This window comes from Monodon monoceros, unplaced genomic scaffold (genome assembly GCF_005190385.1).
Source record: "Monodon monoceros isolate NGI ecotype Baffin Bay Population unplaced genomic scaffold, NGI_Narwhal_1 Super_Scaffold_9, whole genome shotgun sequence".
NCBI classification, from domain to species: domain Eukaryota; kingdom Metazoa; phylum Chordata; class Mammalia; order Artiodactyla; family Monodontidae; genus Monodon; species Monodon monoceros.
This window is the reverse complement of record NW_021703786.1, coordinates 4,803,023-4,865,208: the sequence shown is the minus strand read 5'-3', so window position 1 is coordinate 4,865,208 and position 62,186 is coordinate 4,803,023. Positions and strand designations below refer to the sequence as shown.

General features: G+C 41.0%; 1 pseudogene; it reads right to left on the bottom strand.

Moving 5' to 3' along the window:
* Positions 1-8,177: 8,177 nt before the first annotated feature.
* LOC114889620 lies at positions 8,178-35,221 on the bottom strand (annotated as a pseudogene).
* Positions 35,222-62,186: the final 26,965 nt, after the last annotated feature.

Below are 62,186 nucleotides of genomic sequence, written 5' to 3'. Positions count from 1 at the left end.
TTTTTGGATTGTGTTGTTTGTTTTTTTGAAATTGAGCTGCATGAGCTGCTTGTAAATTTTGGAGATTAAACCTTTGTCAGTTGCTTCATCTGCAAATATTTTCTCCCATTCTGAGGGTTGTCTTTTGGTCTTGTTTATGGTTTCCTTTGTTGTGCAAAAGCTTTCGAGTTTCATTAGGTCTCATTTGTTTTTCTTTGTTTGTTTGTTTTTATTTCCATTTCTCTAGGAGGTGGGTCATAAAGGAATAATTTATGTTTCTTTTGTTCATGCCATAATTTTTTCCTAAAATTATCTTCCCTATTCATTACAAGCCTGTTTAACTCCTATAGTCTTATTCTTTCCTAAATTTCTCTGAGCAGAATTAGTTGATCGTTTCTATGGATCTCCAGAACACTTTTAAAATCTTTAATAGTGAACATAGCACTTTTCATTATTATGTTTTTTTATTAGTTATACATATGTCTGGGAGAGCATTCCCTTTAACAACTGTGTCCTCACTCAACACAAAATGCCTAGCAGGGGCTCAATCAATATATGTTAAAATAGTAAATTCAATAGGCAACCCTCTTTTTTCTTTAGGAACAGTGTTTGCTTATTTCTCTTTACTCATTTATTCAACAAATACATTTTTGAATATCTACTATGTGTTATTCATTGAGCCACATACATAACAGAAATCTGTCTTCTCAAGCAAAGCATCACACTGCACCTAAAGCAACAGGAACCAATTGAGAAACTACTAAGTAGTTTTTAAACTAACATTTCAATCTGTTGTGCTCCTTTCCATGGATGAAGGAACTGAAATGAAGTATTTGGCTTTCAGAGAGTTATTGCACAATTCTTGACTCAATTTGATAAATATTGATCTTGTATAAATTACTCAGGAGAGGCAGTCAATGGTTCCCTGAACAACACACACACACAGCCCCCACTCCCTTCTATGCAAAGACATAAATCATTAATGAATAGAGCCCCACATGCTCTATGAATAAGTCCCTTGGATTCAAAGATGACTGATACTCAAGCATTTTCTCATTTGAGTGCAGACCTAAATTTAAGTAAGCAGTCAGAGTACATGAAATTACAATGCCCATTTGTAAGGTAGAAGATGCATAATATGTTTTCAAGGGTAAACATGCACACTTCCAAGTAAACACCATTAAGCGCAACTGCACATTTGTGCCTTTAATAAAATTGAAAACAAAGGGGATAGCTCTTTAGAAACATCTCATGTCATGATCATTAAGTTTTAAGTTTCAGTTGCTGGTGGAAAGTGGAGGGTTAGTGTATGTATGTGTGTGGAATTGTGTAGAATTCCTTTTCTTTGACTACGGTTGAATCAAGGCTTTGGTTTCACCTGCAAAGTGTATAGCACAAGGAGTGGTCTGTGTGGGGTAAGGAGTCATTAAGATTGAAAACCAAAGGGTAGAAAACATTGGTTTTTCACAGTTTTTAGTGGTAAGATTACTAATAAAAGTGTTTACCCTCCAGGGACTTCACTGAAGGGACAGGAGGGAGGATAAAGAGAGGGACTGAGAAATACCTTGTAGTCACTTGGCAGGACCTGGAATTTGTCATTCGAACTCACACAAGGGGTCAAAATGGTAAAAACTTCTTGGGAAAAATAAAGGAATGTGACATTTTCTTTTGATACCTTGATTCATGTGACTTTTCCCACCTTGAATGTTTTTTGCCTGGATAATGGCACTATGGGCCCTCCCACTCTCAGTGGAAACTGGGGAACAGTGAGCCTCAGGAGTAGCTCCCACACCTCCTCTAAGGAAGCAGAAAGTTGAATTGGAATCTCAATTGCAAAGGTGAGCACCAAATGAGGAAATACCAAACATCCAAGAAAAGTCTATAGCATAAAAAAGAGACAATAAATTCAATAAACAGACCTTATACCCAAAGAAATAGAGTTAATATTAGTACAATAATTAGAACCAGGTTTGTGGAACAGAATAGATATGCTCTTTATTATTTCTGAAAGTAAAGGAAAGGTCAATAGATGAAAGTAATAGGAAGTTAGATTTCAGTACAGTGTGAAGTAAGAAATTTTCAAATAATTATGATCATCCATCATGGGACTTCAAGCGAGCACATACAAGCTCTAGCCTTGACAAAATGTTTGTATTTTACTTAAATACTCAGTTAAAGGCACAGAAAGGTGCATTATCAAAACAGAGCAATTTAACAACGATAACAAGGAAAAACAATAATTAGCCAAGAGACTAAAATTAAACAGCCCAGACACCAGGGAACAGGAAGAAATAACCTATGGTCACTGGACCTGGTATATAGTAGCCCTAAAATAAGTATTTGTCAAATAGACCTAAGCACCATCAGGGCGAATATATATTCATATTATTTACCAGCAAAATGACAGACATCGTTTCCATTCAATTTTCATTCTAGTAGGGAAGCTAGCTAATAAATAAATACATAATATATAAGTAAGTAGTGATAATTTCCGTAAGGAATAATGCCGATGGGGGTAAGGGGATAGAGAATAATGTGTGATCACTTTTGTTGATTTGCTTAGTTTTGGAGGTGAAACGGGAGACATTTGAGCAGAGACCTGAGTAAAGTGAGGTAGAGGATTAGTCACCTAACGCTGTACCAAATTACGCCAGAACTTATTGGCTAAAAATAACATTTCTTATCTCAGGATTTCAGTGTGTCTGGGGCCTGGGTGTGGTTGAGCTGGTTCCAGTGTTATTTTTAAATTAATTATTTAAAAAAATTTTTGGCAGCGCCACACGGCATGTGGCATCTTAGTTCCCTAACCAAGGATCGAACCCATGCCCCCTGCAGTGGAAGTGCAGAGTCCTAACCATTGGACAGCCAGGGAAGTCCCAGATGTGATTTTAGACATGTTCCTATATTGCTGGGAACTTAGAGTTTTCTGAGCTGTGACAGATTCAGGATGCCACTAACCATTCTCAAGGTAGTTTCTGCTGGCAGGTGGAAGCTGCAACTTTATGGCTTCAAGGTCTCCCCTTGTAACTATTAAATTTTAGACAATATAATTGCTTTAGATTAGCAGAAAAAGAGAGATATATGTGTAGTGGCCAATAGTTCCTGTTACGTGTAATACCACGTCAGAAGTTTAGACCTACTTAGATAAAATTAGACAACTGGATACCCGGCTAAAAGTCTCCTTGAAGTGATAGATCCAGACTGGGTTTCAGGCTTATTCTCTTGAATTCATATGGTAATGAGATCTATTTTGTCCATTAACGTTCAGGTTGTCATTCCTCCTACTTCTTATTGGGCCTGTTGCACCAAAATGGCAGATCAAGGGACTGAGATCCTGATCATACAAGATCCCAGGACCTGGAAGTCAAGAATATTTTCAATTTGGTGTCCATTCTCCAAATTGAGGCAGGATTATGCCCCGTTTCAGCAGGAAGTAGCCACAGCAGTTGGCCTGTTGTTCCCTGAAAGATTTGAGGAAGGTTGAAACAGGAGTGGGGCTTGAATCCAAGTCCCACTAAAGCAGCTTGTCTGCCAAGTTTATGATCAAACGATTATTCCTTCTCTTGACCAGCACCTGTTCTCCTCAAGATTGAGAAGTGTCAAAGAACAGTCTGGTTCCTTTTGCTCCAGGGGGTCTTCAAGGGCCTCCTTCAGCTCCTTTTTCTGACACCAGAACTGTTAAAAGATAAACGGAGACATATTAAAAATCAATTTGAATCATGCAGCACACAACCTGTCAGATAGAAAGGAGCTTCAGGGAGCTGTACAAAATGAGAGAGCTTTATAGGCAGAAGGGAGCAAGAATAGAAAGTTATATTTTAAAAAAGTAGGTTGGTTATTGCAAAGTTACTTTCCTTTAGAAGAGGGCAGGGGTCTATCAGGAAGATTAACTAGTGCTGATCAGACAATTCCTGATTGACTGGTTTGAGATTCCATTTCTGGGAGAGCTGAAACTGTATGTAAGTCTGTCTTGCTTTGGATGTGGGGCTTAGCATAAGTGACTCCATCTGGGGCCTGTGGTCTTATTTTTAAGGGCAGTTAGCCACAAACTCTTAAAATATTATATATTTTCCATAAAAAAGGTGGTAATCTCATTCTCTCATTATAAACCGGGCACATATTCCATGTCCTCTGTAGTCTGCTAATTCCCTAAGGGAAAAATTTGTTCACTTTTATGAACTCCACTGCCTAGCATTGAGCCTGGCACATCATGTAGAGAACTTTCAAAGTTACTCACATAACATGCTGCCTAGTTGTTGTTCCATTATTATATCTTATGAAATGGAGCATATATCATATGTATCCAAGCAGACATACACAAAAATACATATAAATAGATTAGCAATATAAATAATTTTATGAAGCCCTCTTATTTTGTTGGTTCTAAACTCTGAGAACCTCAGAACACAATGTGCTTCTGTGTTCTCAAGAAAAAAAAAAAAAAAAATATATATATATATATATATATATTCTTCCTTGTAGTTGCGGAGGAGTGTAGAAACATAAACTTTGGGGAGGCAGACCTGCTTACATTTTGTATGCCCTTCCTTTCTCTCTGCCACTTCTGGCTCCTGCAGTGGCTCTGCTCTGACAGGGTGTATGATGCAGTCACACTGAAGGGCATGTTGACAATAGTGTGGGCCAGGAGCATCAGAAGTTGTGTCCATGGGTGTTCCCTGCTCCCCTTTATCTCTGGTCAAACTTCAGAGGCTGATGCTCCACTTTGGAAACTAGGTTTGGGTGTGGGATACTCAGAGCGCTGCCTCAGAGTGAGGAGGATTCAAAGTGACAAGGCTTAGAGCACCTTGGAGAGCACCCCCATGCCATGTTGGAGGGATGTTAGAGATGGTGAAGAACCATGGGGGAAATGAGCTGATGTTAGGAATGAATATGTCTTACCAGGTCACTGTTCAGCCTAAAATCCTTCAAAGCTTACTGGTTTTCTGGGTATGAAGTTCAAAATCCTTGCCATAGTTCTCAGGGTCTCCCACAGCCTCACTGCCTCCTTCTTCAGCCACATGTGAGATGACTTCCTTCATTTTCATTGCTCAGACCTACTGGCCTTTGGTAGTTCTTCAGATGTGACTGGTTCTCCTGCCTGAGGCGTTTTGTGGAAATGGTTGCTTCCATGCGGAAGTTTTCTTCTCCAACCTTCATCCAGCTAAATCCAACATGCACTCCCCTGATCCCTCAGATTTGGTTAGTGCCCCCAGGTTTAGATTCTAGCCCCCTCTACTTGCCCTTTCTCACAACTCATCACCTTTCAACAGCTTGTCCATTGTGTCTTCTTCACTGGATAAGCTCCATGAGAGCGAACACCAAGTCTGTCTCACTCATCCCAGGAACTGCCATGCCTGTCCCCTTGTCAGATGGACACCAGACCATTAAGAAATATCTGTGAAGTGAACACACATCTTAAAACTTTTAAAGATAATTCTCTGAGCCGACTGGGTGGTGCTACCAGAAACATGAGAACCAAATGGGCTCTGCCTGCTTTCTTTCTCTTTCAAACCCAGCTGGGAAGCAGGAGGATTGAAGGGCAGGCAGTAGAGGTGGGGATTCTGGGTGAGGAATCTCAGCCAGGGAGCCAGGCCAGGACCCTCCCTGTGAAATAGGAACATTTTCAAGGAAGTGACCCTCTGCTGGAATTCCTCAGTTCCAAGGTGGTCATTAACTTTGAACTGTTATGCAGCGTGAATAATTTGCCTGTGGAAAAAATTTAGCACTAACAATAATACTGCTTTCATCATGAAAATCTTGAAATCCTGACTAATCACAGTGGAACTCAGTCCAGACAGTGCCATTTCCATAACAGGGAAGTATAACCCATAGCCACACCAGCAAAGCCACCCCTTAACAAATAAAGGACCTGGTGCTCTCATGGAAAGACCAATGGGAACCTGAGGAATCTTGAACCCCTAAAATGACTTGGCGAAATAATTTGGATTGAATTAAGTTATTAAACATTAAAGTAATATTTAATGTAATGAATTCAAACCTCTATATTTGGATGGGTTGAGCCTTCTGGGTGTGTGTCATTTGGTCAATCTTCTCCAAATCATTAAAGGCACTCATTTAGTTACCATTTGAGTGCCTAAGATACATTGCCTTAGGGGGCAGTAATAAAAGTGAAAGAAGGGTTTCTATCCACAAAGATTTTATTGTCTATTCAGAGAGACAGACATGGGGAAATAAGTGAAACAAAGTGCTAGAATAATGAGAATATATTTATACCTTTCAAATTCCAATGATACTTTCAGCCCCTGTGGAGAGGCAGACCTTGAAGAATTCAGCACAACCTCCAAAGTAACAGTTCTATGTTTTTTGGGCCTCTGACACTTACTATTGACTCATGGGTTCTCAGTTTCCCAGGTAATCTCATATATCAATGCTATGTAGGACTATTTTCTCCAAATTAGCAAGCGTGAATGTGAAAGGGTCTTAACTCTACTAATTATAGCAAGCTACGTGACTTTGTAAACTGCCTTAGCTAAAAACTCAGAATTCTTATTATTCTCAGTGTTCTTGGCATATTATCAAACAGTGTTTAAAGGTATGGTTTGCATGACATTATTTTATGTTGGTTCTTTGCTCAAAGACTGTAATCCTAGTGCTTGTGTTTCAATGACTCTATACATAAAATGTCAACATGACCTTTATTACATGAGACATTTAGATTTAGTTTACCTAAAATTCCAGCTATATTACTGGTAGTGATATTTTAATGATAAATTTATGAAGTATTCACTTTTTTGCATAATTCTATACATGTGATCACAATGACTGGGGCAGGGATTGCCACATGGTTTTGAGGGAACCATGGGATAGTTTGGGATCAACTGGAAAGAAATGCTGCCTTTTTTTGACTTGGCATGAACCTGGGAAGATGCAGGCCTACTTTCGTCTCTTAGCAGCCATCCTGCAATCAAACACAGCCTAATATCAAAGATAACTTGAAGAAGAACAGAGCTGATTCCTAATGTCAAGTTAAGCACCTGTACCATTCTCTACCTGAGACTACTCTACACCTGGCCTTGCATGTAAGTGAGCCTGAGATTCCTTTTTATGTTCACGTCCATGAGTAAGACCTTGAGATTCCACTGTTTAGGGCTGAATCCCATCTCTGCCTCTCACCAAACTTGGCCACCTCAGGTGCTGGTGGGAGCAAAGCAGCCACAGGAGAGCACAGGCATCAACATGTCAGCTGAGGTGACTACTGGTGAACAATTTTCCTCCTTGAATCATTTTTTAGAGTAAGAATAGCCAGGAATGATTAGCAATAATTTGAACATGGAGAACCTAGAACAAGCCCATGATGACTGCCAGACCCTATGTAGACAAAGATTCTAACAGGAGAGAACTAAACAAGTAAAAAAAAATACACGCATACCTGTTACTGAAGTAAAACTCAGTTATTATCTTTTGAATAAAAAGTAATATTTTATTTGCTTCTGGTAACTGCCAGAGCAGTCTTGATGCCTCAGTGTCCAGTAAAATGCTGAGCTAGTGGGGTACGGACAGACTTCCCCAGGGGCATATAGGAAAGAGAAAAACCCAGACATGGATAATGAGAAAAAAATGTTATCACACTGTGTGCTTGGTCAGGCCTGCAATGTTTTTCAAAATAGTTTCATATCAAAACAACTCATGATCCTCCACAAATAGGAATGGGGAGAGACAGTTGATTATCATCTCAAATCATGCAAATCAAGTCAGCAAAGCATAAGGCAAATGGACATGAGTCTTCCAAGTCTGGGTGCACTGAGAGTCAGCTCTGAAGGCAAAGCAACTTCAGCAGGGACTCACCCTCCTGGGTTACAAGAACTCACATGTGGGAAGGAGCCAGCTTGCTGGGATCAGTCAGTCTTAGGTGGTGTTGCCAGTCCTCCACACATGACTTCCCAAGAATGGCACAATGAAATGACTTTTTTCCCTACTGAGGACTCCCTTTTAAAAAAATAAACAAGCAAAGTTTCCCTATTTTGAGCCACATTCAACATTGGAAGAAGGCAGTGGGTCCTGGGGTGGGGAGAGTGGGAAAGGAAGGCAGGAGTCAGGCAAACATGCTTGGGGATAAGGTGATGGAGAGTGTGAAGCAGACCTCTGAGGACTGAAAAGGGAAAGGCAGGCTGAGCATCAGTAGTTGTGGCACTTCCGGAGACATCATTCCATGGACACAGAGCTCCCAATTTTCTCTCTTAGGATCTCCTGGGATAGTTATCACAGGTATTCACCATGTTTTTCAAATAGGTAGGAACTCCTTTCTGCCAAGGAAAGAAGACTGTCACTTCTATGTCCTCACAGTGATTACTCCTGATTCTTTGGGATGTGGCAAAGGTAAAGGAAGATGGCTTTGGGAATAATACATATGACAATAGGGCCCCTGACAAGATTTCAACAGAATGTTGCTATAGATAGTGACAAAAGGTAAGATGCAGGGCACAGGTAAGGTTGGATGGTAGGGGCCACTGTTATAAGACCTTGTTGTATATTTTGGCTTTTGCTAGTAAAAATCTAAGATATTTTTAAGACACCATTTTTGGAAAAGAAAAAATTAAAAACAGGAAATGAGATTGGCTTGGGCTGTGGGATTCTTCCAAAGAAATGAGAGAAAGGACTTGCTTTACAGATTTAGAAAATGGTAAGGAATGGGAGCAAGGGGCAGGATATGTCATCCTTTAATCAGTGTTGAACATTGCCCAAGACTTTCCCCAAACATAGTTCTATTTACTCCTTCTCTACAGGGTGAGAATATCCATCTCCATTTTTAAAAGGGAAAAAATTGATGGCTTCCCTAGATTACCCAGTTAGAAGCAGGGCCAGGATTCAATATATGATGTTTGACTCAAAGCCTATGTGCTTTTCCACTCTCCCAGGGAATTGGTGAGCCTTCCAGCCAGTAAGTAGGACCTTACAAAGCAGAAGGAATGGTCGCCATGATTCCACGTCCTAGTCAGTCCCTAGTGATCTGAGTACCACTGCTCTGGAGGTTCCAGAGAGTGATCCTGGTAGAGTCTTTGGGCAAAGCAAGGAGGGGCTGGCATTCCTCCTAAAGATTATTTGTCTTTTGTCCCAGCCTCTGTGCTGGGTATTGGCAATCCCAGTCCTAACCATAGTCACTCAACAGAGTAGCTTCATAAAATAGCATCATGAAGCCTAAGACAGTGCATCTCTTCAGGCTGACAGCCCCACAGATTAAGTCAACATTGGTCAAACACACTTCCCCTCCTGCCTCCTGGGATCTCACCTTGGCAGCCCACTTAAAGAGCCAGTTCGGAACTGGGCAATCCAGGTTATCAAGGTAATACATGAAAACTAGAGAGGGAAAAGAAGGACAATTCAGAAGGAAGAAAAATATTAGAAAGATACAGTACAAACACTGCAAACCTTCCATCTTTATATCCAGGCCCAGAAAGTAAGGAGGGAGGTAACACGGAATTCAAGTGAACTCGCCCCTCTGCCTTGCCTTATGGGAGACTTACATGTAAACATTTTGGAAAACAGCCAAAGAACATTCTACTGCTATTTATTAAATGCCTGACAAGTACTAGACACTTGGATATATCTCTCATTTAATTATTTCTCTCATTAATCATCTCAGTCCTGAGGAGCTGATAAAATTGAACCCCAGTTTATAAATGATAAAATGGAGACTCAGAAGAGTGGGGTGACATGCCCAAGATGGCAGATCTAACACACATCACCACTAAGTTCAGATTTTGCTGCAGCCTTAAGGCCACACTGATTCCAGTCCAGCAGGTGGCCACATGGACCCCTCCCAGCCTCTCTCCAGAGGCTGGAACTCAAGGCAGGCAGGTTCTGAGTCCCTGGGTTTTTGCTGAGCAGGAGCTGCCTCCTCAGAGATGGTCCCACCAGCCCTCCTGCCCCGCCTTGGCCAGTGTGTGCATGGACAGGACCAGACTGAAGTGAGCTTCTAAACCTTCTAGTTCACTTGGATGTTCTGATTTCATCTGAAAAATGCAAGAGTCGGTAAAGAATGAATTGATCAGATTTAAACATCCACCTTGCATTGTAGCCAAGCTTCTGGGGTGAATTGAGTCTCCCTTGCTTTTTTGCACCCATGCCCAGTCCCTGACCCCAGGGAATAAAGCATCCTGCATTTTATGTGTCTTGCAGTCAGCCTGGCCTTCACATGGGTGGTCCTGGCTGGTGCGCCAACACGTGCCCCCTTTTTACCTTTGCTTCCCCTCTTGCCATTGCTCTGGATCGCCAGCCTCTGTTTGAACTGCCTCACCTGGATCACACACAACTTCTCTGAAAACTGCGGCATGGAGGTGCTCTGGGCCAGGATCACATGGATCTTCTACCCTTAAAGTCCAGCTCCTGCCACTGATGCACATAAACGTACCACACCGCCAGTCAAGGCATGACATTGAGGCCAGCATTTCAGATGGGCAGAAGGAAAGCCCACAAGCCAGAAGCAAAGGGAAATGATTCTGTTCCTCCACTTGGCATTTGCTCCCTTGCACTGTTACTTCACTTCCTGCCCTGTCTGCCTACTTGCTCTGCAAAACTGTGGCTCCTCCCACCTGGTGTTCTCTTTTGAGAGCATGTGTTACCCAACTGTGAATGGTTCCTTGCTGCTTTAATTATGTGGGGAACCCACTTCTCCTTTCTCCAAGATGGCAATGAGATTTCAGAGGATTGGTAACTTATCAGCTGTGTGATCCTGGGTAAGTTACTCAACTCTTCTGAGACTCAGTCCTTACCCAGGGAAGGGGGCGTCACACTGCCCCAATGGGGCCATTTCTCTCTGTCCTCCCCCTAAGCCCCAGTCACTGACCTCTATGCACAGAGGATGGTCAGGCAAGGTTACTTACACCTGGAGATCACAGGAAGACACATGAATACCTGAATATTTAGTAGGCAGAGATCCTCACTTGTTCTGGGTCACCAAGAATAACAAAGCCATTTCATCTCAATAAATACTCACAGAATGATCACTATGTCTATGGTACTATTATAGGGAAGATAATTCGATCCTGAGAAATGACAGGAGTCACCACTTACTGAGCCCTTACCATGTACATACTTCATGTGTTTAACATGCAGCATCAGTATTGATCCTGAGAAAGTCCCTGTGAATCCTCCATTAAGTATCTCCATCTTACAGATGACAAAATTGAGGCTCTGAGAAGTAAAGAAACTTGCCAAAGATCCCATAACCCAGCTGAAGTGATGTAACCTGAATTTGAACTCAGATCAGGCTCCAAAACCTGGTGAGACTTTCACGGCTGTACAGGGCTCAACTCTTTAATGTGTTCATTAAACTTTTCAGTGGCAGAATTTTAGATTTCACAGTAGAAGGAATTAAAGCCTAAAATAATCCAAAAACTCACTCTAAGTTTAACACAGTTACACTTACTACAATAGCCGCGACCACAGCCCCAGGCCAGTGCGGAGCCGCTACAGCACCCACGGTGGGCTGCCCCTCCCCCAGGCACTGCAGCTAGTCTACTGCGCATGTATGTGACACGTGTGTACATACAAAGACTAAGAAACTCATTATGGGATTGTGTGGCATTGGAAAGCCAAAGACATAGACTTCGAGCAGACCCAAGTGTCCACTGAGAACACCCCCCAGGAGTGTCCCTGTGAGGTCAGAGAGGGGTGTTGCCCTGGTCCAGATCACCTACTCTGGTCACAGCTGGACCTGGGCCCAGGCCTCCCTCTGCCGCCCACTAGTGGTGAGAACCTGAGGAGAACCTGAGCAGGGCTCTGAACTTCCCTTTGCCTCAGTTTCCTTCCCTGACTGATGGGGATGATGGCTCCTACCCTGCACAGTTGTTGGAAGGAGGAGAGAAAACCACATAAAATCTACCACAATCTTGAATTACCTACCACCTGTATCTAGCAGTCTGTGGGAACTTGGCCAAAAATAATCCCTTATGGAGTCTGTAATCTAGCTGGGCCAGGGCAGACACATACACACAAAACACACAGAAGTAATACCCACAAACCACCCCCATGCCCCTTCTCTATCTAAAGAACAATTATTTAGGAACATACAGGCTTACAGAATATTAGAGCTAGAAAAGATTCCGGTGATCATCCAGTTCAGTGGTTTCCAAGCTTTTCTTTTTTAATTCCGCAGACCCTTTGTTAAAAGGATCCTTTATGGAAATTCAGTGTGTAGAACATTCAGACGCTAAGATTGAAGAGAACAGTGGAGTGGAAATCTCACCTGTCCCCGCCTATATTCTACCCCATCTGCCCCCCCAGCAAATGTCCATCAAACATCCCCAGGCTGGCCCTAAGGGGGCCTCATAGAGCCTTGGAGTGTCAGCTAAGACTCCTTACATCCATTCAACTGCTTCATATCGTAATCAAGGAAACTGAGGGGAAGAAACATACACACAGTGTCCAGATCCAATATTTGAGGAGGAGGGAAGGTGGAGGGAGCTGGAAATGTGGAGCCTGTGTCCCAGCCCCCAGTCTGCTGCTGACCACCTGAGTGTGAGCCTCTGTCACATTGCATCTCTGGGTTCCTACTTCCTCCACTATAGATTGAGAGAGTGTATTGAATACTCTTTATGAAAAGTTGCTTTCAGGTCCCCAATTCTGTGTCCCAACAATTTCAATCCCTAGAAAACTTCTCAGGAAGGTATTATCTGCCTTCCCATGACCACAATTACAGATGTTGCACGTGGAAATCACACTCTGAGGTCTCTGAAAGCCACACAGGAAGCAACAGCTGTTAGCAGATGCCTCTGCAAGAGTCAAAGACGATATTGTCCACACCTGCTGGACATACCACCATTGGGTGACGGTCACAGGGCACAGAAACACTTTGAAAGCTGAGTAATGGTGCCTCTCTGGAAAGGATACATCTCTGTTGAACTTGGGAGAAGGGCTCTCCACTTCCCAGTAGACCACTGTCTCTCTGCTGCATTCTCTTTCATAAAGTTCTAAGGAGAACAAAAGAAGTTACTGCATCTGGAAACCTATGTGGCTTCAATTAACAAGAAGCTTTGATATGATGATCTCATAGAGAATGATAAACCACTGACTTATAAGGCACAGAATTCTAGAAAAAGTCAGATTCATTACCACTGAAAACTTGTGGCCCAGGGACAGTGTCTAGCAGATATAAAAACACAGTAAAAATAAAAGAACCCAACAAAAGTTGTTCATCATATAGCACAAACAACACTCTCAAGTAAACTGCAGTGAAATAAAATTAGGCATTAAAAAATAAATTTTCAGGTTTAAAAATCAGAGAAACCACCAGATGTCACTAGAGTACCAATAGTTTTACTGTTGTGTCCTTATGCCCCTCTTTAGACTTCTCCTCTATATATTACTATTGTTGCGTCCTTATGCCCCTCTTTAGACTTCTCTATATATTACAGGTGTCCTGAGACTGAGCCACCCAGCCTAGTGTGTTCAGTTGGGAAAAAAATGTTCCACAGAAGGCAGTGTCCTTCCTAAACAGCTAGAAAGTGGCTTAACCATGCTAACCCTAAGTTTCTTGCCTTTCTCCCATGTTACATTATATCACAGCTATAGGGACCAAATCTCCTTAATATCCACCATCCTATTGAATGCAAATAGCATTAGCTCTCAAAGGGTGATAGCAAAGAAATTCTAAGAAGTGCACAGCCTCTGCCCCCCAAGCTGTGTGGGAAGCTTATAACTAACCATTTAGGGAAGGAGCCAAGCTAAGGCTGCTGAAGTAACCAAGAGAGTCCCTTAAGGAGATGTTGGCTGTGGAAATGTGTTAATTAATTTAGCTTTTGAAAAAAAAGTCTATTAGAAGCAGACCACGGGGTAAAGAGCTTGCCAGCCCATTGGTACAAGAGGCTGAAGATGCCCTTGAAAGGAAGGGAAGGAGTGGACATCTGTTGCTTTCTCCTGCTCAGCTTTGACTCTCCCCTTCTTGGACCAGCATCTCATTCTTCTCCAAGGCATTACCCTTCACCTACTTCTCCACTATGTGGTTTATGCAGGACTGACTCAGCATTAATTTCAGGGCTGGGAAATTGAGCCAGACATGGCCACAGTGATTAGTTTAGGGAAGGCACTTGTAGACACTCTTGGCTTGCCACTCTAGCAAGTTTAGCCCAAAAAGTGGTTTAGTAAAGGCTCTCAGGTAGCTTGCAGAAGATCTAGGAGGACCAGAGTTAGGTTAGAACCTCAGGATGGCTCCAGAGAAGCCAAACTACCGCTGTCTCTGGACTGTACTCCAGAGTGTGGACTGCTGATGCCAAGTACCACACATCAGAGACTCTGCCAATGTCTGTAGCACACGACTGAACCTGGCTGCTAGGGAGGTGGACAGAGAATGTCTGGCTTCTCCCTTGAATAGGTGGCATCACAATTCCCTCTAGATAGGAAGGGTATTTGAAAACACTAAGTGACCCAAAACCATGATAAACATCCCCAGGAAGTAAATATATGATCCATGTTGAGGCTACGAAAGCCAACCTTAGGACTCTGGCTGCATCAGTAGGAAAGTTCCTATTCCTCTGGGGTTATGTACATGGTTAGAATGTAAGCCTGCATGGCATCTCTGCCATGACACAAGAATCTGCCTGAGAATGAGGTCAACACAGAAGAAAACAAGAGTCAAGCTGGAAATGAAGTATTGGATGCAGCTGTCCTGGAAGCCAGACACCCATGGATTTTCAGTGTCATGAACCAAAAACACTTTTTCCTTTTCTTACACTGGCATTTGTTAGTGCTTGGTTACTTGCAACCAACAGTCCCGACCGCAGCAAGGGTCTGTCAGGGTTTCTGTGTCCCTGGGCTAGCTGCTGCGTATCTATCTCGCTGTGACTGGGATGGCAGAGGCCACTCCCCACTCTAAGTGGCAGGAAGAGCCCCTATCTAATGCCTCTCATAACGCTCCATCACTTCTAGGGAAAATCTAAGAAGTGTAGCTGAGTGGCTAGCCTAGGCCCTTGGGGCTCTGGACCCTCCTCCCACTCTAGTTCCAGATTCTGCTACCCCAGCAACTCAACAGCACCAAACTGATCACAGTTTTTTGTTTCTTTTTTTTTTTTTTTTTTTTTGCGGTATGCGGGCCTCTCACTGTTGTGGCCTCTCCCGTTGCGGAGCACAGGCTCCGGATGCGCAGGCTCAGTGGCCACGGCTTACAGGCCTAGCCACTCTGCAGCATGTGGGATCATCCCAGACCGGGGCACGAACCCGTGTCCCCTGCATGGGCAGGCGGACTCTCAACCCTGCACCACCAGGGAAGCCCCTGATCACAGTTTTTTAACATTCCATGTTGTTTCATGCCTTCCACACTTTAGTCATATTGTTCCCTGGGTCTGGAATGTCCTTATACCACTCACCCCCTCACCCTCTCACCTCCCCACATGTGTCAAGTCGGTAAAATTCTGATTCAACTTCTAAAACAAAGTTTGGACACCACCTCCTCCAAGAAGACTTCCATGGCCACCCAGGTGCATGCGATGACAATGAACTTACAGTAAGAGCTAAGTAGCCCTCAGAGCAAACTGGCGAGTAAATCTAAGAATATGCAAGGAGCAAGTCACATTTCAGCCCAGAACTCCAGATATTTAAGCCAAAATTTAAAATGAAATGTAACACTGTAGAAATTAAGCCTATTGCTTTCTATTGGCTAGAGTAAATACCAATAGATTCTACTCTATAACTGATTTTAAAAATTGTAGGTGTCACTCACCTTTAACAAATTCGTCCCACTCTTTTCTATAGTTGAAGTCCATAGAGACATCTGCAAGTAGATCCGGTGGAAAATCATCCAGAACACCAATGGCCTTATAATGTCCAGTTGGCTGTAAAAACAGAGCAGGCAGAAACAATCCATTGATTTCCAAGCTGAGATTACACAGCACATGAAGAAACAGTTGTTCATGCAGCACCACTATTGAGCGCCTCCTCTGTGGTTTTGGTGACACAATGGTGAAAAAACAGATGAGACTACTGCTCTCATGGGTCTTATATTTGGCCTTAGGCTTTGGTGGTGGTGACAGCTCTAAATACTATCCAGGTAATTCAAGTAGGATAAAAGAGGGTTATGTGATAAATGGTGCCTGGGTTTGGAGGGCGGGGGTTCAATACTGTCAGGTGGTCGGGAATGGCCTCTATGAGGGATAATATGTATCAGAACAGTTTGGTCTAAATATTAGAAGGATCCAGCCATGGGAAGATGAGGAAAGCCCATTCCTTGTTGGGAGGGGGTCCTAAAGTAGATGGATGGCTTTACTCACAGAAAAGAAAGTCAGGGAGTCCAGAGAACTGTGTTGGGGGAGAGTGGTAAGGGCCGAGGTCAGAGAGGTAGTAGAGGCCATGCCCAAAGGGCTTTGTAAGCCAGGATAAAGATGTAAAAATTTATTCTAACTGCTATGGAAAACCAATGAATGACTTTAAACAGGAGAATGACTTTTTTAAAGGTGATTCTTGCTGCTTTATAGAAAATAGATCATAAGGGAGCAAGGAGATGGGTTAGAAGACCAGGGCAATTGTGCAGATAAGATATGATGGTGATTGGACAGGGAGGTAACAACAGTGATGGGGAGAAGTCGGTGAATTAGGGACACATTTTAGAAGTAATGTCAAAAGGAATGCTGACAGACTGGCGTGGGGAGACAGAAAACGAAGAATTGAAGATAACTCTTGGAACCTTTCTTGAACAACCAGGTAGATGGGAGATCCATTTTTGGGATGTGTAGTAACCAAGAGTTCTACTTTGGGCAAGTTGAGTCTCAGGTGCTTATTAAACATGCATGTGGGGGTGTCATCTAGGCAGCTAGCATTCAGGGTTCAGACTACTGTTTTAGATACACATGGGGCATAATGAAACCCAACACATCGTTTTACCAATTCCAAGACAGAAGTTTTCACCAGCTGCTTCTTTTTTCTGTAAACAACTTGTATACAAAAGAATGAAAGGAGGAAGAAACACCAGATTCAAATCATACTAGTCTCTTTTACTCAGAAAAATATACTTTCTAGATTTCTAAGTACAAGAGATTTTCCCTGTTTTCATGTTAAGCCTTATTCTGTGAGGGTTCTGGGCTTGAGGTGGTGACACTACACACTTTACTCTCCATACAATGGCAGCTAACAATTCCTGACCCTCACCTTGCTTAACGGCTCTACTGTTAAGACTAAACCAATGGCTCTTAGATTAATTTCAGTGCAAAAGCAAACAAAACCAACAAAAGTGAAGCTTTTAGGTGTGCTCATACTGCCATGTGCTAACAGAATCTTATTGGCTAGACATGGGGAATCTTTCTAGAGATCCAGAGGCTTCAAGAGTCTCCTGACTCAGGTGGCATAACCCAGGGATAAGCATATCCCAGTTTAGGAATCTCAGATATATATGAAAGTACCTGGCAGGAAATGGAAGGTAAAATCAAAACTGAATTCATAGAGGTTTCAGCTCTAAAAGTATGTGGCTTTATACCAAGGGTTTCCAACCAGCAAATGACAAGCGGGTAGGTGTGACCCCCTTACGTGCTGTGCCATGGATGCCCCATAGGAAGGGCAGGACTCAAGAGAAACAACTCCCTCCATTCCTGTCTCCTCCCCTCAAGCTCACAGATGGGGAGAGAGTGAGGGATTGTACACACCACACATCTACACCCACACATATTTTAATGCCTTAGGAGAGACAATTAGCTTCTGTTCAGGAGTAGTGGGTCCCCATTTTCTACACATACTGAGAAAAAGGGATAATTATGTATAAAGATAATGATCTCCCTAACTTCAAATGCGTTACTTTTGGTTATCTGGATGAATTAAGACAGTTTTCTGGACCTGGTTCCTATCCCTCTGAATATAGTTTAGCCCTTCGTGACCTCAGTCCTGTAATATTGCAGAAAAGAAAAACAGTACTCTTTCTCTTCAATTATAGTGTTTATCTGCATTTACATCACTAACTACAAGACAGCCTCGATGAATCACATCTCTCTAATCCTGTAAATGCACCTCGAGTGGGCACTGAATTTTCTTTGCTTCTCATAGAGGAGGTCATTTCCATTTCTCAGGGGCCAGGAAGCCTCCCCAGTCTATGATTGTGGAAGCTGTCCAACTCCCACACTCTGTGGCAAGTAACAGGCTCAGATGGTATGAAAAGTAAGCATTTTTCACTGAGGAGAATCACTCCAAATGGCAGGTGTCAAAGATGCAGGTGCCACTGGGCTGTGTGTACCAAGTCTGTATGAAGAAAGACAGCTGAGTAAATCTGATTTAATATTTGAGGTCTCTCCAAAATCAGATGGCAGGTTTAATCCTGAAGGACTACAGAGAGCTAGGTAAGATAACACTGATAGCTAATGCTTATTGAGTGCTTACTGAATACCAGGCCCTGGGCAGAGTGCTTTACAGGGGTCATCCCACTTCATCTACCCAATGGTAATATGAGATATGGACCATTAGTAAACTCACTTTGAGGAATGAAGGACTTGGACATTCTGGATCTTTAGACATAACACCATACCAATAACTGGGTGAGCCAGGGACTGAACTGGGCCACATGGAGGATGGCTCTTGCCTGGTCTTCCAACCTGCCTTTAATATCAAAATTGCCACCTAAGGGCAGGAGGAGAGCTCTAGCAGGCTCTCCAGTGGGAGACACAAGCTCACCACTCCCGGACACTATTTTGGGAGGCTATTTTACCCTTCATGGCAACTATGCAAATGAATATATTTTTGTAAGAAAGGGAGAATCCATGTGAATACCACTGTTTGACTTTTAGCCTGGGACTTTTTTTTTTTTCTTTTTTTTTTTTTTTAAACATCTTTATTGGAGTATAGCTGCTTTACAATGGTGTGTTAGTTTCTGCTTTATAACAAAGTGAATCAGTTATACATATACATATATCTCCATCTCTCTTCCCTCTTGCGTCTCCCTCCCTACCAACCTCCCTATCCCACCCCTCTAAGTGGTCCCAAAGCACCGATCTCATCTCCCTTTGCTATGCAGCTGCTTCCCACTAGCTATCTATTTTACATTTGGTAGTGTATATATGTCCATGCCACTGTTTCACTTTGTGCCAGCTTACCTTCCCCCTCCCCGTGTCCTCAAGTCCATTATCTAGTAGGTCTGCATCTTTATTCCCGTCTTGCCCCTAGGTTCTTCATGACCATTTTTTGCTTTTAGTTTTTTAGAGTCCATATATATGTGTTAGCATACGGTATTTGTTTTTCTCTTTCTGACTTACTTCACTCTGTATGACAGACTCTAGGTCCATTAACCTCACGAAAAATAACTCAATTTTGTTTCTTTTTATGGCTGAGTAATATTCCATTGTATATATGTGCCACATCTTCTTTATCCATTCATCCAATGATGGACACTTAGGTTGCTACCATGTCCAGGCTATTGGAAATAGGCCTGCAATGAACATTTTGGTACATGACTCTTTTTGAATTATGGTTTTCTCAGGGTATATGCCCAGTAGTGGGATTGCTGGGTCATATGGTAATTCTATTTGTAGTTTTTTAAGGAACCTCCATACTGTTCTCCATAGTGGCTGTATCAATTTACATTCCCACCAACAGTGCAAGAGGTTTCCCTTTTCTCCACATCCTCTCCAGCATTTATTGTTTCTAGATTTTTTGATGATGGCCATTCTGACTGGTGTGAGATGATATCTCATTGTTGTTTTGATTTGCCTTTCTCTAATGATTAATGATGTTGAGCATTCTTTCATATGTTTGCTGGAAATCTGTATATCTTCTTTGGAGAAATGTCTTTTTAGGTCTGCCCAGTTTTGGATTGGGTTGTTTGTTTTTTTGATATTGAGTCGCATGAGCTGCTTGTAAATTTTGGAGATTAATCCTTTGTCAGTTGCTTCATTTGCAAATAATATCTCCCATTCGGAGGGTTGTCTTTTCATCTTGTTTATGGTTTCCTTTGCTGTGCAAAAGGTTTTAAGTTTCATTATGTCCCATTTGTTTATTTCTGTTTTTATTTCCATTCTCTGGGAGGTGGGTCAAAAAGGATCTTGCTGTGATTTATGTCATAGAGTGTTCTGCCTATGTTTTCCTCTAAGAGTTTGATAGTTTCTGGGCTTACATTTAGGTATTTAATCCATTTTGAGTTTATTTCTGGGTATGGTGTTAGGGAGTGTTCTAATTTCATTCTTTTACATGTAGCGGTCCAGTTTTCCCAGCACCACTTATTGAAGAGTCTGTCTTTTCTCCACTGTATATTCCTGCCTCCTTTATCAAAGATAAGCTGAACATATGTGCATGGGTTTATCACTGGGCTTTCTGTCCTGTTCCATTGATCTATATTTCTGTTTCTGTGGCAGTACCACAGTATCTTGATTACTGTAACTTTGTAGTATAGTCTGAAGTCAGGGAGCCTGATTCCTCCAGCTCCATTTTTCTTTCTCAAGATGGCTTTGGCATTTGGGGTCCTTTGTGTTTCCATACAAATTGTGAAATTTTTTGTTCTAGTTCTGTGAAAAATGTCAGTGGTAGTTTGGTAGGGATTGCATTAAATCTGTAGATTGCTTTGGGTAGTAGAGTCATTTTCACACTGTTGATTCTTAAAATCCAAGGACATGGTATATCTCTCCATCTATTTGTATCATCTTTAATTTCTTTCATGAGTGTCTTATAGTTTTATGCATACAGATCTTTTGTCTCCTTAGGTAGATTTTTTCCTAGATATTTTATTCTTTTTGCTGCAATGGTTACTGGGAGTGTTTTCTTAATTTCATTTCAGATTTTTCATCATTAGTGTATAGGAATGCAAGAGATTTCTGTCCATTAATTTTGAATCCTGCTACTTTACCAAATTCATTGATTAGTTCTAGTAGTTTTCTGGTAGCCTCTTTAGGATTCTCTATGTATAGTATCATGTCATCTGCAAACAGTGACAGCTTTACTCCTTCTTTTCCGATTTGTTTCCGATTTGTTTTCTTCTGTGATTGCTGTTTCTAAAACTTCCAAAACTATGTTAAATAATAGTGGTGAGAATGGGCAACCATGTCTTGTTCCTGATCTTAGGGGGAATGGTTTTAGTTTTTCACCATTGAGGATGATGTTGGCTGTGGGCTTGTCATATACGGCCTTTATACTGTTGCAGAAAGTTCCCTCTTTGCCTACTTTGTGGAGGGTTTTTACCATAAATTGGTGTTGAATTTTGTCGAAAGCTGTTTCTGCATCTATTGAGATTATCATATGTTTTTTCTCCTTCAATTTGTTAATATGGTGTATCACATTGATTGATTTGCATATATGGAAGAATCCTTGCATTCCTGGGATAAAGCCCACTTACTTGATCATGGTGTATGATCCTTTCAATGTGTTGTTGGATTCTGTTTGCTAGTATTTTGCTAAGGATTTTTGCATCTATGTTCCGCAGTGATATTGGCCTGTAGTTTTCTTTCTTTGTGACATCTTTGTCTGGTTTTGTTATCAGGGTGACGGTGGCCACTTCAAATGAGTTTTGGAGCGTTCCTCCCTTGGCTATATTTTGGAAGAGTTTGAGAAGGATAAGTGTTAGCTCTTCCCTAAATGTTTGATAGAATTCGCCTGTGAAGCCATCTGGTCCTGGGCTTTTGTTTGTTGGAAGATTTTTAATCACAGTTTCAATTTCAGTGCTTGTGATTGGTCTGTTCATATTTTCTGTTTCTTCCTGGTTCAGTCTCGGAAGGTTGTGCTTTTCTAAGAATTTGTCCATTTCTTCCCAGCTGTCCATTTTTTTTGTCATAGAGTTGCTTGTAGTAATCTCTCATGATCCTTTGTATTTCTGCAGTTTCAATTGTTACTTCCCCTTTTTTATTTCTCATTCTATTGATTTGAGTCTTCTCCCTTTTTTTCTTGATGAGTCTGGCTAATGGTTTATCAATTTTATTTATCTTCTCAAAGAACCAGCTTTTAGTTTTATTGATCTTTGCTTTTGTTTTCTTTTTCATGTATTTCTCATCTGATCTTTATGATTTCTTTGCTTCTGCTAACTTTGGGGTTTTTTGTTCTTCTTTCTCTAATTGCTTTAGGTGTAAGGTTAGGTTGTTTTTTTGAGGTGTTTCTTTTTTCTTAAGGTAGGATTGTATTGCTATAAACTTCCCTCTTAGAACTGCTTTTGCTGCATCCCATAGGTTTTGGGTCATCGTGTTTCCATTGTCATTTGTTTCTAGGTATTTTTTGATTTCCTCTTTGATTTCTGCAGTGATCTCTTGGTTATTAAGTAGTGTATTGTTTAGCCTCCATGTGTTTGAATATTTTACATATTTCTTCCTGTAATTGACATCTAGTCTCATGGTGTTGTGGTCAGAAAAGGTACTTGACACGATTTCAATTTTCTTAAATTTACCAAGGCTTGATTTGTGACCCAGGATATGATCTATCCTGGAGAATGTTCCATGATCACTTGAGAAGAATTTATATTCTTTTGTTTTTGGATGGAATGTCCTATAAAGATCAATTAAGCCCATCTTGTTTAATGTATCATTTAAAGCTTGTGTTTCCTTATTTATTTTCATTTTGGATGATCTGTACATTGGCGAAAGTGGGGTGTTAAAGTCCCCTGCTATGAATGTGTTACTGTCGATTTCCCCTTTTATGGCTGTTAGTATTTGCCTCATGTATTGAGGCAACCCTATGTTGGGTGCATAAATATTTACAATTGTTATATCTTCTTGGATTGATCCCTTCATCATTATGTAGTATCCTTCTTTGTCTCTTGTAATAGTCTCTGTATAAACGTCTATTTTCTCTGATATGAGAATTACTACTCCAGCTTTCTTTTGATTTCCACTTGCATGGAATATCTTTTTCCATCCCCTCACTTTCAGTCTGTATGTGTTCCTAGGTCTGAGGTGGGTTTGTTGTAGACAGCATATATATGGGTCTTGTTTTGTATCCATTCAGCCAGTCTGTCTTTTGGTTGGAGCATTTAATCCATTTACATTTAAGGTAATTATCAATATGTATGTTCCTATTCCCATTTTCTTAATTGTTTGGGGTTTGTTATTGTAGATCTTTTCCTTCTCTTGTGTTTCTTGCCTAGAGAAGTTCCTTTAGCATTTGTTGTAAAGCTGGTTTGGTGGTTCTGAATTCTCTTAGCTTTTGCTTGTCTGTAAAGATTTTAATTTCTCCATCAAATCTGAATGAGATCCTTGCTGGATAGAGTAATCTTGGTTGTAGGTTTTTCTCCTTCCTCACTTTATGTATTTCCTGCCACTCCCTTCTGGCTTGCAGAGTTTCTGCTGAAAAATCAGCTTTTAACCTTATGGGGATTCCCTTGTGAGTTATTTGTATTTTTTCCCTTGCTGCTTTTAATATTTTTTCTATGTATTTAATTTTTGATAGTTTGATTAATATGTGTCTTGGCATGTTTCTCCTTGGATTCATCCTGTATGGGCCTCTCTGTGCTTCCTGGACTTGATTAACTATTTCCTTTCCCATCTTAGGGAAGTTTTCAATTATAATCTCTTCAAATATGTTCTCAGTCACTTTCTATTTCTCTTCTTCTTCTGGGACCCCTATAATTCAAATGTTGGTGCATTTAATATTGTCCCAGAGGTCTCTGATACTGTCCTCAATTCTTTGCATTCGTTTTTCTTTATTCTGCTCTGCAGTAGTTATTTCCACTATTTTATCTTGCAGGTCACTTATCCATTTTTCTTCCTCAGTTATTCTGCTATTGATCCCTTCTAGAGAAATTTTAATATCATTTATTGTGTTGTTCATCACTGTTTGTTTGCACTTTAGTTCTTCCAGGTCCCTGTTAAACATTTCTTGTACTTTCTACATTCTATTTCCAAGATTTTGGATCATCTTTAGTATCATTTTTCTGAATTCTTTTTCACATAGACCACCTATTTCCCCTTCATTTGTTAGGTCTGGTTGGTTTTTGCCTTGCTCTTTCATCTGTTGTGTGTTTCTCTGTTTTCTCATTTTGCTTGACTTACTGTGTTTGGGGTCTCCTTTTCAGAAGCTGTGGGTTCGTAGTGCCTGTTGTTTTTCGTGTCTGTCCCCAGTGGGTAAGTTAGTTCAGTGGGTTGTGTAGGTTTCCTGGTTGAGGGGACTAGTGCCTGTGTTCTGGTGGATGTGGCTGGATCTTGTCTTTCTGGTGGGCTGGTTCACATCTGGTGGTGTGTTTTGGGGTGTCTGTGGCCTTATTATGATTTTAGGCACCCTCTCTGGTAACAGATGTGGTTGTGTTCCTGTCTTGCTAGTTGTTTGGTATAGGGCGTCCAGCACTGTAGCTTGCTGGTCGCTGAGTGGAGCTGGGTCTTGGGGTTGAGATGGAGATCTCTGGGAGATTTTCGCCATTTGATATTATATGGAGCTGAGCTAGTGTCCTGAACTTGGCTCTCCACCTCAGAGGCACAGCCCTGATGCCTGGCTGGAGCCCCAAGAGCCTGTCATCCACACAGCTCAGAATAAAAGGGAGAAAAGAAAGAAAGAAAGAAAGAAGATGATAAAATAAAGTTATTAAAATAAAAAATTATTACATTTTTTTAAGTAATTAAAAAAAATAAAGAAGAGAGCAGCCAAACCAAAAAACAAATCCACCAATGATAACAAGTGCTAAAAATTATACAAAAAGAAAAAAAAAACAAAAACGGACAGACAGAACCCTAGGACAAATGGTAAAAGCAAAGCTCTACAGACAACATCACACACAGAAGAATACACATACACACTCACAAAAAGAGAAAAAGGGAAAAAATATATATATATGTATCATTGCTCCCAATGTTCACCTCGTCAGTTTGGGATGATTTGTTGTCTATTCAGGTATTCCACAGATGCAGGGTACATCAAGTTGATTGTGGAGATTTAATTCACTGCTCTTGAGGCTCATGGGAGAAATTTCCCTTTCTCTTCTGTGTTTGCACAGCTCCTGGGGTTCAGCTTTGGATTTGGATCCGCCTCTGCGTATAGGTTGCCTGAGGGTGTCTGTTCTTCCCTCAGACAGGATGGGGTTATAGAAGCAGCTGATTCAGGGGCTCTGGCTCACTCAGGCCAGGGGGAGGGAGGGGTACAGGGTGTGGAGCAAGCCTGTGGTGACAGAGGCCAGCGTGACATTGCACCAGCCTGAGGTGCGCCGTGTGTTCTCCCGGGGAAGTTGTCCCTGGATCACGGGACCCAGGCAGTGGCGGGCTGCACAGGCTCATGGGAAGGGAGGTGTGGATAATGACCTGTGCTTGCACACAGGCTTCTTGGTGGCTGCAGCAGCAGCTTTTGTGTCTCATGCCAATATCAGGGGTCCACACTGATAGCCACGGCTCGTGCCCATCTCTGGAGCTCCTTTAAGCAGTGCTCTTAATCCCTTCTCCTTGCGCATCAGGAAACAAAGAGGCAAGAAAAAGTCTCTTGCCTCTTCGGCAGCTCCAGACATTTTCCTGGACTCCCTCCCTGCTAGTTGTGGCACACTAGCTCCTTCAGGCTGTGTTCATGCAGACAACCCCAGTCCTAGCCCTGGGATCTCCGAAGCCGGATCCTCAGCTCCCAGCCCCCGCCAGCCCCAGGCGGGTGAGCAGACAAGCCTCATGGGCTGATGAGTGCTGGCCGGCACTGATCCTCTGCGTGGGACTCTCCCCGCTTTGCCCTCCGCACCCCTGTTGCTGAAGTCTCCTCCGTGGCTCCGAAGCTTCCACCCTCTGCCCCCCCACAGTCTCTGCCCATGAAGGACCTAACTAGTGTGTGGAAACCTTTCCTCCTTCACAGCTCCCTCCCACTGGTGCAGGTCCCATCCCTATTCTTTTGTCTCTGTTTTTTTCTTTTGCCCTACCCAGGTACGTGGGGATTTTCTTGCCTTTTGGGGGGTCTCCGGTTTTCTGCCAGCATTCAGTAGGTGTTCTGTAGGAGTTATTCCACATGTAGATGTATTTCTGATGTATTTGTGGGGAGAAAGGTGATCTCCATGTCTTACTCTTCTGCCATCTTGAAGCTCCGTCCCTTTTAATGTGCTTTTAAGACACAAAAAATTTTACAGATATACATAGCTACCTTATCTTTCCTTTTAGTTTAGGAAACACACCGTTCCATAGCTACCTTTGGATTTTCTGAATATACTCTAGTAAGAATAAAACTCCAGAATATTCGTTCATGTACCCATTCAAGCAGACTTTCAGGACCTATTGTGTGCATGCGTTTTGGTAAGCCCTGGTGGTGCCTGAAGAATAAGACAAAGTTCATGCCTTCCATAAGCTTTAAGACAATAAAATAGGCACTTTTTATGCTATGAAGATCTGAGTTCCTGACCTATACCATTTTTTTCCTCCCTGAAAAGCTTCTTTTAACATTTCTTCCAGAACAGGTCTGCTGCTGATGAATTCCCTCAATTTTTATTTGATTGAAATCAAGTTTTTATTTCTTCTTCACTTTTGAAGAAGACATCTTTGGATATAGAATTCTAGGTCAGTGGTTTATCCTTTCAAAACATTTTGTATTTCACTCCACCCTATTTTTGCAGGGTGGTTTCTGATGCGATGTCTGCTGTAATTCTCATCTGTATTCCGCTGTGGTTAAAGCACTCCCCCATCCTTCCTGCTGCAGCTTCTTTCAAGATTTTCTTTTTCTCTTTGGTTTTCTGAGTTTGAATATGATTTATTTAAGATTTTTTTGGTATTTATCTTCTATGCATGCTCAAGGTTGGCAGATTTACTTTGAAGGGTGGTCTGGGCTAAAATGGTAAACCACATATGATTCAAACTAAAATATAGAGCCTCATCCGCCAGAGGGCAGAGAGCAGAAGCAAGGATAACTACAATCCTGCAGCCTGTGGAACAAAAACCACATTCACAGAAAGTTAGACAAGACGAAAAGGCAGAGGGCTATGTACCAGATGAAGGAGCAAGATAAAACCCCAGAAAAACAACTAAATGAAGTGGAGATAGGCAACCTTCCAGAAAAATAATTCAGAATAATGATAGTGAAGATGATCCAGGGCCTCAGAAAAAGAATGGAGGCAAAGATCGAGAAGATGCAAGAAATGTTTAACAAAGACCTAGAAGAATTAAAGAACAAACAAACAAAGATGAACAATACAATAACTGAAATGAAAACTACACTAGAAGGAATCAAGAGCAGAATAACTGAGACAGAAAACGGATAAGTGACCTGGAAGACAGAATGGTGGAATTCACTGCTGCAGAATAGAATAAAGAAAAAAGAATGAAGAGAAATGAAGACAGCCTAAGAGAACTCTGGGACAACATTACACAACAACATTCACATTATATGGGTCCCAGAAGGAGAAGAGAGAGAGAAAGGACCCGAGAAAATATTTGAAGAGATTATAGTCGAAAATTTCCCTAACATGTGAAAGGAAATAGCCACCCAAGTCCAGGAAGTGCAGCGAGTCCCATACAGGATAAACCCAAGGAGAAACACACTGAGACACATAATAATCAAATTGGCAAAAATTAAAGACAAAGAAAAATTATTGAAAGCAGCAAGGGAAAAATGACAAATATCATACAAGGGAACTCCCATAAGGTTAACAGTTGATTTCTCAGCAGAAACTCTACAAGCCAGAAGGGAGTGGCATAATATACTTAAAGTGATGAAAGGGAAGAGCCTACAACCAAGACTACTCTACCCAGCAAGGATCTCATGCAGATTCGATGGAGAAATCAAAAGCTTTACAGACAAGCAAAAACTAAGAGAACAAAGGTCTACAACAAAGGCTAAAGGAACTTCTCTAAGTGGGAAACACAAGAGAAGAAAAGGACCTACAAAAACAAACCCAGGGGGTCCCCTGGTGGCACGGTGGTTGAGAATCTGCCTGCAAATGCTGGGGACATGGGTACAAGCCCTGGTCTGGGAGGATCCCACATGCTGCAGAGCAACTAGGCCCATGAGCCACAATTACTGAGCCTGCATGTCTGGAGCCTGTGCTCCACAACAAGAGAGGCCACAATAGTGAGAGGCCTGTGCACAGTGATGAAGAGTGGCCCCTCCTTGCCACAACTAGAGAAAGCCCTTGCACAGAAACAAAGACCCAACATAGCAAAAATAAATAAATTAAGTAATAAAACTCCTAACCCCAACATCTTCTTTAAAACAAACAAACAAACAAAAAACCCAAAACAATTAAGAAAATGGTCATAGGAACATACACATTGATACTTACCTTAAACGTGAATGGATAAAATGCTCCAATGAAAAGACACAGGCTTGCTGAATGGATACAAAAACAAGATCCATCTATATGCTGTCTACAAGAGACCCACTTCAGACCTAGGGACACATAGTGAGGGGATAGAAAAAGATATTCCATGCAAATGGAAATCAAAAGAAAGCTGGAGTAGCAATTCTCATATCAGATAAAATAGGCTTTAAATAAAGAATGTTACAAGAGACAAGGAAGGAGAGTACATAATGATCAAGGCCTCAATCCAAGAAGAAGATATAACAATTATAAATATATATGCACCCAACATAGGAGCACCTCAATACATAAGGCAACTGCTAACAGCTATAAAGGAGGAAATTGACAGTAACACAGTAATAGTGAGGGACTTTAACACCTCACTTACACCAATGGACAGATCATCCAAAATGAAAATAAATAAGGAAACAGAAGCTTTAAATGACACAATAGACCAGATAGATTTAATTGATATTTATAGGCCAATCCATCAAAAATCAGCAGATTACACTTTCTTCTCAAGTGTGCACAGAGCATTCTCCAGGATAGATAACATCTTGGGTCAAAAGTAAAGCCTCAGTAAATTTAAGAATGTTGAAATCATATCAAGCATCTTTTCTGACAACAACACTATGAGATGAGAAATCAATTACAGGGAAAAAAACATAAAAAACACAAACATATGGAGGCTAAACAATACATTACTAAATAACCAATAAATCATTGGAGAAACCAAAGAGGAAATCAAAAGATACCTAGAGACAAATAACAATGATAACACAACAATCCAAAAACTATGGGATGCAGCAAAATCAGTTCTAAGAGGGAAGTTTATAGTTATACAAACCTACCTCTAGAAACAACAAAAATCTAATAAACAATCTAACCTTACACCTAAAGGATCTTGAGAAAGAACAAACAAAGCCCAAAGTTAGCAGAAGGAAAGAAATGATGAAGATCAGAGCAGAAATAAATGAAAAAGAAACAAAGAAAACAATAGCAAAGATCAATAAAACTAAAAGCTGGTTCTTTGAGAAGATAAACAAAATTGATAAACCATTAGCCAGACTCATCAAGAAAAAGAGGGAGAAGACTCAAATCAATAAAATTAGAAATGAAAAAGGAGAAGTTACAACCGACACCACAGAAATACAAAGCATCCTAAGAGACTACTACAAGCAACTCTATGACAAAAAAAATGGACAGCTGGGAAGAAATGGACAAATTCTTAGAAAGGTATAACCTTCCAAGACTGAACCAGGAAGAAATAGAAAATATGAACAGACCAATCACAAGTAATTAAATTGAAACTCTGACTAAAAATCTTCCAACAAACAAAATTCCAGGACCAGATGGATTCACAGGTGAATTCTATCAAACATTTAGAGAAGGGCTAACACCCATCCTTCTCAAACTCTTCCAAAAAATTGCAGAGGAAGGAACACTCCCAAACTCATTCTATGAGGCCACCATCACCCTGATACCAAAACCAGAAAACGATATTACAAAAAAATAAAATTACAGACTAATATCACTGATGAATATACATGCAAAAATCCTTAACAAAATACTAGCCAACAGAATCCAACAACATATTAAAAGGGTCATACAACATGATGAAGTGGTATTTATCCCAGGGATGTAAGGATTCTTCAATATATGCAAATCAATCAATGTGATACACCATATTAAAAAATTGAATAAAAATCATATGATCATCTCAATAGATGCAGAAAAAGCTTTTGACAAAATGCAACACCCATTTATGATAAAAACTCTCCAGAAAGTGGGCATAGAGTGAACCTACCTCAACCTAATAAAGGCCATATATGACAAACCCACAGCAAACATCATTCTCAATGGTGAAAAACTGAAAGCATTTCCTCTAAGATCAGGAACAAGACAAGGACGTCCACTCTCACTACTATTATTCAACATAGTTTTGGAAGTCCTAGCCACGGCAATCAGAGAAGAAAAAGAAATAGAAGGAATACAAATTGGAAAAGAAGAAGTAAAACTGTCACTGTTTTCAGATGACATGATACTATACATAGAGAATCCTAAAGATGCCACCAGAAAACTACTAGAGCTAATCAATGAATTTGGTAAAGTTTCAGGATAGAAATTTAATGCACAGAAATCTCTTGCATTCCTATCCACTAATGATGAAAAATCTGAAAGAGAAATTAAGGAAACACTCCAATTTACCACTGCAACAAAAAGAATAAAATACCTAGGAATAAACCTACCTAGGAAGAAAAAAGACGTGTATGCAGAAAACTATAAGACACTGATGAAAGAAATTAAAGATGATACCAACAGAAAGAGAGATATACCATGTTCTTGGATTGGAAGAATCAGTATTGTGAAAATGACTATACTACCCCAAGCAATCTACAAATTCAATGCAATCCCTATCAAATTACCAATGGCATTTTTCACAGAACTAGACAAAAAATTTTTACAATTTGTATGGAAACACAAAAGACCCTGAATAGCCAAAGCAATCTTGAGAAAGAAAAATGGAGCTGGAGGAATAAGGCTCCTTGACTTCAGACTATATTACAAAGCTACAGTAATCAAGAGAGTATGGTACTGGCACAAAAACAGAAATATAGATCAATGGAACAGGATAGAAAGCCTAGAGATAAACCCATGCACCTATGGACACCTAGTCTATGACAAAGGGGGCAAGAATATACAATGGAGAAAAGACAGCCTCTTCAATAAGTGGTGCTGGGAAAACTGGACAACTACATATAAAAGAATGAAATTAGAACATTCTTTAACACCATACACAAAAATAAACTCAAAATGGATTAAATACCTAAATGTAAGGCCAGACACTATAAAACTCTTAGAGGAAAACATAGGCAGAACACTCTATGTTTTGTTTTTTTTTTTTTTTTCACAGTACGTGGGCCTCTCACTGCTGTTGTGGCCTCTCCTATTGTGGAGCACAGGCTCTGGTTGCACAAGCTGAGCAGCCATGGCGCATGGGCCCAGCTGCTCCGCGGCATGTGGGATCTTCCCAGACCAGGGCACGAACCCTTGTCCCCTGCATTGGCAGGCAGATTCTCAACCACTGTGCCACCAGAGAAGCCCAGGCAGAACACTCTTTGACATAAATCACAGCAAGATCCTTTTTGACCCACCTCCTACAGTAATGAAAATAAAAACAAAATTAAACAAATGGGACCTAATTAAACTTATAAGCTTTTGCACAGCAAAGGAAACCATAAACAAGACCAAAAGACAACCTTCAGAATTGGAGACTATATTTGCAAATGAAGCAACTGACAAAGGATTAATCTCCAAAATATACAAACAGCTCATGCAGCTCATAACAACAAAAAACAAAACAACCCAGTTAAAAAATGGGCAGAAGACCTAAATAGACATTTCTCCAAAGAAGACATACAGATGGCCAACAAACACATGAAAAGATGCTCAACATCACTAATTATTAGAGAAATGTAAATCAAAACTACAGTGAGGTATCACCTCACACGGGTCAGAATGGCCATCATCAAAAAATCTACAAACAATAAATGCTAGAGGGGGTGTGGATAAAAGGGAACCCTCATGCACTGTTGCTGGGAATGTAAATTGATATAGCTACTATGGAGAACAGTATGGAGGTTCCTCAGAAAACTAAAAATAGAACTACCATATGATCCAGCAATCCCATTACTGGGCATATACCCAGAGAACACCACAGTTCAGAAAGACACATGCACCCCAATGTTCATTGCAATACTACTTACAATCTAGGGCATGGAAGCATCCTAACAGTCCATCAGCCAAGGAATGGATAAAGAAGATGTGGTCATATATAGAATGAAATATTACTCAGCCATAAAAAGGAAAGAAATCAGTCATTTGTAGAGACGTGGATGGACCTAGAGAGTGTCACACAGAGTGAAGAAAGTCAGAAAGAGAAAAACAAATATCATATATTAACACATATATGTGAAATCTAGAAAAACTGTATAGATGATCTTATCTGCAAAGCAGAAGTAGAGACACAGATGTAGAGAACAAATGTATGGATACCAATGGGGAAGGGGGTGGGTGGAAGGAATTGGGAGATTGGGATTGACATATATATACTCTTGATACTATGTGTAAAAGAGATAACTAACAAGAACCTACTGTATAACACAGGGAGCTCTACTCGATGTTCTGTGGTGGCCTAAATGGGAAGGAAATCCAAGAATAGGGGACATATGTATACGTATAGCTGATTCACTTTGCTGTACAGTAGAAACTAACACAACATTGTAAAGCAACTATACTCCAATAAAAGTTAATTAAAAATAATAAAATTCTGTGATTTAATAGAAAAAGAGAAAGGGAAAAAGTATCAAAATGTGTATATCAAAAGTAGCCATTTGTCCAAGAACAAGACTCAGAAATATTTGGTTCTACTAAAATGAAGCCACAATCTTTTTTATTGTAAAATAAAATTTATTTGTTACATTGCAAACTCTTTCAAGTGCCTCTACACTTATTTCAGTCTTTTCAAAACATGTGATAGTAAGGAAAAGATTGCAGTGAAAAACCTGACCTGGAGATTACCAGAGGGGCCAGGCTTTTCTGGTCTGGCCTCCAGTCAGGGACCTGGAGACCCAAGGCCACATGCACATGCGTAGGTAAAATGAGCAGGGAAGTGAGTGGAAGAGAAAGAAGAGGTGCATAATGGCAACAACATACATGGTGGATGAAATCATACTGGCCCATAAGATAGAAAAGGGCAAAGGGCTTTAAGGGAGATAAGTGCAGGTCTAGGCAGTGTGGGACAAGCTGAATTCACTTTTGATGCAGAGTGGTATTCAGATGACAAGATTTATTAACTGGAGATGAGAGGAAATTTTCTTCAAGGAGAAAAAGGATGGGAGTCAACCTAGAAAGAAGATGAGGCTCTAGCAAAATGAGTCTGGCAGCAAATAATGCTCAATATGCTAGAATCCAGTAAAGGTTCTAGGAAAGGGCTTGTACCCTGACCCAGCAGGGCCTCTTGACATTTAATACAGATGGAGATCAAAGTGGGCAGTCCTAGCTCGTCCTAGCTACTGAGGCTCAAGGCCAACACCTATAGTAATCGTCTGGCCTCCAACTTATGAACATTTTCTGTAAAGACTTGTAGCTTATATCAAAGTACCATGACTGCCCTCATGCCCAGAACAGGTGGAAATAAGACATATCTTATAATAAGGTTGGTAGCAATACAAACTATTCTGAATACCACTCACATCCTCCCCAAAGGAGGAAGGTGGGCCCTGCTACATAACAATACACAATGGAAACAATATACAAAACAAAGCCAGTCACTTGGTCTCAGCTCAGGCAGTGGACGTTGTGGATAAAAGGCACAAAAGCAAAAGAGCAAAAAGCCTGTGGGGGGAAGTGGGGGGAGCGATTGGTGTGACTGGAGGACAGGAGGGGTATGGATGAGTCATGGGAGGTAAAGCTGGACCAGCCTAGTTCTGCATGCATAGCCCACATGCCAGCACTTGCTCTCTTTCAAAGAGTCAATACAGGAACGTATTTGCGGCACAGGTCTGGACCTAGACAGCTGAGTTCCAATCCCAGTTTGAGTCTTCAGCAATCAACTTAACCTTTCTACATACCCATTTCCAAAATGGTAAAAAGGTGATAATCATAGTACCTTACATATGCAGACATAGGACCTTATAACATGATACATAGTACCTTACAATATAGGGCTGATGTGAGGATTGAGTAAGTCAGTGTGTGCAAAGCACTTAGACTGTGCCCGGAGCCTAAAAAAGCATGCAATGCATGTTAGCTATTACAGTAGTTATTATTATTATTAATTCTGCAATCAACAGTGCCACTGGAAGGGGCGTGATAAGATCACAACCTTTCTTTCAGGTTCTTGACTGTGCTGTAAACGTATAGGATGGAAGGGATCAGAGAGGTGGAAGGCCAAGAAGCTAGTTAAGAAGTCACAGTAATTCTAGGTGAGAGGTGCCACCCAACGTGGCAAAGGGAAAGGGAAAAAAAGGAAGGTAGACAGGCCAGACATCAGATACATCTGAGCATAAAATGACACTTGGCAAATGCCTGGGCATGGCTGATGTGGAAAACGAATGGTCAGAAGATAATGGTCAGAAAATATGTCTCTTTCTGCACCAGGGTAGCTGCTGGTGGACAGTTGGAAATTAATTCTGCCTGTTCTTTACTGAGTTTCGTGTTCATCCTGCTGTACCAGTGACCCTGGTAGTCACAGACATTCAGAGCTTCTCCCTTCTCTAACACTCTAATCTTCTGATCCTCTGCCAGGAAACCTCAACTTCACTTACCTTGTCTAAAGGTGACTTTTAAGCTACTTGCCATGCAGCTACCTGCACACAGAGCAACTGATGACTGGCCATCATTCCACGGGGCTCCAAAAGCCTCCAGGCAGGCCTCCAACTCCATTCCTCCTACCCTTTTAATCTATCTCCCGGGAGGCTTCAGACAAGTTATTAAGTCCAATTTACAAGGAAGTGGGGAGCATCCAAACGGAGCAAGTCAGTAAAATGACTAGAGATGACAGTAGGTCCCTTCTCAGCAACCCTCCTGTCCCCACACGTATCACCCTGCACATCCACTCTCTGAAAAGTCCAGTCTTTTTTCTACCTGTATTCAATCCTAAAATACTTCCCACCACACAGACACCACTGGCATCCACCCGGGAGCGGGGCTCCACGTCCCTTGCAGGCAAGTGCACGGAGCTAAGAATCAGCAGACCCACCTTTTAAGTCTATCAGTAAGTTGTAACAAACGACTTGCCCTGTCGGGCCTCAGACCTGAGCCTAAATTCTGATGACCTCCCCACTCCCTGAGACCCGAAAAGGGTAAAGCCAGCTGGAGGCACCTCCAGCTCTCACTCCTCCGAGCTCCAGAAGACCCGCGGGATCCGGACCGGGCAGCAGCCCTACACTCCCCGCGGGCAGGGCCCCTTCCCCTCCCGCACGCTGCTGCCTCACGCGGTTTTAGCCCACCAACCACTACTTGGTTCAGCTGCCAATAGATGCTGACGCCCATGCTCCTCACCAGCAGCTCCCAGCGGGCCCCGCCTACCCCGGGCGGCCGGAGCTCCGCGCAGAGATTCCTGAACTGCTCCTCGGAGAAGCAGCAGGCAGCAGAGGCCATCCTTCATTTGCCACAGCAACTGCGCCTGCAGGGGACAGGCTTGGTGTGTGTTAGAGATGTGGGCGAGAGGGTGATCCGGCGTGATTGGCAGAAACACAAAGAGAGACAGGGTAGAAGGCGGGACTTAGCGGGGAGAAGGAGCTAGTGTGAGGAGGCAGCGAGGGGTGGGTCTAGAGAAGTGGACTGGGCTGAGCAAGAGATGAGCGAGGACCGAAAAGAAGTAAAACCAGAGGAACACGGGGCTTGATCTGGGGAAAGATGGAGGTGCTAGAAATGGGGAGGCTTCAACAAAGAAGGGAAAAGGAAGACACCAATGTCATCTCAAAAGCGTCTCTTCCCCAACACCATTCTCTCCAAACCTGCTTGCATGTCTCTCCTTTACCTTCCCTGAAGAAGGTTAGGGAAGGTCTCTGAATGGTTTGGAAGACGTGGGAGGCGAGACGCTTGAAAATCTCAAGGGTCAGATGCTAAAACAATATTCCATTCTTTCTATTATGCACTTTAAAACGCTATTCTGAGAAGAGGTCCGTGGGATTCCCCAGAAGGCCAAAGGGGTCCGTGGCACAAAAAGGATTAAGAAATCTAATCTATAATTGTAATTTGCCACCTGGAGGGTGAAAGATGATCTAAGAAGGTATCATGGTATCCATCCAGGATTTCTGCAGCTTGTATAATTTAGATCTTTTGCACCTCAAACATTTTTCTTTCCTTCAAGTCCCTTGGCTGTTACTATATTTCTTACCAACAGATTGTACTTAGGTTTGAGTAAAATAGACAGTTTAAACATCAATCAGTGTAACATCACATGGTGCCAGTAAACTCTGGCAACCCACGTTTTCAAACACGTAAAATGGTATAAGGATTGTGCAGAACTTTAAAACTGAGGAGGTGACTACAGAAAATAAACATAGAAAGTGTTTGCACAGTGCCTATCAAAGTAAATGTTCATTAAAATGTCCACTTGTTTTACATTTCTATACTGAAATGTTTCTCCTTCTGTACTTGAAAGAAAGCCTTGAAGTTGATGGCAAACTCTGCATTTATGCCAGTTTCCAAGAAGAGAAAATGATCAGACTTGGCAGCATAGATAAGTTACTGCTGTATTCAATTCAAGGCTGGTTCTGTTCTGTTTTATGAGGATGGGAGGACGGATGGGGTAGTTCACTACACTAAATGCACAAGGGATTAGAGACTACAGTTTTATAATGCCTTTTAGCTTCTCTCTTATTTATAAAAATGTATTTAAAATTCAATTGCTTAAAAAAACAATTTCATCAAAAACCATCGGCTATGAGGTATTTTCAAATATTGTAAAGGAATCCCATTTTAAAGGTGAGCTTTGATAAAGCTGCACCTTTATCACTTTATAGCAGTTGATTAATGAAGACAAGCATGAGAGTATAAAAGGCATTATGAAAGATATGATATAAGGCAGGAAGTTTATATTGTATTTATTACACGTGTTTAAAAGTATACTAAACTCAGAAGGTAAATGTGTATGTATTTAGGTATGTTGAGATTCACAACCATGTTTATTTTATTACAGCTAATGAAGGAAAGAATCATATTAGGAAATAATTTTTATTTTGTGGCAAAAGTCTGGAAAAGGGCTTGAAAGGGGTCTAGAAAGACCTGTTCTTCAGGACTTGTCTATTATAATAGGCCAGCCTATTTCCTTTGTGAAAAACTCTCTAGAGGAACTTGCAGAATATGACAAGTGGTGAATAGAGGAATAATATATTTGGAGTTTCCTAAAATTCCAATAGACAAAAGTTCTATGGGTTTGAGTTGGAGTTCTAATAGTCAAACATGGACTAAAGATTTGGTGCTGGGCCATAGCTGGTGGGAAGTTGGACCAGGGACTTCTTCAAGGAGCCTGGATCCCCTAAGAGCTGCCCCTTCCATTCCAATGAAACCAGAAAATCCCCAGCTTGTAGACCATGGAGCCCTCAAGGAAACTCATGCTTTTCCCGAAGCCTTAGGTAGAAAGAAACAAAAAGGCAACTGGAAGAAACCACACCCCAAGCCTATGCCAGAGATGGAATTTAAATTTACATTACTTGCAACTGAATGGGAGACATAAAGAGATAAATTAACACAAAGGACCATTGATATGCCTGGGACCCTGCCAGAATCAAAACCAGTGACACTTTCACAACTAGGACACGTGCAATTATCCAAGAGAAAACAACACCCACAAGTAGGTGCGTGTACAAAAAAGTGAGTTAAAGAGACCTGAGGGAACAGCTCTCCATGTCAGAGAGTTAGCAGATGTGCAAACAGGACCATCAGAACCAAAGAATCACAGATAACAGACCAATATGAGAGTAATTATTCAACATGTATTTGTGATAATATAAGAGGTAAAAGAAGGTCTAGAAAAGAGAAAACCAAGAAAAAGATAAATGAATTTGAAAAAGAACCAAAAGAACAAAACCACCTTGTACAAGTGAAAACTGTAAGTCACTAAAATTAGAAAGTTGAAAGAGGAGGTAAAGAGTTGTCCTGCCACAGTTCAAGAATGAAATAAGAAGGTGGCTATGAGGAAATTCTTCAGAGGTATAAAGAAATGGAAAACGTGAAGGACTAATAAGGGGACATGAAGGATACACTGAAAAGGTAAAACATTTCTGACTGGAGTTCCAAAGAAGAGAACAGAGAGGTTAGGAGGCAAGGTGGATGGGTAGGAGGGAATAGACAAATGCACGTATGGAAACAAAGTGGAACTAAAATTCTAAACAGCAAAAAACAAAAACAGCGGAGGGCAAAGTTACAGTTTTGTGTAGAAGGTAGTTAAGATATATTGATTAATTTAGTCTCTTGTGCATGTTAAAATTTAATGGAATGAATTCTCAAAATGCAGTAATAAAACAAACAAACCAATAAAAATGTGCAAAAGATTTAAACGGAAATTTCACCAAAGAATATATACTGGTGGTAAATAAAAACATGAAAGATACTCAGTATCCTTACTCATTAAGGTAACATAAAATCACAATGGGATATGATATGCTCTGAAATTAGTAAAAATTAAATTGATTGACCAAAGTAAGTCTTGGCAAGGATATGGAGGAAATAGAACTCTCATGCACTGCTGGTCAGAATGCAAGTGGTACAAATACTTTGGGAAACTTTGACGATTCCTTAAAAAGTTAAACATACACCTACAATACAATCTAGCCATTCCATTCCTAGGTATTTACCCAAGAGACAAAAAAATAGCACTGTCGGGCTTCCCTGGTGTCGCAGTGGTTGAGGGTCCGCCTGCCGATGCGGGGGACACGGGTTCATGCCCCGGTCCGGGAGGATCCCACATGCTGCAGAGCGGCTGGGCCCGTGAGCCATAGCCGCTGAGCCTGCGCGTCTGGAGCCTGTGCTCTGCAACGGTAGAGGCCACAACAGAGAGGCCTCCGCAACAGGAGAGGCCGCGTACTAAAAAAAAAAAAAAGCACTGTCCATGTATGCACAAATGTTTATAGCATCTTACTTTGTAATAGCCAAAAACTGGAAACAACTTAATATCCTTCAATGAGTGAACTGATAAAGCAAATTGTGATATATCCATCCATGAAGTACTGCTCAGCAATAAAGTTTTAAATGTTTAAAATGTGTGTATATAAGTGTGTGTGCATATGCGTGAGTCATATATATATGTATATATATGTGTAATGCATGCAATATAGCATAAATCATTCAATTTAGAGGTGAAGTAGCATGATACCTGCAATTTACACTCAAATCGTTCAGTTAAAAATTGTGTAAATTTTAGAGAAGCAAAAGTGACAAAATGTAAACAACTGATAAATCTAAGTAAGGGTAGCAATATTTTCTGTTCTATTCCTTCAACTTTCAGAACCACGGCAGAGAACTGGCTTGCTAAGGGAACCCAGCTACAATCAGGAAGTTGCCACCATGACCATATACCATGCCTGTTAAATGGATGTCTCCCTGGCCACTTACCTCAGGTCCTGATGCACAAATGCATCTTATTGGGAGCCCAAATCCTGTCTGGACTCTAGTGCAAAACCATTTGGGAAATACAAGTATTTAGGTAGTAAACTAGACAACTGTTGGGGAAGACATTGAATAAGATAATCCATTACATGCACCACAGGCAGGCTTGGTACACAGCATTTTCTGAGTTATTTAAGGCCACAGAACCATTTTTCGTAAGAAGTATCTTGAAAGAAAATGTTCCAGGGAACATGATTTTGGAAATTCTGACCCAGTTCAACTTTCTCATTGATGAGGAAGGAAACTGATGCCCAGAGAGATGGCTGCTTGGCTGATACCACCTAGTGAATTAGCAGTGGTCCTTCCCAGTATTGTTTCGCTGTGCTTACCAAGCCACAAAAAGCTCCCCAGAATATGAGACCAGACATGCTGGGTTCAGACACCACCTCTGCCCCTGCAGTTAACTGTGTGACTTCTGGCCAGTTGCCTAAACTTTTTGAACCTCAATTTCCTTATCTTTCACAATGAGATGACCTCACCTTATGAGGTTAAAGTGAAAGTCACCATGACAGTTAAGCACCTCGCACAAGGTAGGCAAACAATCATAGTGTTTCCCTTCTTCCCTCTTTGCCCCCAACCCAGGTACCATGTGAGTACAACAGAGACAGGAGGAATGTGCCTGGAATTAGAGGTTTAATGATGCTTCTGGGAAGCGCCAAGGCTGTGGAAAGACAAAGGGAGGGGTGCTATAGAACTTGATCTCTGGCGACACGAGAAATGTGTTAGGGAAGGTGGAGTCGTATTTAAAGAAGCCGGGTTTTTTCCAATGATGGTTTAAAAACAAAAGCAGAAATATAATAGACAGAGGTTTAAGATTTAATATAAGGCCATGCAGTGCTCTCAGAGTTGTAAAGAGTAGACTTTTTCACCAACTACCTTCCTCTGGTTTTAGTAGCTTGCCCAGATGTCACTTCCATTCCAGAGCCTGTGAAGCTTTGACAGACTGTAAGGCGATGCCACTGTCTTTGTAGCCAAAAGATGACTCTTCACCTTCCCCTGGAAACCAGGTGTTAAATCATCACTAGATGACAGTAACATCCAACAATTAATTTTCTAGGAACTCATCAAACCATTTCACCTTTGTTTTTTTCCTTTTGCTTCTCTATGTCACACAAGCATTTATTCAACATAAAATAGAAGCGGCCTTGAGCTTGTCTCATCCTTATTTTGCACTTGACTTGGAGAATCACAGAATTTTTAAAAGAAGGGAATGTCCATTCCTCAAGCTATAAGGAACGGGCTCTCAGAGTTTGTATTAGCAGACTTAAACCCTGTTTGGACTTGGATGAAACTTGACGAGTCATATACTTGTCCAAATTGTTATTTTTCTTAAGCAAGAAAAAAGGATACTTTAAAAAATATCTTGGGAATATTTGGGAATGTAGTTGGGAATGTAGTGGAATGTAGTTGGAATAGTTGTGAATGTAGCCAACTTTCCCAAGGTAAGAGCCATCTGGTTATCTAAACAAGCTTCTTCTTAACTGCACTTTCTCTTCCAAATTCCTCCATCCCACTCCCAAATTCATTTGTACAACCAAAGTCAGGTTTTTTCAAGGACTCACTGGGGTAGGGATGAAAGAAAAATGTAGAAACATTAAAAGGGGCTGGTGATGACTGAAATCCATGTCATGCTCTGGGAACACCAAGGAATCTGGAACTGTGGATCCCAGGATGTTCTAAGAGGGAGTTTAATGGGGCCTTGGATTAGTCCCAGAGAATTTCCAGGATACTCCTGCTTCCTACAGTATTGTTAGGTGAGCTGGGGGTTGGAGAGGGAGTTAGCTTGAAACATCACTAAGTTGGGAGACAAGGGACAGCTCCAGAGTACTAGAACTCAGGTCATGCCCAGTGCGGCTCGGGCTGTACCTGTCTCCATCATCATTTTGGAAATGTCGGTACCAACAACTTGCATCCAGTCAGTGGAGCTAGAATTAGACTGGTGGACACTGACCAGTCTAACAGACCAGGTGGACACACTCTCCAAGGTCTTGTGCAAAACGAAAATATCCAAGTTAGTAACTGGGTCACTACAATAGAATCTGGACTAGAGAACTAGAAGTATAAACTAATTGGACAAAGGAGAGGGCATCAAGGTTGCAGCCCTAGTCTGTGGACTGGGTGAATGTAGGGGAAGAAGGTAGAAGTGAGCTGCAAACCAAGTCTTACCCATCCCTCCTGGTAACCAGTCCTGCTAGAAGATCTCAGATCTAATTAGTGGCAAGCAGTGTGGGAGCCCCTCAGTATTCCGGGGTCATGAATCTTGGGTCAGGGATAATATAATACCAACCTGGAATGGGAGTCATGCTGAATTATTCATCTCCATCTGGAGTAGGTGAAGGGATTGAGACTCTAGCTGGGGAGCATCAGCAGAAGAAGCTGTGAGCAGCTGGGGACTCAGAAGCAGTGAAAGCAAAGCTGGTGTTAATCTAGCATTGAAAAAGTTGGACATTTTAACGTGTCCACAGCGGTAACCGTACAGAAGCTCTCTTAATAACTGCCTGGACCGAAATCCACTAAAAATGAGTTTTCCTACCAAAAAGTACTCATATATGACATTGATATGCAGAAATGAAAGGAAGGGGAGACTGGGAACCATCCTTTCATGTTGAAGCAAAAATACAAGGCTCCTGGGTACTTCTTTCATAAGATCCTCTTTTATATATTTACTTTCAAATTTTGCTTTCTCAGTGAATAAAGAATATCTGATGATGAGAAGACAAGGACAAGGAAAGACATATCCATGGAGGAAGCTTTAGCTCCAAATTGTTGTAATCACTTCCCAATCTCCATTTTTTAGTCATTTGGGAAAAAAATTAAGAGATGCATCTAGTTGCTTCTCTTTCTCAAAAGTTTAACTTTGGGCATAAGATGTTATATTAATGGTAAAGACAACATGTTCCATCTGAGGTAACAGTGGGGGTCAAAGTTAAAATTTATCAGTGAAGTAGAATAAATATTTGTAGTACTAGGGTAAAATGTCTAACAGGGTATTAGAGCTGCTTATAGGAGAAATAAAATAAGTTCTAACTCTCTTTGACCAACTCAGCAGCTGACTTTTAAAAACTTTAGTAATTTAATATTATATGTCCCAAATGACATTTTTTTTTTTTTTTTTTTTTTTTGTGGTACACGAGCCTCTCACTGTTGTGGCCTCTCCCGTTGCGGAGCACAGGCTCCGGACACGCAGGCTCAGCGGCCATGGCTCACGGGCCCAGACGTTCCGCGGCATGTGGGATCCTCCCAGACCAGGGCACGAACCCGTGTCCCCTGCATCGGCAGGCAGCCTCTCAACCACTGCGCCACCAGGGAAGCCCATGACAATGTTTTTTTATCCATTGGAATGTGAAGTCCAGGAGGACAGGGGATTTTGTCTATTTTATTTACTGCTGTCTTTCTAATGCATAGAATGTAGTGAACACTCAGTAAATACTGTGAATAAATGAGAGAAACCAACTTGAAAGCATATCTGCGTATGGACAGCCTCACACCCATTTCAGTGTTTCAACAAGGGCTCAGCTGTTCTCATGACATCATCCTTGCCTTCCCCTTCCTTCCACTCAATCTATCATGGAGAGTTTGGGTTTACTGACAACTAGAGGATGGCTCTCTGATCTTGAGCATCCCATTTTGTTCTGCTCTGAGTCTAAAGAATCCAGTGGGAAAATCAAAGGATGAGATGAGGCCATAAAAATTCCTGAGAATACTTCAGGATCCACAGAGTAAGAGATTGGGGACAGTCATGGAAAGACAATTCCCCTTCCAGCCTCTGCTCTTGATCACAAAGAGTGGAATGGAAGGATACATTGCTTCCCTTTAGGACTTAAATTCTGTTACTTCAGTTGATTTTCACTCTCTTCCTCAAAAACCCTGTTATCATAACTGTGTTCATAGTTAATACCCCCCATTGCAATTTCCATTGACAGGAGGTGCCATTGTGCCACTTCCCACAAAAGGGTGATCATGCATGTGGCTTAACTTGGACTTGGATCATTGTAAGTTGTTCGGTCACCTTTATCTAAGAAGGAAGAGGCAAGGTCAAGGTACTGATTTTGCCAAGCTCAGTCAAACATCCTGAAATGTTTTCCGACATTGGGAATTTGACAAGATCCCAAGCACATTTGGCTGAGGTCTCCCTTTTCCCCTTAATTGCTGAGTGCAAACAGAAAATGTAATCCATCTGCTTCAGAGTCATTTTCCCAAAACTCATCCAAATTTTTCTTGGTCAGAACTATTTGAAGCCTTTGTCTTCATGAGCCTAACACCTTCCTTCTCATGTTTTGTATCTTGGAACTTGGAAGCAGACAGATTCAATAGGAACAGGACTCAGTTTCAAACACCAGACATAATCTGTAAAATCAGATGCTGGGGGTGGGGGGTCGAGAGTCTCACTTCCAGAATTACAGCTGTGACACATCTGAGGGGTAGTTAAGAGAGTCTTACAACAAATGTGTCCTAAGAAGGCCAAAGAACACAGCTAACTGAGCACAGAGTCCTCTCCACCCCGTATCCAGCAGCAACTGGGACCCAACACCTCACCACAGTCCCCTGGTGGGAAAGTTGGGAAGCAGAGGTTTCACTAACTCCTGCTCTTTGGTAGTTGGTCATATTGTAAACACTGGACTTGGAGCACAGAAAGGCTCACAAGATCCACCTAAGACCTTTTAGTAAGCCCCTGACACTCAGAGTGAAACAAAAATGGGTCAGAGTCCTAACTCCTAACTATTATGGTACTTACTGGTTTTATGACCTTGGGCAAGTTCCTTAACATTTTGGAACGTATGTGTTTTCATTGTAAATAAATATAATAAAAACCTTCCTGGCATATGGCATTTGGAAAGTACTCAGTTAGTGACAGCTGTGAGTATTGTTGTTGTTATTTTTTATGACAGCTTTATTGAGATATAATTCACATACCATACAACCTATACATTTAAAATGTACACTTCAGTGGGTTTTGGTATATTCAAGGAGTTGTGCAATCATTACCACAATCAATTTAAGGGCATTTTATCACCCCCAAAAGAAACTGAATACCCACTACAGTCACTCTGCATTACCTCCCAGTCCTAGGCGACCACTAGTCTACTCTTTGTCTCTATGGACATTTGGAAAATCAACTGATTTTAACTGAAAAGGTTTATTTCTGACGCTCAATTCTGATCTGTTGATCTATGATTATCCTCATGCCAATATCTCACTGTCCTGATCAATGTTGATTTGTAGTAAGTTTTGACATCGGAAGCTGTGAATCTTCTAAAATTTTTCTTCTTTTCAAGATTGTTTTTCTATATAGAAGGTCATGTCATCTGCAAAAAGAGATAGTTTTACTCCTTCCTTTCCATCTGGATGGCTTTTCTTTCTTTTTCTTGCCTAATTGGTCAGAACCTCCAGTGCAATTTTTGAACAGAAATGACAATAGCAGACAATCTTGTCTGGTTCTTGATCTTAGGGGGAAAGAATCTACCATTATTAAGAATGAGGTTAGCTGTTTTCTGTTCATGGATGGTCTTTATAGGGTTGAGGAAGTTCCATTCCTAGTTCGTTGAGTGTATTTATCATGAAAGAATTTTATTGTTATTATATAACACAAAAATGCAGGTGTTCTATTTTGCCCCTGTTTTCTTTTTCCCTTTTTTCCCCTTTTTTTGGTTTCTTTCCAGAACCTGGTAGGACATCAGGATGACATCAGGAAAGAGGAAGCCACGGGCTGCTGTGCATCCATTCCCTGAAGTGCCCTATGAGCAAGTACCTGCCACCCCCTCCCTCCTGTCTGCACTCCTGACCTAATGATGCCCTGTTGTTCTGGCAAGCTGCATCTCTCCCACTTTGATCTGTTTTTCTGGCCTACTGTCTCCTGTTTCTGGATCCCTGGTTTCCTGTCACTCTTCTTCAGTGTTCAGATCCTCTTTCTATCTCTTTCCAGGTGTCCTAGGCTGCTTTGGCAGCTACTGGTGTTTGGAAAGCTAAAGGCTGTTTTCCAGGCAGTAGAGTTTCCTTTTAACTCATATGCCCATTTTGATTCCACAAATAATTTATGTGAACTTTTTAATGCCAGAAGTTGTGCTTTTTGAGTCTGATAATACAATAGTCCCATGATATTGTTCCTAGCCTGGTCCCATTTTTCAGAAGAGGAAAACAGAGGCTCTGGTGGCTAATTTGTCTAAGATTACGTACATAGTAATTGGCACAGCCACACATTGATTACAGATCTCTCTGTTTAGGGAAAAAGAGAGAGACATGCGTAGAGTCAAAATTTCTAATATAGAACTCAGGACAACAGTTGCCATGTTGGAGGAGCCAGGAAGAGCTAGGAAAAGTACTATGTATCATTTCAAATACAAGGCTTCTATTTTCTGATCTTTGCCAACTTGTCCAACCCATCTTCCAAAAAACACACACCCATCCACCCAAGACACAATGAATCATGTCAGGCTATCTCTATTGCTGTGCTTTTTCATAGGCTTGTATCTCTGCCTGTCTCTTCTACTCAACTGAGAACTTCTAGATGCCTGTCTAACTCCTACTCCTACTTCAAGACCCAATAGAGGAATCACTTCCCCTGGGAAGTTTTTGACTCACCCCAGGCTGTGCTCCATCATATCCCATACCACCTATGTCATAATGTTCTCCACATTCATGTCCTCCTCCTTCTCCCCCACAATCAATCACCAATAAATCATAAGCACCTTGAAGGCAGTGGTCATGGTTAGTTCTCCCCTCTCTCCCAGGACTCAGGATAGTTCCAGGCCCAATGTTTCTTGAATTACTAATTTAATCTTAAATGAGCTCCTATTGACAGATGCCCTTTCTGGTAGGTGATTTCAACCACCTCTCTATTCAGGTAGATGAGGGGCTGGGACCATTTCATGTTTCCTTCCACTGTGCAGAATCTGAATCCTAAACCATGGGGCTCAAGTCTGTGAAATCTGAACTTAAAACAGTAAAATCACCTATCCACTCTGAAAAACACAAGTCAATGTCATCAGGTCACCATGAGGCAGATCTCAGGAAAGATGATGATCCAAAGGAAGAAAGCATGGGTCTAACATTAAACTCAGGGTAAGAACACCCTAACGTTCTTAGATACTTCTCAACATCCAGGGATCTAGAGTCAGTGCCAGAGACCATCTTTAGGTTAAAAAGCACAAGACATTCATGTCTCCAGCTATTAAGCAAAATGATCATTTTACTTCTGAACCAATGCCAACTCAGTGAAAAGAAGCCAGCTGCAAGTGAAGAGATTTCTGGACTCTTCATCACAACTCTGAGAGCAAAGCCTTAATGCAGTCACCTTTTGCTTTCTCTTCAAAGAGAAGGCTGTGAGGTCAGACCCAGGAAGACAATGCCTAACAGCCCCAAAAGGCTCTTGGTATTAGTCCTCGCCAATTTCCCTCCAAGCCCGGGCACATCTTGGGCTGAAGGCACACATGCTATCATCATTTAAGCATGAATGCTGAACCACTGGGTATTTTTTTCTTTTCTGGGATTTCTGATAACTCTGTCTATAAGATGTGGTTTTAAGAAAGATTACTCCTGGTTATTTATCTAACAGACCATGCTGTGGTCTGTAAGCTCCATCTTTCTTAAAGCTTTCACATTCTGTAAACTGAGGAATTTACTCAGACGGGGGACTTCACCTGAGGTGGAAACTGTAAAGTGGCCAATTATTTCTCAGTCATTGGTTGCATATGATCTTTACCCCAAGCTTTGGAAACACAGACAACATTTAGCAAACATTCTGCTCCAAAGCTAATGTTTTGGAAAGAATAACAACATGTTGGGAATAAATTACATGGTCTTTAGTGCATTTTCGTGTTACTGCCTGTTAACAGGCAAAGCGGTGTGCCAGCTCATGAGAGAACGTCAGTCTTCTAAGGAATCGATTTCTGAATTGCTGAGCTTATGGCGTCTCTGTTGTAAAACTGAACAGGCGAGGAGCACAGAAGGCCATGTCTGTGGGAGCTGACCTAGGGGAAGCTATGAATCTTAGGCTGTCTTTACATTGTAATGATATACAGACCATTAGCCCACTCTGAGTACAGCATTTGAGGCTTTTTAACTAAGACTATCCAGTTTCCCACACCATGGGTTATAGTAATCCTAAAACCAGGTAATCTAATATACCTAATACAAGTAACTAATTTAACCTTAATCAAACATCTACTGGGTTCAAAGTCTTTTTCCAGGTTCTCTGGAAGAAAAGTGGGAGTTTTAAATGAGCATTGATTCCCTTTCTATGAAATGTTCAGAACAGGCAAATCCATAGAGGCAAAAATTAGATTAGTGGTTTCCTAGAGCTGGGAGGATGGGGGAACTGGGGAGTGCTGGTTTAAAGGATGTGGGGTTTCTCTGGGGGGTAATAAAATGTTTTAAACCTGATTGTGGTGAGGGTCACACAACCCTATGGATACACTAGAAGCCCTTGAACTGTACACTTCAAATGGACAAATTGCATGGTATGTGAATTACACCTCAATAAAGCTGTTAAAGAAAACATAAAACCTGGCCCTCACAGAGAGAGAAAACATGTTAACAATTGGAAGCAGGAAGAACTAAAGTCGGGTACCACAGAGGCTGAGAGAGAGCCACACAGCACAGAGTCCTTCCGGCTTGGGCTTTCCTTTCATCTGGAGCTGTCACTCTCTCTCGGCACATGTTTAGGTCTGGGAGGGTGGGAGAGAGGGACTTATAGGAGCAGGAAGACAGCTTCTAATAACTGACTAGAGATAAAACCCATGAGGAGATGGTGAAGGATGTCATGGGAACAGAAATACCAGACCTGAGACTCTCAGCGGGGTCGGTGGGCTCCTAATGCAGGTCCTACCCCCTGGACAGCTGGTCGCCAGTACAGTGTCTTCTTTAAAGGAGGGAGGGTAATTTCTTCAGCTGAGAGGTGTCTCCTGTTACCTTAGCCTATCCATCCTAAAGACAAGTTCTCCAGAAAAGCACCATTCCCACCCCCACACAGGTTCCCATGCTCCTGGAGCAAAGGGCTCTGAAATCAGGTCTGTCCACAAAATAAATCAATAAGAACTAGCGCTGAAGCAACTTATATGTCTAAATATTGCCCCCCACACAAACAACCAAAACCTATATTTTGTGCCATGTAGGCTGTCATAGAAATTCTTTAGGAAGAAGAAGAAATTGTATTACATGCTTAAGGGATTTATTTTTTATTGGGGTGGGCTTATTTTATTTAAAAAGATCCATCACCATCTTCACCTTCTACATATACCCTCTCGCCACCAGTTTTGTTTGTTCTCCAATTTCCAATATTTAGTCAAAAGCAAAATTAACAGCTGTATTTAATATAAATAATTCCAAGTAATTTCAAATGTGATAATACTTTTTAAACTTTTACACTAACTATAAATATTATAAGTGATAAACTGCTTTTGTGGGTAATATTAAACTGTCAAGCAGTGCTGTATATAAGCATTTTAAAGAAAAAGTTCATCAAGAGATTATACTTCACGAATGTGACCCTGAGTTCCAGGTTTGGTGTACTCTGTACCTGTGGACCTCTGCTTCTTCACTCTTGCAATGAGGACCCTCTACCGTTTTGTGCTATTCTTGTCCCTATATTGTTGTGGTGGGAAGAAAGGCTGAGCTGAGTGCTGAGTTAAGGAGATGGTGGGGCAGGGAACCCAATCATTCCTCTCCTCTTGGAAGTGCCTGCAACCGAGTTATAGTTGTGCAGGTTTCATACTGGAGTTCTTTGGAGTTCGTGGGTCAAACTAAACTGAGTGACGTGGTGTCACTCCTGCTCCACTGATCCCTGTTTACCTGGAAGAACCAAGGAGAAAGAGCTTCCTTTTCCAGTGCGTGCCTCCATCCACCTTCAATGACAAGGCAAGTATTGCCTCCGGGAAGCTGCCAAGATTCTGGGGTGGGACTTGAACTCTTGGACTCCCAGACAAAGGTAATGATGCTACTAGCTGAGTGACACAAACCTACTTCCCGAGTCAGTGACTAAACACAGACAAAGGAATATGAGGCATTTCTTTCCCTCCCCCTTGGCCAGCCTTGGCAAGGCTGCTGGTGCAGGTAGAGGTGTCCTCCCCTGGGAGTAGCTGCTGGGCCACTCCAAGGCTGCAGAGTGCAGAGCTGATCCTCAGCTTGTTGGTGAGTTTCTTCACCTTTGGTTTTCATAACTTGAATGAAAGCTCATCTTAAAAAGCTCTTTTTACCTTATTGTTTTACTTCTCCCTTCTCCTTTCTAACAGCTGTCTTATTTTTAATGGAAGTCATGACTATATGACAGAGTAGAAAAAAACAAAACCCAAAGTTAGGAGAAGGAAAGAAATCATAAAGATCAGAACAGAAATAAATGAAATAGAAACAAAGAACACAATAGCAAAGATCAATAAAACTAAAAGCTGGTTCTTTGAGAAGATACACAAAATTGATAAACCATTAGCCAGACTCATCAAGAAAAAGAGGGAGAAGACTCAAATCAATAAAATTAGAAATGAAAAAGGAGAAGTTACAACAGACACCGCAGAAATACAAAGCATCCTGAGAGACTACTACAGGCAACTCTATGCCAATAAAATGGACAACCTGGAAGAAATGGACGAATTCTTAGAAAGGTATAACCTTCCAAGACTGAACCAGGAATATAGAAAATATGAATAGACCAATCACAAGTAATTAAATTGAAACTGTGATTAAAAATTTTCCAACAAACAAAATTCCAGGACCAGATGGCTTCACAGGTGAATTCTTCACAGGTGAACATTTAGAGAAGAGCTAACATCCATCCTTCTCAAACTCTTCCAAAAAATTGTGGAGGAAGGACCACTCCCAAATTCATTCTATGAGGCCTCCATCACCCTGATACCAAAACCAGAAAAAGATACTACAAAAAAGGAAAATTACAGACCAACATCACTGATGAAAACAGATGCAAAAATCCTCAACAAAATACTAGCAAACAGAATCCAACAACACATTAAAAGGATCATACACCACGATCAAGAGGGATTTATCCCAGGGATGCAAGGATTCTTCAATATACACAAATCAAACAATGTGAAACACCATATTAACAAATTGAATAAGAAAAATCATATGATCATCTCAATAGATGCAGAAAAAGCTTTTGACAAAATTCAACACCCATTTATTATAAAAACTCTCCAGAAAGTGGGCATAGAGGGAACCTACCTCAACCTAATAAAGGCCATATATGACAAACCCACAGCAAACATCATTCTCAATGGTGAAAAACTGAAAGCATTTCCTCTAAGATCAGGAACAAGACAAGAATGTCCACTCTCACCACTATTATTCAACACAGTTTTGGAAGTCCTAGCCACAGCAATCAGAGAAGAAAAAGAAATAAAAGGAATACAAATTGGAAAAGAAGAAGTAAAACTGTCACTGTTTGCAGATGACATTATACTATACATAGAGAATCCTAAAGATGCCACCAGAAAACTACTAGAGCTAATCAATGAATTTGATAAAGTTGCAGGATACAAAATTAATGCCCAGAAATCTCTTGCATTCCTATACACTAATGACAAAAAAGCTGAAAGAGAAATTAAGGAAACACCCCCATTTACCACTGCTACCAAAAGAATAAACCACCTAGGAATAAACCTACCTAGGGAGACAAAATACCTGTATGCAGAAAACTATAAGACACTGATGAAAGAAATTAAAGAGGATACCAACAGATGGAGAGATAAACCATGTTCTTGGATTGGAAGAATCAATACTGTGAAAAAGACTATACTACCCAAAGCAATCTACAGATTCAGTGCAATCCCTATCAAATTACCAATGGCATGTTTTACAGAACTAGAACGAAAAATCTTAAAATTTGTATAGAGACACAAAAAAACCCCGAATAGCCAAAGTAGTCTTGAGGGAAAAAAAACGGAGCTGGAGGGGTCCGACTCCCTGACTTCAGACTATACTACAAAGCTACAGTAATCAAGACAATATGGTACTGGCACAAAAACAGAAACATAGATCAATGGAACAAGATAGAAAGCCCAGAGGTAAACCCACGCACCTATGGTCAACTAATCTCTGACAAAGGAGGCAAGGATATACAATGGAGAAAAGACAGTCTCTTCAATAAGTGGTGCTGGAAAAACTGGGCAGCTACATGTAAAAGAATGAAATTAGAACACTCCCTAACACCACACACAAATATAAACTCAAAATGGATTTGAGACCTAAATGTGAGATCAGACACTAGAAAACACTTAGAGGAAAACAAAGGAAGAAAATCCTTTGTAAAAGAATGAAATTAGAACACTCCCTAACACCACACACAAATATAAACTCAAAATGGATTTGAGACCTAAATGTGAGATCAGACACTAGAAAACACTTAGAGGAAAACAAAGGAAGAAAATCCTTTGTAAAAGAATGAAATTAGAACACTCCCTAACACCACACACAAATATAAACTCAAAATGGATTTGAGACCTAAATGTGAGATCAGACACTAGAAAACACTTAGAGGAAAACAAAGGAAGAAAATCCTTTGACATAAATCACAGCAAGATCCTCTTTGATCCACCTCCTAGAGTAATGGAAATAAAAACAAAAATAAACAAATGAGACCTAATGAAACGTCAAAGCTTTTGCACAGCAAAGGAAACCATAAAGAAGACAAAAAGGCCACCCTCAGAATGGGAGAAAATATTTGCAAACGAATCTATGGACAAAGGATTAATTTCCAAAATATATAAACAGCTCATGCAGCTCAATATTAAAAAAAACAAACAACCCAATCCAAAAATGGGCAGGGCTTCCCTGGTGGCGCAGTGGTTGAGAGTCCGCCTGCCGATGCAGGGGACACGGGTTTGTGCCCCGGTCCAGGAAGATCCCACATGCTGCAGAGCGGCTGGGCCCGTGAGCCATGGCCACTGAGCCTGCGCGTCCGGAGCCTGTGCTCCACAACAGGAGAGGTCACGACAGTGAGAGGCCTGCGTACCGCAAAAAAACAAAAACAAAAACAAAAATGGGCAGAAGACTTAAATAGACACTTCTCCAAAGAAGACATACAGATGGCCAAGAAGCACATGAAAAGCTGCTCCACATCACTAATTATTAGAGAAATGCAAATCAAAACTACAATGAGGTATCACCTCACACCAGTTAGAATGGGCATCATCAGAAAATCTACAAACAACAAATGCTGGAGAGGGTGTGGAGAAAAGAGAACCCTCTTGCACTGTTGGTGGGAATGTAAATTGATACAGCCACTATGGAGAACAGTATGGAGGTTCCTTAAAAAACTAAAAATAGAATTACCATATGATCCAGCAATCCCACTACTGGGCATATACCCAGAGAAAACCATAATTCAGAAAGGCACATGCACCCCAACGTTCGTTGCAGCACTATTTACAATAGACAGGTCATGGAAGCAACCTAAATGCCCATTGACAGACAAATGGATACAGAAGATGTGGTACATATATACAATGGAATATTACTCAGCCATAAAAAGGAAAGAAATTGGGTCATTTGTTGAGACGTGGTTGGTTGGATCTAGAGACTGTCATACAGAGTGAGGTAAGTCAGAAAGAGAAAAACAAATATTGTATATTAACGCGTATATGTGGAACCTAGAAAAATGGCACAGATGAACCAGATTGCAGGGCAGAAATTGAGACATAGATGTAGAGAACAAACGTATGGACACCAAGGGGGTAAAGCGGCAGGGGGTGGGGGTGGGGGTGTGATGAATTGGGCGATTGGGATTGACATGTATACACTGATGTGTATAAAATTGATGACTAATAAGAACCTGCTGTATAAAAAAATAAATAAAATTTAAAAATTAAAAAAAAAATTAAAAAATATATATACTCTCCCCCAAAAGAAAAGAAAAGCTCTTTTGACCTTTTTTTTTTTTTTTTTACTTCTCCCTTCTCCTTTCTAACAGCTGTCTTATTTTTAATGGGAGTCATGACTATATGACAGAGTATAAAAATTCATTTCTCCCCTGACTTTCAGGCTTTTTGCAGCCTCTGGAGTGTATATGAATAAGCTTTCATTCTAGAATGGAGACACAGACATCAAAGATGTCAATGAAGGGCTTCCCTGGTGGCGCAGTGGTTGAAAATCCGCCTGCTGATGCAGGGGACACGGGTTTGTGCCCCGGTCCGGGAAGATCCCACATGCCGTGGAGCGGCTGGGCCTGTGAGCCATGGCCACTGAGCCTGTGCGTCCGGAGACTGTGCTCTGCAACGGGAGAGGCCACAACAGTGAGAGGCCCGCGTACCACCAAAAAAAAAAAAAAAAAAGGTATCAATGAAGAGAAGACAGAAAGAAATTATAGGTCTGGGTAATCCACACATTGAGCTATTTTCTAATAAATATTTTTAAAAATATGGGACAGCATGGAAAAACACGCATTCTAGTCTATGACTACAGACACATAAAAATGGACAATATATGAGCAAATTCTAGCAAAGAACATAAAGAACGAAAGTAAAATGTGAGTAGCTTCTTTGTTAAACTTCTAATGATGTTATAATATTGTTTAAATGATGCCTTTTTTTTATTGAGGAGGGAAAGGAAAATGTGTAACAAATAATATACTCACACAAAACTAATATAAAACTAATCCTCAATCTGCCATTCCTCTTTCTTCCCTTTTTCTCTTGTCAGGCATGACTCTATTGTCAATCATTATGCAAGGAGAATCCACTGCTCTCTTGGGGAAGAATGACAATCCCCATGGCTGCAGAGGGCACACCACTGGTTCATTTTCAGAAGGGGTATCAAAACGCTACTAACCTAAGGGTCCTTCTCATATCTCAATAACAGGGTTGTGAATTTTCAAAGGCTGAGGCATGCACCCACATTTCCTCCCCAGTTGCCTCCCAATCAAATGGGATAAGAAGGACTTCCTGACATAGGTAACTGGCCTGGGCATCCTGACCCCCAGGCCAGGTGATGCTGCATCTCAATATCTCCACCATCTGCTCCAGAGTCTGTCTGCAATTTTCTTAACTCAGCCTTAGAACATGGAGGTAAGGGTTGAGAATTGTGACTTTGGTTGAATGGGTTCTGTTGGCAATGTTGGCAGTCTGACCTATTTTCTGAAATGGCTTATCTCACCCCTTTCTTGATGCTCACCCTCAAGATTCAGGGCAGGGGAAGAATCCAATTCAGAATCCACATTTTGTATGTTTATGTATAGCTGTTACAACAAGCTATAGTGACAAAATGCCTGGACTCAAATCTTGGCACTATTGTTTGTTATCTTGGTCTAATGACAACATCCCTGAGCATCGTTTTCCTTCTTTGTAACATGAGGGAAGTACTGGAGCCTACTTCACATGGTTGTTGTGAGGATGAAGTGAAATGATGCTTGTAAAGTGTTCCTATGGTGCCCAGAACATGGTGAGAACTCAATAAATGTTAGCAGTGATGTTTGTTATTATGATCATCATGTTGGTTATATTTCCCCTCCACTCTTCACTTTATTCACTGAAAAGTCACTTTATTCACTGAAAAGTGAGCTAGAAGCACCCTGATGTAGCAGCAAGAGCAGGGAACTTGGAATTGGATCCCTTCCATTCTAGTAGCTGAATGACTTTGACAAGTACTTAGCACATCTGAATCTACTGACCCATCTGTAAAGCATGGATCATGACACTCATCCTACAGGGCCCCTGGGATGATCCACTGTAATAAGATACAGGGAAGTGTTTGTTATATACTAAGTGCTCAGTAAATAATGGTTGAACCAAGACTTCAGTTTGGGCCACTCACCCAGTTTGTCTCTTTTGGCTTAGATTTGTAACTAAAGGAGAAGGCATCCCACCCTCCCCTATGCTGCTTCCAGCAAAGAGCAGCAGGACAGGGAGCCAAAGCAGGAGCCAGCTTTTGGCAGGTGCGGAACAAGGACTGTGATCACAAGGCCACCATGCAGAACTTCCCAAAGAATGTGCAGATTATGCTATTCAACTTGGAGTTTCACCCAAGTGTAGTTTAGAACTGCAGTGGCCACATCCCAGCTTGACTGGGGCAGTGAAGTTGTCCAGGCAAGGGCTTTACTTATTTATTTTGCGGTACACGGGCCTCTCACTGCTGTGGCCTCTCCCATTGCGGAGCACAGGCTCCAGACGTGCAGGCCCAGTGGCCATGGCTCACGGGCCCAGCCGCTCCGCGGCATGTGGAATCTTCCCGGACCGGGGCACGAACTCGCATCCCCTGCATCGGCAGGCAGACTCTCAACCACTGTGCCACCAGGGAAGAAGGGCTTTATTATTTTATTTAAAAGTGTGAATCATCAGACAAGCAACCCTCACCATCCAGATGCTGTATTCAGATTGCATATTATACCTACTTCCTTGGCACCTGAGCGAGGCAAAAACACCTGGGAGAAATTGTTCAGGACCTGGGGAGAACTCAGAAGCTAAGATCTCATTGGTTTAATCAAGGAGACCTTGGGCATATCACTTAAAACTCTCTAGGACTCAGTTTCCGCTTGCATAAAATGTTAATGATAGGAAGTACTGCATAGGTTGTTGTTATCAGGACTAAATGAGATGTGTGAGAAGCGCTCAGAGGAGACCATGGCACATGTAAGACCCAAATGTGTGTTTGCTATAATGAAAATGATTATGGTACTAAGGGCTTTGGGATTTTCAAAAGGCATCACATTCACACCTCTACTCTAATAAGCTTATATTCTTTTAGGAGAAACGACTTTGTATATAACAAATAAAATGAAGATACAGAGCTGTTTGGAATACATGGTAACTGAGCAAGATCCCTATAATCTGGGTGGCTCAGAATAATTCTTTGCAGGAGAAAATATTTAGAGCTAAGGCTTGCAGGAAATTTAGGAACTGTAGTAAAGAATAGCAGGAAAAGAAGGGTGAAAAACTTGGTAAAAACTGTCCAGCCTGCCCTGATTGAACTCTGGCAGCCTTGTTGTAACTACACACGCACGCACGCACGCACACACACAAATCTAAGGTTTTAGTGTTTGCTTAAACCACCTGTTTTCCGCTGCTGCACGCATCAATCCTTGTGTTCATTTTCCTGGCTCTGACACCAACTCACATGGCCTAGCTATTATTTTATCCTAGTCTTGCCCCATAAGATCAACACATGATTCAGTCTTTAGGTTTCTGATACCAGTTTCTCTCTACACTACGGTTTCCTCTAATTGACTCCTGGGGAATCTGAGAAGTTTGATCCAGGTCCCTAGAAACCCTTTTCAAATATTACATCCACAGGGAGCCCCTACAAGTCTCATGAGCAGGACAGGGGTAAGCAGTCCTGGCCTGCCATGTTTTAAGGACAATGAGTAGATCTAGTTCACTCCTGTGATCAAGGCAGTGGCAGGTCATAAAAGCCCCTCAGAGTCGCACTCAATAAAGGAACTTCCTAAAAGCACAGGCCACTCAGGGGGACAGTCTCCCCACCCCTGGTTGTGTCAGCAGCTGGGAAAACCAGGGCCCTGGATTTCACAGAAAGGTGGATCCTGATCTATTCCCAGAAATCTTCTCTGATGACTCTCGTGCAGCTTCTAACACTGGTTTGCTCAGTCTTCCCAGCACTTTGTTACAATGACTTTGCTCTCTGTTCAGGGTAGTGTCACTTACAGGCCAACCAGAAGGTAAATTTCTAGGGAATAGCAGTTTCATTGTTTGGGGTTTCACTTTTTTTATGAGTCAGCATAGTGGATCTCTAGACTTGGTATGTATGGAGGACACATACACATACACAGCACACACATACAACACAGCAAGAACAATAACAGCAAAGGTTTATATAGAAACGCTCTGCGGGTCTCCGATCTTGGAAAGCAGAGTCAGAACTTGGAGGCTCTAGTCCTGGTCCCACAACTTACGACCTGAGACATCAGGGTGTGTCACAAAGTTTTCCAAGCTTCCTTCCCCATCTATATAATAAAGATGGTGAAACTAGCCCTGCTTACCCTAAGGGGTGCCATAGTGCCAACAGATAACAGATGTAAAATAATGCCTGGAGAACCTTTCAAAATAAAAGAAAAATGAGACTGAACTCAGTCTCAGCTTACAAAGAGTTTTTGCTTGTTTTAAGGAAAAAGATGACTCTTTTATAGGAGAAGAGAAAATGAAAAGGGCGACCACTATTTTGAGGACTATAAGGCGAAAACCCTAAATCTTTTTTTTTGTATCAAATTGCAGTTTCTCGTTTGGAAACAGAGAAGAAAAATAGTAAAGTATTATTTAGAAGTCTTTTACCAAACATGTCTTTTAAAGCCAGTGTTGGAGGAAACTAGTGATGTGGCATTCAGGGTTGGCTGGGTTGTTGCTCCTTTTGCCCTGACTCGATATTTCTTGGACACCACTGCCTCGCCGGGTATTGATGGGAAGTGTGTTGCAGCAGGTGCCTGATATGGCATTGGCTCAAGTCTATTAGGCAAACCTCTTAGAAGCCATACATTAAATGAGTTGAGGAAAGAAGTTGTTCTCTGAAGAAGTGCAAGTTTTGGCTCATTCTATTACTGACCTCTCAGAGTTCTCTCTTTTCCCCTTCTCTTTGGACATCTTCCTTTAGGAAATTTTATTCTCCATTAGTGGTAGCAGGACCAAGGTCCAGTGCAATGCTGTTAAGAGCTCTGTACAGAAGGAAAATATTACAACTTGTTGGCTAGTATGAGTGATCTGGAATAATGTGCTGACATCCAAATTCTGTGAGCCTTGGGTTAACATGACTCTCTTTTTGTCGCTTGCACTCCTCATGATTAGGATAAAGCATAAAATTCTAGCAGCCAGTATAGATAAATAAACCACAATCTGGAGGGTGTGTGCTAGTGGCCAGACTTTTCTAAGTTGACCCATTTGATTTTTGCAGCAACTCTTAAGACAAGTACTTTTACCTGCTTTTTATGGATGAGTAAATTCATGTTAAACAGTTTTTCCTAAAACTACATGGCTGATAAAAAGCAGGGAATGCTTCTCAGAGGGCGTAAGGTTAATCCAAGTTCTGAGAGAGGTGAGGTGCATCACCTAAGGAGAAGGAAGGGCATTTTATGCATCAGATTTGGCAATAAATACATGAGTACATGAAAGAGCCTGAGCCAGAAGACAAAAGACTTTGATTCCAAAATGTGTTCTAGTACTTATGGACTGCATGACATTAGACAAATCCTCACATATCTAGGTTTTAGTTCTCTACCTCATAAGGCTGTTGGAAACATTAAATGATATATGTCAAGAAACTATCACAAGACCTAGAACTTAGGAAGTGTCATCACCATCATTAAAACCAATACTCTCAGCAACACTGTAATTATCATTATCACTAATATCTACTTTATTTCCTCTTAGCACTTTAAGAGGTTATAATAAGATAAGGGATATAAAACTGATTCCTGATAAAAAAAAAGAATGTTATAAATAGCTTAAAAATGTTGGAATTTATTTTACTCAGAGGGGGTTGAAAAATAGAATTTTCAAATGGAATAAATTGAATTCAACATAATTGCTGTGCACATCACAATTGTCTTGACTCTCCTCTACTCCAGGGTCTTAACTCCTGAGAATGCTGGAAGATGATTTAAAGTGAAAAAGCAAGCACATTTCACCAATCTCTCCAGGTTGGGATGTTTGCTTTTATAAAATTCAGCTGTATGCTTATTGCTCAGTTAATCACTGGCTTCATGCACGTGGTTTAACAACAAGGACAGTCAAATCTCTTACAGTGCATTTTATCAACATGGATGGGGTATCAGAGATTTACTATCTTGTACAGGATAGGGTTCTCTTAAGCTTACAAAGAGAAAGACAGTAAGGATCCAAGGAAGAATCCTTTATGCCCAGAGAAGGTGGGAAGGAAAAGAAGAGACTCCATCTTCAACCAAAATTGTAGGTACGGTTCTGATACTTATATCAGTCTTCTCAGGCCGCAAGTGAGAAAGGAATGGAGAGACTAGGGCACCCCAGAATGCTGATGACTAGTTTCTGCCAGTAGAAATCTCTTGAGTTGTATTAGTTCTATGAACATGTGAGAGCTCAGCCCTTCATGAACACAGCTGTTATAAACCCAGTGGTCTCCAAATAGCAGTCATGGTGATGATGCTGATGATAAAAAAAAAAAACACCATAACCCCTCAGCATGATTTTATTGCCCTAAGAATTAGACTATTTTTCCTGGATCACTTTTGTAGACTCCGTTATAACCTAACTCCTTCATCAAAGAAAAGTCCTGGAAATAAAGAAGGGACTTCTGCCATCAAAGTCACTGTTCCTCTCATGGCTATTCTTCACATGTTCTGCTATGCCTTGTTTTCCTGTACATGTATGTAAATTTCATTTTGAATACAGGGGAAAGTGCACCAAATACCTCCTGAGTCATTAACAGATTAACATTCATCCATGACCTGTGTGGAACTTAGGCATATAGAAGGTCACTACTTCCCAGGACTCAGCTGGGGAATCTCTGTCTCTTTCACAAGCCTATTTTTTATGATGAACCTGACAACATTTTCTTGTGCCTTTAAATATATGAAAGGGAATAGACTCTTTCATATTACTCCCACAAACACAAAGACTGTAGTAGTGATATCCACACTCCCATCCAAAAGTCAGAGTATCTTCACAGGTTCCTGTCCATCCTCAGCTTGAGGTAGGAGCCTTGATTTCTTAATCCCCACTGCCCTCAATAGGTGTACAGAGATCCACTTGAGACATGAAAGAACTTTCAAGTACTGAAGGGATTTATCTCCATAGGGTTGGGTGTTGTTTCCTACCCTTTTGCAGACAGAATAATAGACTGGGGTCCACTGTGGGCACAGATAGAATGATATTTCCAATTACACAATGACTAAATAAAGTAGTGGCTGAATTCCAGTAATGGAGTCAGATTCCCCAGTGGGTTGTGTTTCCAATAGGCGACTTACCCTGGCAAATAGTCATGTGACCAAGAGGACGGAGTTCTTTTCCTGGTCCTCTGTAGTCCCTGGGTATCAGACAGTAGTCCCCAGGTAGTGGTATAGTGGTAAGTGTTTATAAAATAGCTTCCCTCAAAAAAAGTTCTGATTTGTAACATTTGCCATTTCTGTGGTGTGAATATTCCTACCACAGGTGATTTTAAGCTACTAATGTGATGTTACTTAACTTAGAGTCGGGAAGAGATGCACACAAAAAGCCCTTGGGAGCCAGGATGAACCAGTAGTTCCAGGATAATCCGGTGATAAGATCCTTCTCCTGGTATACTACCTCTGCACTCTCCTTAGGGGGTCCCTCTCAGGTATGGCATCCAGGTATACAGATGTTTGAGTTCCAGTCCCTTCTTTCTTCTTTCTCACTTGCCTTTCTGAATCCAAAAGCTCTCATTGTTCTTCTGTTTTCTAATAATAGAACTCAGTGGTCTATTATAAAGAAGTTAATGGCCTTTTGAAAAAGAATCCAAGCACTTGGTTTCTATTTACCCTTCTAGAATGTTAAGGAAAGCCCCTTCCCTAGAAACACAGTGGCCTGCTTGCCTTCATTTGGAGGAGAATAAAAATGTCTTTATGCTTCCGGATGTATTACTCTCTCCAGTGGGACCAAAGAGATTTCAGTAAAATCACGGAGAGACAGAGAGGGTGGGGAGAGAGAGAGAGTGCGCAAGCAGAGCTGGACTTCTTATATGCTGTCTCTAAAGCACAACCAAACACAATCAAATCTGGCACTAAATTTCCTAATTGTATAGTGCAGATCTGTATTATTACTAAAGGTGTCTGCTTGTTTTTCACCTCCTGAAAGAGATATAGTAAAGCCTCCCGATATGATGCTGGGTTTGTCTATTTCTCCTTCTACTTCTCTCATTTTTATCCTTATAAATTTTGAAGTGATATTATTGAGTGCATGAAAATTTATGATTGTGCTCTCTTTCTGGTGAATTGACCCTTTATCACCATGAAATGCCTTGAAAAAAATCTCTATCAATGATTTTGCCTTAAGGTCTAGTTTGTATGATATTCCTATAGATATGCCATCATTCTTTATTTAGGCTTTTACTTTCAACCTTTCTATATTTAAACTGTGTCTTTTATAAGCAGCATATAGTTGGGGTTTTTTCTTAGTCTGAAAATCTTTGTCCACTTGTTTGAATATTTAATCCATTTACATTTCAAGTAATTACAGACATATCTGGGACTAAATAAATGTCTATGTATCTTTTCATTTCATTCATTCCATTCATTCATTACTGTTCCATTTCCTCCTTCTATTAGATTGTTAATTATACATTATTTAACAAATTCTTTAATATAAATACTTGATAATAAAACAGGAATACATGATTCACTAAAGTCTAATGTAAATATAAATTTTTATTACGTTAAAATAATGCAAAAAATTAAAACTATTTACCCTCACTCTCTTTTGTGCTATGTTGTAATTTATTTTAATTAATGATAGTTTAAACTCCATATGACATTATTTATACAGTCAACATTCTTTTAGATTGAAACACAAATATAATCTGTTTGCTATTTGTTCTTTTCTGCATTTCCATTTTTTATTCTGCAGTCAATTTTCCTCTATGCAAAGATATACTTTTAATATTATATCTACTATGTGTCTGATGAATTCCCTTGGATTGTGCTTTTAGAAAATGTTTTTATTATGTCAATATTTCTGCAGAATATTTTTTGGTGTGTAGAATTCTAGATTGGCAGGGTTTTATTCTTACAATATTTTGAAAATGCCATTCAATTATCTCTGGCTTCCATCATTTCAGATGAAAAGTCAGCCACAGGCCTTAGGATTTTTCTTTTAAGCTAGAGTGTCATTTTATTCCCTTTGACTGCTTTTAATATTTTATTTTGTTTCATCATTTAATATTGTGATGAATTAAAATGTTTTTTTTAATATTTTTTCCTCCTTAGTGTTTGTAACATTTCTTAAATCTTGTAACATTTCTTAAATTTTGATGTCCTTCAGCAATTTTAGAAGTTTTTCCACCAGTATATCTTCATATATTG